The sequence below is a fragment of the Hermetia illucens genome, chromosome 4, assembly GCF_905115235.1.
Source record: "Hermetia illucens chromosome 4, iHerIll2.2.curated.20191125, whole genome shotgun sequence".
NCBI classification, from domain to species: domain Eukaryota; kingdom Metazoa; phylum Arthropoda; class Insecta; order Diptera; family Stratiomyidae; genus Hermetia; species Hermetia illucens.
In genome coordinates this window covers 25,469,286-25,541,374 of record NC_051852.1, presented here as the reverse complement: position 1 = coordinate 25,541,374, position 72,089 = coordinate 25,469,286, and positions in this window count along the sequence as shown.

Sequence of the window (72,089 nt, the reverse complement as noted above, 5' to 3'; positions counted from 1 at the left end):
GCTGTGTAGACGGACTTTTGCCGCGATATGGAGACTTAGGCCTATCGTAATGTGGATATACATTATTATTAGGCCGATGTTCGCTTATGCACCCGTAGTGTGATAGGTTAAGGTGAGACAAAAAGGTTTTCACCGTAAACTAGCCGCACTGCAAAGAAGTGTTTGTCTGGATATTGCCGGTGCCATGAGCACGGCATCCATCGCAGCTCTAAATGCATTACTCAATTTGCAACCTCTGGATATATAATATTTATTCAAAGCAGAGAGCAGCTCTTAGACTAACTCGATTAGATCTATGGGGAAACAATGGATGTGGGGGCACAGAGCATTGAAAGAGTTACTGGGAGTACTGAATCCAGTTCTTACAATGCCTTCCGATTCCTGGGTCCCCATATATCTGTTGGGTAGAAGATATAAAGTTACCTTAAAGCATAGAGAAGACTGGGAAGTCTCAGAGGGATGCGTGGTGGGATATACGGACGTCTTCTACACTGGTGGTTCGAAAACAGAACAGGGTTCTGGAGTCGGAGTCTACCTCTCGAATAAAAACGAGGGCTTTTCCTTTGGAACAATACGCAATGGTTTTTGAAGTCGAAGTTTATGCGATCAAACTGGGTGGTAAACTGGGTGATTGACGAGCGGCTGAAGGGCAGGCGCATCGCAATCTTCAGTGATAGCCAGGCTGCATTGACGGCGTTGAGTAGTCCTTTGATCATCTCGAAAATGGTTCAGTATAGCAGTAACCGTTTGAACTCTATCTCTAGATTCAATACCGTGGAACTACTCTGGGTATCTGGTCAATGTGGCGTAGAGGGAAATGAAATCTCGGATGCTTTAGCAAAAGAGGCTTCAATCTCCCCCGTGCCGGAACCAGCAATTGGAGTACCAGTAGCATTGGATAAGGTTACCTCCAAAAACTGGGAACAAGCTTCCCACAGTGACAGGTGGCAAAGCCCAAATGCTGTTAGATGCACCAAATGTTTCCCATCAGAACCGAACATGCGTACCGCAAAGTTTATCCTGTCGAAAAGCAGGAGGACTTACAGAACTATTTTAGGCATTATGGCAGGCCATAAGTCACTAGCTGAACATATGTTCAGAATAGGAATTATTCAAGATGGTACGTGTCCCTCCTGTAATGTATAAGCGAGATCCACGGAACATTTTCTATGTGAATGCCCCGCCTATGAAAGCATCAGACGTCAGAACTGCTTGCCTAGGGCCCCGCGAATGTCTTTTTTTGTAGTAACTTCGTGAATATCTTTTTATTGAACGACGATCCTTTGCCCCATCCTTTTGCGTTAAGGATGGGTGTTACAGAGCACTTTTTATCGACTTGCTCAAGTATTCTTTCACTTATTTTTTATTTGGTCCATGCCTCGGTGCAAATTTTTGGGGCTTCTTTAGTAGTTGGTTTCGACTACTGCTTCCGCCTATCTCGTCTTTGTCAGGAAGTTTTATTTTTGTTTTTTTATTATGCTCTAATGATCTGATAGATCCGTTCCTCCTTTGAGCTTTTTGGTTTTAATAATTTGCTGCATCTTGTCATTGATTTGCCGATTCGATCGTAACCTGGTTGATGTACATAAGTCTGTCCTTTTCGGCACCTAGGTTGACGTCTGGTGAGGGATTTGGCAACACTTTTACACCTAAATTATGAGAAATTATCCAGTTATTAACATACATGAATTTTGATGGAAGAACGAGGGTAATTCCTATAGAGAACAATCACGAAACTACACTACATAATAATAAAGTTAATTCAGATCCAATATGAGGTTAAGCGTATTTGGAAACAGTCGGTGCTTAGATGGGTATCCACTTAAGGTTGGACTGTCAGCAAGAAGGGGGGGGGGCACCTTGCTCCCAAGCGTAACGAGTTGTAATGGCAAGTTTACGTTAGCAGAATTTCTTATATTCGGCAAATAGCGGAAGAACAAATTATTTTACTGTGGTTATTATCAATTGTTACCCTTTTTAACCTTTTGCCGAATTGAATAGAATTGGACCTTGTCTTGCGCTTGGACTTTCGGGTCCTTTCGATACATCAGAAATCAATGGTATAGTTTCAATATTTTTAGAACTTCCGAAATCTCCATTTCTGAAATGCTTAAGCTATTCGTCCTCCACGTGCTTCACTAAAGTCTTCCATTTCCGCCCCCATCATCTACTTTTTCACAGTTTCACAGTTTACCAGTTTAAAATATCCTTTTCGGAATTATAAATGGCTAAAAATATTTCCAACATTGAACCTGTCACGTCTATTCCTTCTATAATTTCACCGGTTGAACTAAAATTACAACTTGACCCCATAGGATAGGATATCCTTGTTTCAAACTCGACAAACAAATGATTGAGGTCGAATAGATGACTTGAAATCGTTAATGTCTTGTGGAATTCTTTACTGTTCCTTTGGACTTTCAGGTTCATGCACACAGGAGCCCTCGTATCGTAGAGAAACAGTAAACATCTATATACATACAATATGTGTATAATCCATAGAGACATCGATGACGACAACAAGGACTAAGTATACGTTAATACCTTTGCGTGTCCATCTCTCATTTAGCTCAAATGGGAAAATGTCCATTTGATGGTCTTATTTTCAAGATAATAAATTAGGTATTTTTGTAACCATTATTTTCTTCTCAGTCCTGGTTGCCCTTTGGTCCTTGGTCCTGCTTCAATGACGATTGATTGTCTAAGTTATTGTGGTTTGGGAGTTTGGACGTAGAGTCTGTTTTGTAAGAAAGATAATTGTGAATCAAAAACGAAAGGAAAGGTTGGGATGTTATGGGGATTAAAATGAAAGTCATGTCCTTAAGAAGTATTGGGGATAGTGTAATTTACAAAATAAACAGTTTCACGGTCAATTATATCTCATTTTTGAAAAATAAAGGACAGTTTTCTGTCTCATATTTTTTTAGTAAAGGAGCACCTCTCTTACCAAGCAAATTACGTTATGTTTTTCTTCTTCAGGGACACAAACGGGAATGCAAGTCCTTCCCCATCGACTTCCCCAAATGATCAGAAGTTCTAATTGACGAAGCTTGCCGCCCACTACACAACAAATGTTAAGGACCAACTCTTGTTTCATCTATAGGTGGGAAGGAGCTAATGGTATGTAGAGATCCTTCATTCTAGTGTAGGTGTTAATAATGTAACCTTCTCTGATGTGTCCTTTTCGAATGACTATAGCTACTCGTAAATATGTTTACAGATAATGTAGGTTTCTATCAGTGATTCGACACTATGGTTGATATACCGCCACGGCATCTTATGGATGCCATTCAAAGATAAGTGTGTCTTATGGGAATTTCGTTCTATGCATGATGTATCTGAAAAAAGAAAAGTACATTCATGCTCTGATATCTTAGTTTCGTATTTTTGACGCAAGTGTTGAGTATTTTGCGGGATGGATATATACACTTCCATGGGGAATTTGATTCGAAATACTTCTTAGATAGTAAGACCGCTGTGGGTGGCATTTTGCGCTGTTAAGTTTTATACTTTAACGCTAGGCCTTACATGTATTTGGAAATTTCCACTGGAAAATCTCGACTTCTTTTCATATCTACTAACAAGAGGGAAAGGAGCGAAGAACATGATTAGTAGTGTAGGAAAGGAAAAAGTTGCAATATGACTGGGTCGAAAAAATAGTCGAAACAGGAATAGTCTTTGGAAATACGTTATAAACCGATATTTCCGTTGTTATGATAATGGTAGAAAATGAAGAAATCTTTGGGAAAACTTTGAATGCCTGGAAATAAATAGAATTCTTGACGACGGAGTGGGACCAGACCCGAAAGTTAGTAACAGGATTGGAGCTAGAAGACGTGGAAAAATTTTTAAAAATGTGAAAATCGTGTTAAGTTTTAAACGTTTAGAGAGGAAAAAGTTTCAGGAGGAGCGAAATTTGTGGTTACCAGGTTGAGGCGGAAAAATATCTGAAAAATATCTGGAACCTTGTCCCTAGAGGGATGGGGGGAGGCTATTTTGAAAGAAGGGGAGAGGGTTTTTTTCTCTCTAACTCGTTTAAAAGATTACGGAAGTCGTGTCCTTTTAACGGAGGGGGGGGGGGGGGGTTATGGGACTTCAAAGGGCGGAGGTGGTGTTTTGTTATTATCATGGTAAAGAGGGCCACCCCCCTCAACGTCACCGATTGCATGCCATCGCTCCTTCTCAGGCATATGCCCCTTATAGACTTTCCGGGCTTGATCATCTTCATCCACGTCGTCATACGGATTAGATGTCCCTCCCATCGCAACCTGTTGAGCCGGCTTTTATCCACCACACCTCATGGTATGTAGGCTACGGAGTTGTCCATCCTCATGTAGGGAGCCGAGCATTTTTTGGAGGATTCGTCTCTCGAACGCGGCCCAGAGTTCGCAATTTTTTTTTAGTAAGAACCCAGGTCTCCGAGGAACACATAAGAACTGACAAGATCATTGTCTTGTACAGTAAGAGCTTTGACTATAGTGAGAATCTTCGAGTGAAACAGTTTTTGTAAACTGAAATCGGCTCAATTGGCTGTCAACAATTATGTTGGATTTCATCGTTATCGGTAGTGAGTTTCGCCCCGAGATAGGAGAAATTTTCAACGGTTTCAAAGTTGTAGTCTTCTATCTTTGTTGTTTTTGTTTGATCAGTATGATTCGATATTGTTGGTTCTCTGGTTTTGTTGCCATCTTTACAGAAAAAATCAATAAAACTTTCCATACCTGATGCGCCGTGCTTCCGGTTTCCGACGTGTCCTCTTTTAGGTACAGAAAGGCTCTGGTCCACAAAGCGGCTTTTCGTCTACTACGATACTCTAAATTAGTTGTGATGGTATCCCACTTTGCGAACAATCTTGGGTTGTGCGTATGACTACAGTCTTGCAGCATCTTGTCCATTCAGATGACAAATGCATTTCTGAGCCTTTTACTGATATGAGCGTTGTGGACTCTCGCATCTTATTACAGCCACTCTCAGATTCTACAGATCTGCTTCTTTCATACCTATTATGTCACATAATAGATCCATCAACGGATATATGGCAGAATGTATGCAAGAAATTACTTGAATTACAAGAAAATTGGTCTGAAAGATTTAAGGTGAAAAGGATCAATTTTGTCTTGTTTTGGCGTAAAAAAATTGTTTGCCCGCCTTTAGACCATTGGAATGGGTTCTTACCATGTTCAGAAGGAGAAATAGCTTCTAGACCCATTTGGCGTAGTGTTGACAAAATCCCATTCCGTCGGGTGATTTCAGAGGCTTGTTTTAACTGTCCATTTACCTCAACTTTCCGAGAATACTTCCCCGGTTACTTTTGAGTTGTCTTTCCCTTCTCCATCTGCCTGATATTGGGGTGTCAGCAACAATGTTACGAAGTAGGTATACCCTGCCCATTTTCGGCGAAATCTCATCTTACCTTTATCAACAGACCAAAGATATTTTTCTGTCCTTAGCTGGCTAGTTCCTTGTACCATATGAGGTAGCCGTTTTAACTGAACAGATGGTCCTTATCCACTTTTAGATAGGTTTTCAAGTATTTCGTGTGGGAATTCCAAATGGTTTGAATCTATTCCACATCGACTTCTGGGAAGTAACTGAATCACCACCAGTGAAACTTGGACCTTTACCAGCTTTCCAGTCAGGAATTCTGAAAGATATATTTGCTTTAAACTGAATTCTAGGATAATGCAAGCTCTAGGCTTTTGCAAGAAGTATCTTGAATAATCTACATTATTGCTTCTGGCGGACCTGGGATTTGTCCTTGGTGCACTTAGGTTTCTTGATTCAGCACTGCTTACTTTATGCTCAGAACTTGAGAGTGAGGCAGACATTGATAATTTTGGGATCTGGTTGTGAAAGTATGTAGGTATTGAGGTTCGCGAAAGGAGCCGGGAGGAAGCGCCCAGACGAAGAAAGTTCTTTAAAGACGTGGGATCGGCGGAATTTGCTTTGCAGACATTTTGGAAGCACGATTAACGATGTCGACAAAGTTGAAAATAAGATGAAGCTGGTTGTTGAGTGTTACACTCTGGTTATGAAAGGCACTTAGAAATGGTTGCCGTTTTCCACTGAGGGTTTACCATCATCTTGGTAGAACAGGGCTAGGCGTACAAATAGGGAAGATGATTAATGGAAAATCGGAATAATAAAGGACCTAGTGTAGTATCTTGGGGAACTCCTCTACTCTCGGCTAAAAAGATTGAACGTGAGCCATATGATAATTGATGGGAAGAAGTTGAGAGTTTAGAGAGGAGAATGTTGTGGTTGACGATATCAAAGCTTTAGAAATGCGAATGACATACACCTTCTGCCATGAATTTAGACACTTAGCGATAAAGTTTGCAAAGCCGTTGGAGTCAGTAGAACGGACTTTTCACAAAACTATGTTGCTTTATCACTATGTGGTGGACGCAGTGTGCGGTCGACCGGTCGTTGACGCATCTGTCGACAATTCCGGAACAAGATGAGAGAAGTGAAATAGGGTGCCAGTTTGGAGTTAAAATAGTGTCACCTCTTTTGAAAATACGGATAATGAGGTTTGCTTTCCAAGTGGATGATGGGGAGAATGGAGAGAGTTAGTTAGCTAATAAGCGATTTTAGTTGATTGATGCTAAACTTAAGTTGAGTGTGTCGAAACTGGCGAGGCCAAAGTTGAATTTAGCCGGTTTGGACTGACAGAACAACACATTTCGCACAAAGACACGTCCTGACACCCATACTGCACAGATCAAATTGAGGCAAGACGCATTTGAAAAGGCAGAACCCCTCCCTACAATCTTCGACCGGTCTGATCGCGCTGCAATGTATAGTTGCGTCATAATAAAATAATGCGCATTACTTTCATAATGCACCCTGTATTTCTTCAGACAGACAGGCAATATGCCTTGTCTTTGACTCTAGCTTTATATAGCCTGGAGTATTCTGTTGTTTATTCTATTCCTTCAAGACTTTTCCTGAAGCTGTTTCATTGAGCTTGTTTGATCGCGTTGCTATACGTCGTTAGTGCTTTTTTCTACCTCTGCCAGACCCGGGTTTATTTCGGCCGGTTGAAGAGTTTTCGCAGCTCATTTCTCATTCTGGCTAGGCTTGTTTCTTGTTCCACTAGGGTACTTCCCTTGATAACTTGACTGTTTTAGCTGGATAGCTGGCCTCATGTGCCTCAATGGCGGTACTGTTGAAGCCCTCTACCATCGTTTCTTGCCCTATTTCGTTCCCGATGTCACTGCTCACCTATAAATGAACCATGTTTTTATGGTGCAGAGGGAATATCTTAAATGTTAATCTAATTTCTGCAGGACCACCGTGAAGTATTACTTCGCGAGGAGGGCTCTGGTGTACACCAGCACGATTAGTCCACGTATTCGTCGCGCTTTTCAGGTGCAATCCGGTTCATGTAGCTTTTTTTGTATCACAGTTACTGTTGCGGTTTATAGCATTTCAATTTGTTTTCGACCTCAGCATTTCCTCTATGGGATTATCAGGAGGGATAACTGCGTTGGGTGCTCCCTTTGACCTCCCGCTTTCAACTGGAAATCTCAGATGATGGAATATAACATGCTCCGGGTTCTCGGGTGGCGTTGTATTCAGGACAGTCTGGGTCTCATCCAATCTGAACTGATGCAAGTACTTCCTGTTTCCTCTGTGTCACGCATGAAACTTTGTTAGGAGGTAATTCAATTCTCCGTGTTTTCCCTCGACCTACCTCTCAATACACGGGATCAGGGAATGAGCCCAGCAGATGAGCCATGTTGTCACTCAAGTGTCTTGTGCAGGAGTCCCAGTCCTTATTATTCCGTCTACTTTCGAGGTGCTTTGAATATCGAATCTGATTATTCTGTGGCCTGACATAGAAAGCTCTTCCAAAACCTTCCAAATCATGACCAAGTCGCTCATCAGAGTGTTCCTTGGAGTTCTATTTTTACCTGGTGACAGGATCTTGGTGTCGTCGCTTGGAAAGTATCCTGATGCCATGAAAGAGGCAGCTCAAGTTTTTCCCCGACCCAGTGAGATTTGAAAAGTCACGAGGTCTCCAATTGGAAACTCCGAAAGACACATATATCTTAAGTACCTTTTGAGACCAATGAAAACTTAAGAATCTCAAATTACTTCCTCCTTGCAGACCCCGCATCTGCCCCTAATACACTCAGGGTTCTTAAGTCAGCATTCATTGCTGTCTTTGGAAATTGCTCTTGCATTTATTGCAAAGGCAGTTTTTCCATAGTAAAGGTTTGCCTGGGATATTTTAGTGCTGGCCATCGGTTCCATTAGTGCTTGGAGCTCTTCGCCAATGTCGGAATATTGTCCACCTATTTCGACGCTGGAATGGCGCTTCCTTGCTTGCCACGAATCATGGTTACGGGCGAAAGTACGGACGTGATCCTTATTAACAATGGCAGGTAAAACGATACTTTTGAAATCTGGGAAAGGATAGCCTCGAAAACTGCCGCTGGACCCATACACGCGTATATTGAGAGAAGGGTCGAGTAAAAACACGGAGAATCAAATGACCACCTAATACATCGCTTTGGAGTGGACAAGTCCGCAGACTGTCCCACATGCGCTGCTGCCAATTTAGCCCTAGAAGGTCTACGTCAAGGTCGTTCAGCTTCTCTTCTTCGGTGACAGCAGGGCCGCTTCTCTACTCGGTCATATCTTTTCAACCTCTGTGGCCTCCGCGATTCCTTCGCAGACTTCGATAAGCTTTTCATCGTGTCCTCCGAAGTACCTTTCCTTTGTTAATCCCTGCGCACGTACACAGGTATGTTTCCAAATCTGTAATTGGTGCTGTAGTTACGACGTTTAATTGTCTCTCAGGATCGGTCGTCTACCGGGTTCATGAGGAGCTTTCCTTTGCCTTCTTGCATCTAAAAACGCTCCAGAACCGTATGTGGAGATATATGTCTTGAGTGATCAGGAATCGTAGAAGCTTACCCGTATCAATCACTGCGGCTTTGGGAAGGTAAGCCGTCACCATGTATGTTACTGGTATATCATCCTCAGCACATGTCGACGGTTCTGTTCCCTTCCATCCTGGCAGTATAAGGACTGTAGTCCTAAGCCTGTCCTCCGTCGCGCAGTCTACCAGTATAACCCCTGGTCGAAAGCGTATGCCGGTAAATACGAACTCCTAAAGATGAGGTCCTCCATTATTTGCTCCAAAAATACTTTCGGCAGAATGGCTAGTCAAACGCTCCTTACCGCATTAGCATTGCTAATGGTCTGTCTCCTGGCTCCTGCCTTCTCTTCGATCACCCCGAGATTTCTCCTTTCTTGGGCCCGGGTTTAGGTTTCTTGGGAACATTTTCATCTTGCGTGCTGATTTGCACTGCTCCCTGCTTTCTTGGCTCTGATGCTGAAGGCTTAGGTATGTCCTGAGCCTTTCTAAGGGCTTCCTCTGGTTTCAGGCTTTCTTTCAGATAGGGTAGATACCATTGAGCATCTGCGTCACTGAGGCCTGTCTCCTTTCCGCCATCTGATATGGCGATCCCAGCCGTACCCTTGCTCGTCCTTGCTTTTTGAGCGGGGAACTTTGTCGATGGCGGTTTTTGCAGTAGACTAACGTTGACCTTGGCTCCACTACTGGGCCTTCCAACTTTTCCCTTCTTGGTTGTAGTCACCTAGTTCTCACTTTTGCGGAGATTTCCCTCCGCCTGATGGGCCAGTTTGTGTGCGGTATGGGGCCCCGCTTGTTTGTTGTTTTCAACATTTTTTTTTTTATTACAGACGTACTGATTTGAATCCCGCGAGTATGGGGTGGGGGGTCCACCGTACCATGTTTGCCTGTTGCACGGTAAAGTCAGGCGTACTCACTGAGTCGACCAGGTGTCAGTGAGGCTCTGTTCGAATATAGGTAGTTACCCCCGACTGTAAACTATCCAATGAGTACGTTTCGCATAACACTCTGGACTGGGAGAGGTGTTTTTTGACTCCTCTTTCTAGATCTGTAGCGCGTTGTTAATAGTAGGGCTACCTCGTACAGGGTGTGCCAGTCACTATCCACTAACGGTGTTGGTTGACGAGGAGGGCTCGTGGGGAGCCACAAATCAACCCCCGAAAGAGATAGGTTGGCTGCCAGAAGGCTGTATTCCGCATCAGTCTATCCTGCAATCCACTGCCTGACCCCATTACAACAATTGGTAACAAAACGAATTTTAATATGTTGAGGTCCTCCAATTGGAGCTCATTTCAACTTCTTAGTAGTATTTCTCTATCGTAAAAAAGAAATTGTTCCCAATGTAATTTCCTCAGGGAACATAAAGATCTGAGTTTAAAATTCATAACAGAAACCATCCGATCCCGAATGTATCTAACAAAGTGCTATGCTCACAGGAGATTCAGATGTAATCCGCAAATATCCGACTTTAAAAAATTCAAAAGTGACACTCCTCATGAAAATCTTATCAAGAACTCAAGGAATTCGCGAGCGAATTAAACCACTTGTCCCCATGATAAAATACCAGCACACGAAGTACCATTTGCAAGCTGCCTTCTGGCGTCATTATATTCTGCACACTCCAGGAAATCTACTCCTTCGTTCCTTGCTATTTTCATGTCCTTGGAGGCTGTGAGACGTGCAAATGAAGCTACCATGCATAAATCATAAGCTTTCCGTTTTCCATGCATACACATCATCTGCACGATGCCAGAAGCCTTCTCCGCTTCCTATCCTCTGATTCCTAATAATGCCATTTTCCTATCACAGGAATATCAACCAGAAAAATTGGTGTCAGTTTTCAAGATGTGCTGGAAGATTACTGGGCTTTTTTTGCAAAGAAGTTTGGGAGAACTGGGTGGATTGAAAAATTTAAATTTAATCAAAAGGATATCGCGCGACTGAAATTAACTTGTTTCGGGTTAGCTTGTATTGTCTTTTTGTTGTCTCAGGATATTTACATGTAAACGAGGCGGGGTGAGTGGAGGTAGGGAATAAAAGGATGCATACATTGGACCAAATTTCTGGGAAATTTGTTGCTAAAGGAACATGTTTAGTGCAAGAATGACTGAATATTCAAACTGACTTAGTGCCTTTCGTAAAGGATCTTCAGATTTCTCTACTATGATAAAGTTGAATTTTCCATATAGTCCCAATTTTTAGCCTTTTTCCCAAAGATCCTAATTCTGGTGGAAAGAACATTTTTCCTAAAACTGCTGTACTTCCAAGAAGTGCATTTGCTTGTGTATGATCCCCTTCAAACCCGTCTGGATTGCGACGAAAAGGACAACAATTTCAGCAAGAAGGACGAAATGAAGTGACGACAAGGGTGGCTCGTAAAGCGTGTCGTCTTAGTCGCGATTCAAAGTAAACATCCAAGTCCTTATGAATCCTTGAGCAATTCTACTATGCCTGTTTGATCTTAAAATTAAAATTTTCAGAAAGGCGTGAGGGCCAACCGATAGCTACAGGAGAGGGTGGGAAGGCAATGTCTTCTTATTGTTTTTACTGTCATAAAGAATATTCGGTAATGTGGATGACGAAACGGCGCTGGGAGGTTTTCAATGTCGGTGTTGGCATAATTTCAATTTCCTCGGGCATTACAGGATATAACTCCGCGCGTTTAGGATCATTTATCTTTGCATCATATCATATAACGTTGTCGTTGCACGCCTTCCGCGGTGGTGAACGCTGAGCAATACGGTTCAGACTTTCAAGGGGGATATTGAGGTATGTAAATCGGTGGCATTGAATAATTTGTTTATGCTCACAGCCTGAGGACTTTCCTTCAGTCCTGTACGGGAGAGGAATATTGCTTGGGAAGTAGCGACAGTTCAGACAGGGCTGAGGCGTTGTTAGGGGGAGTTTTGCAAGGATACCCAGAAGAAGACAGAAGATTTAGATATTATAGTCACCAATATAGCGAACTGATAAATTTTTATTTATTTGACAGGTTAATGTCATATTTCTGCTCCTGGTGCGGACTTATTAAATTCAGGTTCATTTTTCCTGGTGAACTGTCTTCTTATCCTTGTAGGTTTGCTGGAAGGTGGTGAGAACATAAACTCTTAAAAAGGAATAAACAGAAATTTGGCGGTGTCGTAAAATGTCTTAAAAGGTCCTGTCAGTGGATTTTTATGGGTGGAAATTTATGGAGAAGGAGCAGCTCACCTGCCTTTGTTGTCTGATGTCTAATGGGGATGTAAGTTCCGTTAAGTAATAAAGTCACGGTAATATGATAAAGTACGAAATGAATATGGGATTTCAACCTACAAACGTCTCTATTGGAATTGTTCAGATATGAAACCAATTGTAACGATGATGAGTAATCCAAATTGTGAAGATACACGAAAATTGGTAATGAATACGGATAATAACCCCCGCTTGAATATATCATCGGAGTTACATTCTGGAAACGGTAACAATAAACAAAGAGCCAAGCAATGAAAATTAATAGATTGGAACCATGACACTTCAAGGTTAAAATATATTTGCATTAATTAAGAGAGATTCCACGTCGATATGAAAAGAACTTTTTAGTATGTTCTGGTAATGGAACACGCGACCTCACTGAATGATTCTTTTCAAATTCCAGCGAAATTTTGGTAACATTTCGCTTAACCTTCGCCAATTTAGCGGAATTTTGTTGTTGATCTAAATGAGTAATGAAAAAGTAAATCCACAAAAGTTAACGCTAACGTCTCTGGTGATCGGTTTTAACCGTTCAAAAAGAATTTCCTTTGGTTTTACTAATATTCCTGAAGTCGAGGTTCGGATGAGCGATTGTACTCAGTTATAGGGCTCCAGTTCGGATATGAGTACTTCTAGGTATGTTAATCTAATAAGGAAAGGACCCTGAAATAATGTATCGAATATTTGGCTACTACTGCGTTGGTTATTTTTCAAGGGTATACCAATGTATTTTCTTTCTGTTTTTTATTGGTGGAAACCACGACCACTTCTCTGCCTATATCCCCGCGGGATCACCGTTAAGTATTATTTCGCGATGAGGACTCTGTTTTACACCAGCATAACTAACTCACACATCCGTCGCGCTTTCCGGGCTCGCCTCAGTTCCTGCAGTTTTTTTTTGTATCGCAGTTACTCTTGCGTTTATCGCCCTCAAATTTCCTTCCGACCTCAGCATCTCCTCCAGGAAATTGTGAGGTCCGATTACTGCGTTGAGAGCATCGTTTAACCTTCCTCTTTCATTCGCGAATGTCGGACAATGGAACATAACATGCTTCGGGTCCTCGGGTGTAGTGGCGCATTCGGGATAGTCTGGAGACTCATCCAAACTGAAGCGATGTAAGTACTTACTGTATCCGCCGTATTCCGTAAGGAATTCTTCATGTTTCAATTTCGACCCATCTCTGAATACATGGGATGATCAGTGTATGGGTCCAGTCGCCTTTATTGGAATTATCGCACCGGCGGTGGGTTCACATTGTCGGTGATGCGTGGTTCACGTCTCTGCTGTGCCGCCTCATCACTCCGCCCCCAGCTGAAACCACGCGGGTTCAGCGAAGGTGCCTGGGACGTGTGCTCGCCAACTGTGTTACCGGGCGAACCTGGCGTTTCGAGGACGCTATTTTTGGAATATCTCCTGGTTCGGCGAAAGGTTTCTGAACAAGGAGGCCCAAGAGTGCTCTCATCGTTCGAGGACTTCAAAGGAGTCTCCATATGGTGCGTGCAGCGGCTTCCGACAAGCGTCCACCGTAATGAGGACCTGCGAGCACGTCTCGAGGTCCCTGTAGACCTTCAACGTCATATGTCGGGAAGGCAAAGCCGGTCGCAGTTTCGAAAGTGCATCACTGACCAGACGCAGCATTCTCGAGTCGCTTAATCTCTTGTGTTATATAGTTAGGGGGACGAAAGTATTGCAACCACGACGATCGTCGTGAGTCGTTAAGGCGGCCTTTAGCGTCTGGTGCCAACGTTACAGCATCAAATTGGACTGCGGATGGTATGCGGTGGTCCTGTGGAGTTTGAAATCCAGGAGTTCACTTAACACAGAAAAAAGGGTAAACTCAAATTGTATTCCCTGGTCTGTGATGATTACGGCCGGTACATCAAAATGCAGGATCCATTGTTGACAGAGGACCTCGGCACATGATTGTGCAGTAACGTCAGTCAGTCAAAAGTCTACGTTCTTGTTCATGATCGGCCAGAAGTATTTTTCAGTGACTAACCGGTTCATCGTCTTGATGCCTGGGTGCGCAAGATTGTGTACTGCGTGGAATACTTCCTTGCGAAAATCGGCCGAAATAAATAGCCTAGGTCTCTTGTCCGATGTCTTGCGGAGTAAATTGGAGCTTGAGCCGACAATAGGAAACTCCTTGAACTTGTATTTGGAGTTTACCCGTAGTCTCCAAAGCTCTGCGTGGTCTTTGTGCGCCTCGGCGATTGCCGTATAATTGACCGTGGCGGGGACTGTGACCTCCGAGATTCGTGACAATACGTCCGCAATGACGTTGCATTTTCCAGGCACGCGCTGGATTTGGAAGAAGAAGCTCAGTTGCCCGTTTTACTATAAACTTATTGTAGTTGTTTAAAAAGTGTAGACGCATGTTTCGGGCACAAGATGTGTCCGTCTTCAGTCCTGGTTTCGTACTAATTAGTAAAATCGGAAACTTTTTCTTTAAATGGTTTTACTTACAACGAACTATATAAAACAAAGAAACTACTTTTATAAAACGTTCACAGATCCTTCACAGTGGTTGGCTGGGGGAAGTTTTTGATCGCTTCTGTCTGGGTCTGGTTGAATTCTGTCAGGGGTGATAATGCACTTATCAAAATTAAGCACAAGCCTAGCCTCAAGGAAACGTGGAAAATGCACTCGAGACGGTCCAGGTGCTCAGACTCTGAGGAAAAATTGACCAAAAAAAAACCTCATTCATGTAGACGAAACAAAAGTTTAAGTTTCGTAGAACAGAGTGGATGAACCTCTGAAAAGTTTGAGCTGCATTGCACAAGCCACAAGTTATCCCAGCAAACTCAAAGACTCCGGAAAGGTGTGCAGATAGTCGTTTTTGGAATATCTTCAGGAACTACAGGGATTTGATGATACGCCTTTGCTAAATCCAAGGTCGAGAAAACATGCATTCGGAACTTGGACAAAGTAGTTTGTATCCCCCGTTAGACGTTTTCCAGATCGGTTTTCGTCTATGGCAATATTCTAAATGCATAAGCGACGAAGGGATAGCAAATGTATTCAATGCGTTTACCTTATACTTCGCCGACTTCTACGAGTTAGTCTCTCAGCATTAACAATTTTTATCGAAGATTGAACATTTACAATCGTTTGCATGTCATAACCGAGGGGATATTTCTGATCACCCCATAAAGGCTCTGAAGCCCAGGGTGGTCAAACGATCATCCCGGACCAGCCTGTTAGCATTAACAGGATGTATAGAGTGGAAGAGATTCTGAATATTAAGCAGTTTGATTTCATGATGTAACTGCGGTGAGTTTAAGTTAAGAGGAGTCGTTCCTGAAATCTTAATTCTCTCAACTAAGACCGGGTAACTTTCATACAGATATCATACAAGAGCGGGACTTCCGCTTTATTAGGAGGAGCCTGGTCCACCAAATTTTCGGGAGCCAAGTTTGGAGCTTCCACCGGAACAGGTTTTGAAGGTGGAGGGACAATTCCCTGACAGGAAATGTTGTCAGTGTTCAGGCTTGAGGTAAGTATAGAGATTCCGGAGGGATTAGTGGTAACAACTTTGCTGGTTTTGGGAGGTTGACAGAAACCTCATCCGCCACCCCAGAATTCGCCTACAATAGTCGTTGGCTCACTGAGCACAACTTTATAAACTAGGTTGGAAGCAAGGCCCTCCAAGGCAGTGTTAGGATAAATCTTCCTTTCTGCAGGGGTTAGGCTCGTATTAGTTGCCTTTCTTCTTCTTGGGTCATTTGCCACCGTTTTGGTTTTGACCATCTTTTTTTTTCTACTTAGGTTTCTTCGAACCCTAGCCGAAGTCTTCCCAGGCGAAGGACCAGGCGGAGGCTCCTGAGCCTTCATTCTTTTATTGTTTGTCAAGAAATTTTGAAAAAATCTTAATTACGTAATGCAAAGGTCGAAAACAGAACTAAGGCAGGCTAGAATCAGATTATTTACAGTTACCTGGGAAAAGCCCCAAAAGACGTTACACTAACGGTAGAATCTACTGGAATCTACTCTAGAACTCCACCACGGCATGCAAAGGAATTTCATAATGAAAAACAGATTTCTAAAGTGGTTGTCACTACCAGCATAGAGTTTATCTTCTAAGTACATCAAGTGTGTCAGCTCGCATTTATCACGTAGGCCATATTTGATTGTGAAACCATGCCATCTAGCATCATTTAGCAGTCATGAAAAGGGGGTTGGTGCCGTGCAAAATCAAAGGCGACTCAACGAGTCTCCCTGGAAGATACCTCTCCATATAAGGATAGCCTCTGAGGTGTTGGCACTCTCAGATGGATGCACTGATAAGGTGGTGCCCTTTCCATGAATGTCGCCAAAAACTTTATTATTTTCGGATCAATTCGATAAAGATGTGAGACATCGATAATCCTTGGTGGGATATAGCGCATCAACCACACCTACGCGTCATTGCTTGCGGTTACCTGAAATGCGCTTCAGCTTTCTCCGCGATTTCCCGAGACACTCGTACTTCTCCTCTATTGCTTTGCGCCAAGTGTTCTTGGGGCGACCCACTCGCAGGCCATGTTGGGAGAGGATTATTTTAGCTATTATCTTTGCGATGGCAGGGAGCACGCAGATCAATATCATCATCAACGGCGCAACAACCGGTATCCGGTCTAGGCTTGCCTTAATAAGGAACTCCAGACATCCCCCCCCCCCCCCCGAGGTCCACCAATTTGATATCTCTAAAAGCTGTCTGGCGTCCTGACCTACGCCATCGTTCCACGTCAGGCAGGGTCTGCCTCGTCTTCTTTTTCTACCATCGATATTGCCCTTATAGACTTTCCGGGCTGGATCATCCTCATCCATACGGATTAAGTGACCCGCCCACTGTAACCTATTGAGCCGGATTTTATTCACAACCTGACAGTCATGATATCGCTCGTTATGTAGGCTAGGCAAGAGTTCGCAATTCTTCTTGCTAAAACCCAAGTCTCCGAGGAATACATGAGGACTCGCGAGGGCCAGGTTAAAGAGGACGCATGATAGGGCATCCCCTTGTCGTAGACCGTTGTTGACGTCGAATGGTCATGAGAGTGATCCTGCTGCTTTTATCTGGCCTCGCACATTGGTCAGGGTCAGCCTAGTCAGTCTTATCAATTTCGTAGGGATACCGAATTCTCTCATGACCGTGTACAGTCTTATCCTGGGTATGCTATCATAGGCGGCTTTAAGGTCGATGAATAGCTGGTGCAACTGTTGTCCATACTCCAACAGTTTTTCCATCGCTTGCCGCAGGGAGAAAATTTGATCTGTTGCTGATTTGCCTGGAGTGAAGCCTCATTGGTATGGGGCAATGATGTTCTGGGCGTATGGGGCTATCCGGCCTAGCAAGATAGAGGAGAATATCTTATAGATGGTACTCAGCAACGTGATACCTCTATAATTGCTGCACTGTGTGATATCTCCCATTTTATGCACGCAGATACCCCTCCAATTGTCACATTCTACACGTGCCCTTTTTTGGATTCTTAACTCTCTGGGAAATCGACTGTTAACTTTCTTCACAGGATCATCGAAATTTTTGCGATCACATGCAGGCTGCGTGAAGCGGAATACAGTACTGAAATCATTGCGATCTGCGGTACCTTCCGCATTCCTGACCAGCGCAATAGAAAATTCTGTTTTGTCACCCCTTCGGGACGTGGCCGATAACCTGTACAGCACCCGAGAAAAGAGCATTTTTGATGGTACACATCCACAAGAGAACTCCTAAGTCTACTGCTGATCGCGAAGTGGTAGATTTGTTTGCTCATATGGTGTTGGTTAGTTGAAACCCAACCTTGACCTTATAGCAGGCTCTGTGCTTGGACAAAGTGCTACCAATGGCAAGACGGTGGAATTTGCAGAAATTCACGAACCGTTACCGTTACAGTTGCTAAAACCGTGTTTCCCCATCACATGTCCGAGCAGGGTGTTGTAGGATTCCACCTTGGTATTCAGACCACCCATCACGCTAAAAGTGGCACCGTTAGGAAAGTTCCCCTGAATCACGTTTAATTGTTCATAGAAAGCGTCCCTCTCCACTTCATTCAAGTCTCTACTGACGTGTAGCATTATGTAAATGCTATGCTCCTTAACCTGGACCAGAATCCTGCAATTAGATGTTTATCAGAAACTGGCTCCCAGGACAAGAGAGCGCGCCTTGCGGTAGTCGTCAAAAGCAACACGACAGCGGATTCACGCCTGCTACCGCTTGGCTTTCCAGAGTACAAAAACACATTGTCGCAAGAGGGAGAGAAGTACTCTCCTGAGTCCCACTACCTTACTTTGCCTAGGGATAGAATGTCACGTTTATATCGCTGCAATTTCTGCTCAAGTAGGAGAAAGCGAGCATTTTGAGGACCGTCATTACCGTTATCGAGGAGCGTGCGCACATTCCAGAAAACAATCATAGTCCGTTTGCGATAGCCGAAGGTCCCTATCCGAGGCGTTGTAGAGCAGTAGAATTTGAAAATTTGCAGGCTATTAGCCCACAAATTTCTATCCCTTTTAGTCGCCTCCTGCGACAAGCAGGGAAAGCTTTGAGTGTATTCTTAAGCACCAACCTACCGGACGTTGTTGAAAGCCTTGGCATAATTGATATAGCAACTAAAGAGGTTTCTTTGGCTTCTAGTTGCTGGTTCTACAAATACCGAGTTGATAATGAGCTGCTCTTTGCAACCCCTTGACCCGACTCAGCAGCTCTTCTGCTCTTCCGACAGAATGTTGTTGGTGCCGAGGTGCCCATTGACCCTTGTATACTGGTGAACTTTTTGTCCCAGAAGTTCTGCACTCGATCCGGATCTGAACCTCTCCAGTTCTTCCAGCTTTTTATGGTTCGTCGAACCCCCTCTTCGGTAAAATCCGCAAAATTCATGCCCAGGGAAGTGGCATCGGGGATGCTTTCGGCGGTAATCCACTCAGCATGATGGGCAGGTAACTCCCAAAGTCCACTCCAATATTCTTTCACTTCCGTTTCCGAAAACTGCATTGAGTGGACCCTCTGATGGGATTTGTTGATTGGTCTAAAAAAGTTCCGCTGGTTGCTCGCGTAAGTTGGCATTGCCAGAGCTGATTTGAGACAGCATGGACATGTCCTGTCTTAGTGAGCTCCGCCGACATTCTAGACGAATTTTCCATGGTGGATCTCTTCGGGCACTCAACGCGAAATAATGCGAAAGTGAATCTTCTGACAGTGCAATCTGACAGCCTTAACTGCACCACAATACACAAGTGATTGTAGTTGCAGGAGCGACATATCAACACACACTCGAGATGCAATTTCATCATTGATTTGGGATAAAACTCTAGGAGTTGCTAGAGATCTACAGAGCCTGGAAATACCTGTTTTATTCGACGGATCCAGTTCTGAGAATTCAATACACGTTTTTTGGTATTCGTCCTGAACATCAGCGATGATTTCAGCCGGATGATGAGGGAGAGTGCTGCGGCGAGTACTGAGACTTCTCCCTCCGCCTCCACCGACTCTTGGTCACTAGTTTCCACGATGACCTCAAGTCCTACACGCTTCCTGATGATGGTCGGGATTGTGTTGCTGCGAATAATGAAGAGGTACTGGTGCGCGACTTGCTGCACAGTCACGTGCGCGTATTGTGGGAAACGCTCGACGAGTCTCTGGTACCACAAGGGGCGGTAAGATGTTGAACCTGCCCCGCCATTGTTATCTGGTAGTAGGAGCGAATGATGATGAGGCACGCGAACCTTCTGAAGTGGTCGCCACATATTGTGGCAGAGCTGTTCATTACGGGAGCCCGACCCAGTCAGCCAAGTTAGACGACTCTCATCAGATATCCATGCCGAAGTTCAAATTCTCCTCAGTTTTGCATGTCGGTGTGATGATAGCTTTCTCACTGAGTAATCTGCAAGACCGCAAAGTTTCTGTGCTTTCCGCACCTACCCCCTAAGACGCATCTCTGTCGATATCTCCTCCTTTCACAACCGTGCTTGGGATGATAGTTTTTTCGCAATCATTAACAACAGAAAGAATTCGCTCACTCTCGTATTGATGACATTTTCCCTGCAAGTTTGCCACCCTCCTTCAACCACTCAACCAAATGTCACCAATCTTGAACATTACAACTGCAACAATTTATCATCAATCATAAACTCGTCTGGAAAGCCTGTCACTCTCGTCTGTTAACCTACAAAAATCAACGTTTGGCTGTTCCTTCAAGAAGTAATTAATTACATCAATTTTTCGTCGTTAAGTCTCTGTCCGCCTCCTTTATTTTTCACAAGCTTAATTTGGGGTGGGTGCCAGACCATAGAGAGCCGACAAATTGACCCATGGTTTATACTTAATTATCTCCAAGACTTTGACATAGTTCGTGTGAATGGAATAGGACAATTGTTTGCATTTTTCACTGTTGCTTCCAGGACTATTTTTCGAATGCTGTTTACAGAAAAAAGGTCCTTTGGCGATATCTAATCTGATAAATTGGTGGAAATTAAATTATGTAACTGCACACCCAGTCAGTCACCCACAACTTTGCCGTTCCCGGGGGGCTAGAAAACGCTGAAAAAAATCGAATCAAAGTGAATTTTCATTGAAGCCGGTCCAGGCTTTTATCCTTATTCAGCTATTCTGGCCTTGGTGGGTTTACTGTGTACAAACTGAATTTTGAATACAAGCGATTTAGTCTAGAAGATTTTGGGGCGATCTTGAAAAATTGATTTGAGGCAAATCCGTTTTCGTGAGCCTGCAAGTCCTGGATAATGGGGTAAAAAGAAACTTGTCAATGTTTCAATTGAAGTTGGTTTAATGCATAGTATAGTAGGGTAAAGTAATCTTCAAGGATTTGGAGTTATAATTTGTCGGATAAAAAATAGTTCATTATCCGATTGGAGCCTTTAGGTGTTTTCTGTAATCTTCTTGAATTTTTTGATGTTATCCTTGCTACATTAATGAAAACAAAGTTTTGCCAATTTGATTGGTTACATTTCATTTATATCAGATTGAATCCTGTGTTCTTTTATTTACAACAAAAGTGCAAGACTTTCCCTAAGTACAGATATATAAGTAGGGCCTGACCAAAAACCAAAAGTCCATGAGTTCGCCCTACATTTCCTTCTTGCTTTCGACGAGTATTTACATTCGCTCCCGATTATGTTTGTGGTATTCCTCTTCTTTTGAACTTTCCAATGGACGGGAAAATTCGATTTGCTTCAAGGATTTTTGGACGACGAAAGAAAATCTTCTTAATAAAAACACAAACCCTCAAGGAAACGTTGTGCTGTTACACATCGTTTGGCTTTAATTCGTCCTTTTACTGCGCCCTCGCGTATTTCGCCCAGGGTGAAATGTACAATTGTAAAACAAGAGACTCATTTTATGAGGAATACCACAAGGACAAGGGTTCGCGTTTTACGTTTGATACTATTTAAATATGCCAAACCTTGTGTTTTCTGAAGGAAATTTCAAACGCGAAAATTTTGATTTTTTTATCTCCTTTTTTGGCATTTTTAATAAAATATTAATTGTGAATTTAATTAAGCATACTTTTCTTTATTCTTTGAACTTTTCCAGGACTTGAATTTGTTGTGTTGACAAAGGAGATAAAAGTTTATTTCAATGTTGATTTGTGTATTTGTTGGTTGGTTGTTTGCTTGTTTTGTAGATATTTGTGGTCCTTGATGGGGAACGAAAAGTTTGAAGGAAGTTTGGAAATATCCAACAAATAAGATAAACGATAAACGGAAAAATGGAAAAGATCAAGGATTTTTCTTGGAAATTCTTTTAGGGGGGATAATGTTTCTTGGTAACATTTTCAGTTTCAGATTGCCTTCTTGTCCGTTCGTTGGTGGGTGGCATAATTTCTCAGTGCTAAGAACATTTGTTTTTGTTGGGGTCCTTCAGATTGGAATATTCCATTTATTGAGGAGAGGGATAATGCGATTAGTGAGCCACTTCAAAGAATAATTGAATAATAAATAGATACTTGACAAAATGATTGAAAGCTTGTCCTGCTATCCGTTCGGAACTCTTGGAAGGTTTAAAATGAGATTATTTTTTTCTGCGCTGATGTCAAACAAGGAGAAGCGCTAAAAATAGCATCGCTTATGAATGCAGTTCTACAAAAAGATTCTATGATTTGTAAAATTTACGCAAAAAAGGTGGAGGGTCCTTGATAGTAATTTCAACAAGCCAAAAATGAACATAATAATGTAAGTAGTTGCTTCGAAAATAGGGGGAATATGCGAGAAGAGGGAATATCAGAGGAAAAGGATACATTCGTAAATAGCCAAAGTCCGGCACAAAGGATCGAAATTCGTGATCCTCCCTCTATGAGGAAGAAAGAGTTGCAAAATAGTATAGAGATTGTGATCAGAAATGGCGTAAAGGACGAAAAATGTGGGAATTAGAGGAAATTTTTTCGGTATTCCCTTATATGCAGAAAACTTTTAGACAAGGAGGTTTGACTGGTGTCTAGCTGAGGATAAAGCGGGTAGGTAGCAAGTTGGTTCTACTGGGTTCATGCTCCCCCTTGTCTTTATTGCCTTAGATATTGTAGAGCGTAGGGTTACTTTCTGTGTACTTTGGGACTCGACAATATTGCGAGCGTAAACCATGCAACTTTACCTGTTGACTACCATGAAGGGCCTTCGAATAAAAAGGATTGCATTAAGGGCATGACAATATTCAGCAGCAAAGCACATAGTTGAATTCTTCTCCACTTTCCCGTTTTTGTGGAGAATAAAACCTTACTAGAATCGGTTTGATGTCTCTCACATGCTCTTTTGTCAGAAACGGCTAAACTTCATTATCATCATTATTAACGGCGCGATAACCGGTATCCTGTCTAGGCCTGCCTTAATAAGGAACTCCAGACATCCCGGCTTTGCGCCGAGGTTCACCAATTCGATATCCCTAAAAGCTGTCTGGCATCCTGGCCTACGTCATCGCTCCATCTTAGGCAGGATCTGCCTCGTCTTCTTTTTCTGCCATACATATTGCCCTTATAGACTTTCCGGGTGGGATCATCCTCATCCATACGGATTAAGTGACCTGCCCACCGTAATCTATTGAGCCAGATTTTATCCACAACCTGACGGTCATGGTATCGCTCGAACGCGGCCAAGAGTTCGTAATTTTCCTTGCTAAGAACCTAAGTCTCCGAGGAATACATAAGGACTGGTTAGATGATTGTCTTGGACAATAAGAGCTTTGACCCAATGGTGAGACGTTTCGAGCGAAACAGTTTTTGTAAGCTGAAATAGGCTCTGTTGGCAGCCAACAACCGCGCGCAGATTTCATCGTCGTAGCTGTTGTTAGTTGTGATTTTAAATAGGAGAAATTATCAACGGTCTCAAAGTTGTAGTCCTCTATCTTTACTTTTCCCATTTGACCAGTGCGGTTTGATGTTGTTGGTTGGTTGGTTTTTGGTGCTGACGTTGCCACCATGTACTTCGCCTTGCCTTCATTGATGTGCAGCCCAAGCTCTCGCCCCAATCGCCGCCTGTTCAATCTGGATGAGGGCAGTTAGTACGTCTGGGGTCGTTCTTTCCATGATGTCGCAATCGTTAGCATAGGCCAGTACTTGGGTGGACTTAAACAGGATCGTACTCCTCGCATTTACCTCAGCATCACGGACCACTTTTTCCAGGGTGAGGTTAAAGAGGACGCATGGTAGGGCATCCCCTTGTCGTAGACCGTTGTTGATGTCGAATGGTATTGAGAGTGATCCTGCTGCTTTTATGTGGCCTCGCACATTGGTCAGGGTCAGCCTAGTCAGTGTTATTAATTTCGTCGGGATACCGAATTCTCTCATGGCCGTGTACAGTTTTACCCTGGCTATGCTATCATAGGCGGCTTTAAAGTTGATGGAAAAATGGTGCAACTGATGTCCATGTTCCAACAGTTTTTCCATGGCTTGTCCCAGAGACAAAATTTGATGTGTCGCTGATTTGCCTGGATATACGTTGATATGAACCAGAACAACGGAGAGATAGTACCGCCTTGTTGCGTCCTTTTGTTCACAGTTCAAATCAGATTAGATTATCCTGGATCTTAGCATAGTTACTATCAATAGGTAAAGAATATCTCCAATCCTGTTTCGATTAGGCCCTCCTTGATGGCTTTGCTACCAATATTGTTGGATGCTGCCTCTGTATGCAGGAGGGTAGTTAGACTATATTGCTTCTAGGCGTGCTAAGATTTGCAGCAGAGTGTGCTCTCCATGATCATCTTTACATGGATGTCTAGCATACGCTTCTGGGTTTTCAACACAAAAGTGGTGAATTTGGTTGATTGAAAGTTCTTTGAGGACTCATGGCCGTGCCTGTCTACTTTCGGCATGAAAACTATGCGTTCTCGTCACCAGGAGCGTGCGTGCCTGAACGAAATACAGCTCCGATAAACCTTTCTTGTTGTTTAAGAAGGACGGCTAAGATTATGCCGTCTGGGCTCGGAGAATTAGAAAGAAAGAAACTGTTTAGAGCCCTGCTGTTTTTACCCTCGGTAATTACTGATTTGCTTATTTCACCCGATTGGGGTTGTATAGCTTCCAAGCAAAGTTCTGGCTCACAGTTCTCCTCACTGGCGGCGAAGTGCTTATGAACTAGCAGCTCCAGGGACTTATATATTCCTAGGAGAGAATGTTACTAAGCCTCACAGATCCACTGGTTTTCACTTTTCCGGCAGTCAGGACTGCTTCCTGGCAGTCTTGGTGGCCGAATTGTACTTTTTGGGAAAGTCCTGGAATGGCTGCCAATATTTGCGCCTGTAACAGGTTCCCTGGTCAGCTTGCTGACGGTAGATGTTTTGGCGTTTTCGACAGGACATGCGATTTCAAAGGCTATTTGAATGGCTTTTCCAGGGTCAATGTTACCTCTTTGAGCACCGGGGAGTTTGTTCGTGATAAATTCCTCCAGTCGATCTTTCGATTCTCCTGGGGTCTCTCGATAGCGAGATTTAGACTGAAAAATATATATTCAAATTCGAGTCTCAGACACTCCCCAGTTCTCCACCCTAAAGATACCATTGTCGGTTAGTATAATAACATGAAGGACCTTCTCCCAACCCTCAACTAAACATTCGGTGCTGCAGTTCTTCTGGTGCAGCTGATTGGTTGTGAGTAATGTAAACCGAGGACATATATATGTTCACCGTCCCCCCAGCTTCAGTTTGACCACGGTTAGGTTGTTGGAACTCACGTCCGGGCACAGAAAGGCATCGAGATGTGGTTATTCTGCTCTTGTTGGCTCTTCTGCCTTCTATTCGCAGCGTCCGTGCTTTCCTCACTTTCTCCTCTTTTTTCCACTTATGCTGGATTAATCGGGTTTTTAAGCAGATTCCACCCTCATTTGCTTCGAAAGTGAGCACAGAATTTTTGGCTACTTCTAATTCGTCTGTGTCCAGATAGTTGAGTGGTTAGAGCACAAGGCTGTCGTACGGAAGGTCGGGGTTCAAATCTCGCTGGTGGCAGTGGGATTTGTATCATGGTTTGACGTCGGATACCAGTCGACTCAGCTGTGAATGAGTACCTGAGTCAAATCAGGGTAATAATCTCGGACGAGCGCAATGCTGACCACATTGCCTCCTACAGTGTACTGTAGTGTGCCGTTATGGTCTTGAATGAAGTGCTCTAACACACTTCAAGGCCCTGATCCAATATGGATTGTTACGCCAACGATTATTATTATTATTATCTAATTCGTCTGAAGCTTGTTTTAGCTTTTTCTTTTCGTCCAGAATTCTTAGACAGCGGGAAGATGCATACTGCATGCTTTCTTTGTAGCCCTTGATGCCAGAGATCAGCCTCGTCTTCTTTGTGCATTTCCACTTCCGATGACGGAAAGATACTATGATCAGACAAACAAAGCTTCGGGATGGGAAGATGGAGTTCAATGATGTGTCGAAGGTTTGGGAATGAAGCGGCGAGCAACGCAGACAAGGGAATGCTACAAAAGCTGAAATATGTCCTTATTGGACTCTCAAGAGCAAAGAATGATATTGCTATTGATGAAGTAAGGCATTTGGTGATGTATAATCGCCGAATAACAGTCAGGGAAATTGCAAGCGAACTGAGTACTGGTGTTGGATCTAATCATTCTCAACACAATGAATGCTAGCAATGAATTTTGGACCTACGAGCATGATCCTGGAACCAAGTTCAAAGTGCGCAGCAATATCAAAGCCATGATGGCCATGAACCATTCCCGAGTGCTTTGCCATTTTCCGAGACAGGATTTCTTTTGGGTCCTTGCTTTGAATCAAGATTGCATGTTTTTTCCCCAGATCCGTTCTTAATATGGTTGAGAAAGTCGGCGGGTTTGTCTATATTAGACTTTTTGAGCCCGAACATGCGTCACAGTGGACCTACTCGAGAGGTCTACTACATCTGTCTTGTTAACAATTTCTACGACAGGTACAGAAATTTATTTGAGTGGAGTTAATAGTTCCTGTATAACCTTTTAGGGATTTTTATGCTTTTTTGCTGGTGTCTACCTCACTTTGGATTTCTTCAGGAGCAGGCTGGCGGTCTAAAACGCTAAGAAATATTAAACTCCCGCTGACGTCATGTGGGGCATACCTTATTTATTAGTTTATACATCGAAGTTTCCTTCTATTAGGTTCTATTCTTACATTACACGTGATCAAAGAAAAAAATATTGAATTGGTAGACAAAGGCATTCTATGATGTAGATAGATGGTATTTCAAAGAAGACGGTGGCATTTTCGCCTTGGTGCTACTTCCTTCAAAGAATTGGTTTTCTCTTGAACTAAGAAGTTAAGATGCACATTTTTTCCATTTACTCTGGGTTTTCAGACCACACACCTTTAACAATAAACATGACAGTCCGACATATTCATCGAGAAAACTAAGTCAGCCTTTTGTCCCTAAAGTTAACAAGGTTTTCTTCATAAATATCACTCCATTGTATTCTTCGAAAGATGTGGTTTTTGTCGAACATCTTCCGGTGTCAAACTTGTGAAGCAATTATCAATGCATACAGGTGCCAAAGGTTAGCTTATCTCTCCTGACATCCTCAAGGGATTATATTGGAGGATGTGCCTTAATTATAGTGAGTTTTACGCAGCTAGCGAGAAGGAGAGGAAGTCCTCAATGGTCTCTGAGATAGGAAAAATATCGATTGAGGATGCGATCCATCGTGGATATATCCCCACAATCGGTCTCGGGTCTGGACTTGTACGGCTTTAAGCGGGCGGTCAAGCTGTTTTTGTTGCATTTACAAGTTTAGCTCGAATGTTGATCTTCCGTTAGGTTCGTGGAAAGTTCCGCGTTTGTAATTTTTTAGGTTTTGGTGCGATCTTAAGCATCGGTTAAAGGACACGCGAAGTTATTGTAAAATGACACGTGAGGGATCGCAGTGTTCAAATGTTCTACTTTCCCGCATTCCCGAGCTTGGGTAGAATAGAGCGTGTCAATGGAACATTTCGAAAGAGCTTCACTATTTACTGGTAAACCTTCATGGTCAATTTCGACAACTTTCCTTTTGTTTATGTTTTGGGATAGCTCCCCCATTTGAAGGATCTTAACATCAGTGCCAGGACTTGCGAAAAGTTTCCGCTTTCGGTATGCGAAAAATCATTCTTTTGCCAAGCAGATCGGAACGTTAGTTTCCATTTAAGATTACGAAATAGCAGGTGTGGGTTACATCTGCATTCATAGCGCAGTTTATTTTAAGCTGGGCTTGTTGGTCTGATTCTAAGAGTCTTTTTTGCTACCGGTTTTCGAAAATTAAATATTAAAGTCTGCAAATGCAGTCGGGAAACTTTGCTTTTTGCTAGATTCCTGCGATTTACATTGATCACGGTTTTAAGGAACTTCATACATCGGAGATCACTGAAGACAGGAGGATTACTGCCGGAATCCTCAATTTTCGCTAGAGTTAGACACACAATTACCGTCAATCTCTCTTTATATTGCGGTATTCTGAGCACCAAACAAACCACGAATTTTCGTGATTTCCCCACTTGAGACAGGACGTTTTTATATTAACAACTATCTATCTATCTATCTAGCAAAAATCGAAAAAATCCAGAAAGTCGAAAAGCTCGAAATACTTACATCTCAGTAAATACCAGAAACCGGGATAAAGGGGTGCAATTCCGGACACTTCATCAACAATTCCTAACTACTTCGTCAACCTATGGGAATCAACGAACTGATAGAATGCTTTAAAACCTCGTTTTGCGTCCCATGATCGAAAAAGTCCGTCTCGGTTCCACCGCGCTCAGCGCCAATAAATTTCTATGTAAAAGAGGGGGTTAGGTGAAAAATCAAATTAGTTAGTGCATTTAGTGCATCAAGGACTACTTTCACAAAGGGTCCAAACACCTCAGCAAAAGCGCGTGATTAAATTGCTTTGGAACAAGTAAAGAGATCAAAAGCGAGTCACTATTTCAGGCGCAGAGGCGACCCGATGTTATTAAAAAAGTATGCCCAGGCAGGTCTTTCATACCAGAGAACTACCAGGAAACCCAGAGCAGCCCTGACGCAAAAAGGGACAGGCCATGGTACGGCGAACACAAGTAACTTATCGATTTACTACGATTTATGCCAATCAGCAAGTCATCGACTAAAAATGTACCTTCAAATTGAAGCAGGGATGAGAATTCCCAAAGATATAAGGCCACCGTTGCAGCCAGAGCTATTGAGTTTCTGGAGAACCCAGACCTCAAGAAGTTCAGCATAAAAAATGATTTCTTGCATGATGGCTTGCATTCGATTTGAGGGAGTAGCAGCGTTCTAGTTTATGCGGCTTCAAATAAGTGCCGAGAGATGGAAACGGGTGGACTGAAGAGACTTGGGTTGAATAAAACAGCACTCCCTGGTACTTACTTTTTTACTAGCGAGAAACGAAGTCATACTTATGCTTGCAATACATATCAGACAACGGCGTGACCGTAGCTAATAAAGAATTGACTATCAGTCCTTTGCGTGGAATGGCCAAAGAATTATCTATTATTTAAAATTATGCTGAAATGTTCCTGTAATTGGAGTACTTCAACGTTACCAGCAATACCAGCAAGTTTATACACGGTGGATTCGAAGTCGCTTCAAAATAGGAGAAGTAAACGCGGCGGCGCTACCGTCCAACCCAAATAAGGACCTCAAATCTCAAGCGCATACAGAGAGAAGCTAAGAAGAACCGGATATGAAAGTTTGTTTGTTATTAGAGCCCAAGCTTAAGAATGCGTGATGAAAAAGAGGCCTCGGTTTAAAGTCTGTGTTGTTACAATAATCTTGGTATTCTGGCTTCCAATATAAGAGCCTTACAAAATCTTGCCCAACAATTTCGCTTGAAAAGATTCCCTAATTTCGAAATTTAGCACTTCAATTCCAGCATGTTGAACATCGCCGAACTTTAAGCCTCATCAAGTTGAAGGCACCACATCTGGAATAATAAATTTCCACAGAAAACTGTCTGAACCATCTCGCGAATCCTCCTCTTAAGAGTTACGGTCTTGTTGAAACTTCTACAAGTTGGTAAAATTACCTCATACTCCCACTCCCACCGAATTCCTTTATCTCACTGAGAAAAAATCAATATTTTTCCCAGCTAATCTACAGACGGGCAAGGGATGGAACCATCTCTTCCTGCATTCAAAACAAAATAAAAAAGGACCACAATGAAAAAGTTGTCTAGAACTTAACGACGGTTAAGGCACAGCGACATTATATAAAAACTAGACGACCATTTTTCTAAAATCGGAGGAAAGAACAAGGACGGGGTATATTAAAAATATAAAAACCTGGCCCCGGGAGAATCTGCAGCTTGAAATAAAAAACCATTCTGGAATTTTATTGGCCGAAATTCAGCTGACAATGACTCGAATAAAAGGACACAATTGGTTTGTGTCAAATTGTCTCCTCGATTGCGGTGGTGGTGTTTTTGCGCACAAGGAGCCTTCGCTTGCTAGCTCCTTCGGTTACGTATGCTGCTATGCAAGGACACATGAACAGGAGGTGTCACCAATTCTAGCAAGTATATTTGCAAGGAAGTGGAAAAAAAATGAAGAAAATCGATAGGTCTACATATTTACTGAACAAGGTGCTTCTTGCTTTGCTCAGAGACTTGGCAAAATGCTTATGTACTTGAGGAGTATCCTTTTTAGCAGCTTTTCTGTAGGTTTGTGAGAAGCTTTTTCTCTTATTCTTGTTCTGAAGTAGGATACCGTCTGGGAGGAGAGTTCTCTTTCTGTTTTAATATTCATGCGCTTCGTGAGTTCGCTTTTCTCAGGATGTGTCTCCTAGGTAGAATGTCGTGCTGATATATGGAAGGAAGTGTGCTTGTGTAGAAGTTTTCGAATACAGTCACGCAGGACATTTTTTATGCGGAATGGGACAATAAGGACGATAGAAAGGTGGGGATAAGGTAGTGGTAAAAAAAGAATTTACATGAAAAGTTTATGTCCACCATTTTGAATTGGTGCAGTTTTTTTATAGGGGGATGGAAGTTGGACAGGGTTGCTTTACGAAGATCAGCATAGTTTAAAAAGGAATTTGTCAAACTTGCATTTTAACGATGTAATTAGGTTTTATGGCGATGATTCTGAAATAGTAAATTATTCATCCATTAAAACTTGGAATTGAAGACTATTGATTGGGATTAGTTCAGGAGTTCAGGATATCAGTTTGTACACTTCAATCGTGAGTAGGATATCTTAGTGGACGAACTGACTATACTATTGTAATAAGCGGTTAATCATTTATAGTATTTAGAAGTAACTTTAACAGAAGTGACCCACATTTGAAAAACCCTGCGCGTTCATTTGAAACTAAGGCAAAATTTCTTGCGATCTTTTAGCAAAACCAACTCCCTTGAATCTGATATGCGATATGTTTAAAAGATTCGTCATCGACGGGGCGATTTGATGTTTGAAAGATTCGTCACCAACGGGGCGATTCCCAGATACTCCCACCGAAATGTAACCTCGGCTCGCTTGTTCCAGGTCACTTCTGATTTTCCGGTGGAACTTCTTTTAAAGGGTGACTGAAAGGTCCCTAAACGCTTGGGGGAGGAAAAATAACAATGGCTTTTGTTTTAATATAAGTATAATGATTTTATATTTATATATTTTATATATTACTATGCTCCTTAGCTTAGTTAATTACCTCACCAGAGCGTACTCGGAGCTCGAGCTGCTGCTGTACTACTACCAGATTAACCTTTTACATTGGACCACCTGATACTGCTTTAACTTCTTGCTTGACGTCATGCCTTCCCATGCTGCCTTCAACTTCCAGATCAACTACCTTCCATGCTTCTTCCACTTATGCCGTTTGTGAAGATAGCTCAAACTCAAACTTCGTCCAAAAATGCCTCTGTAACTCTTGAATTTGCAACCATCTTTTGGCTGTCGGGAGCTCCTTGCGCAATCCATCATCCCATGGGGGCGGCAGCAGGCTTCTCTGAATAATAAAATGACGTGGAGTCAACACCTGCAAGTTATGGCTATTATTAGATAACGGATATAAAGGCCGACTATTCAGTATTGCCTCCCACGTGGAAATGACAGTATCGAAATTGTCGTATGTAAGGTTGAATATAGAAGGCACTCGTCACGTATCATGCGACCTCTTCAACCTGTTCCTGGAGAAAGTGATTCGCGATGCAGATACGAAAGGACCATCCTTTTTAAGTCCACCCAACTACTGGCCTACGCTGAGGATATCGACATCATGGGAAGAAGAACCCGAGATGTACAGTCTACTTTCATCCAGATCGAGCAGGCGAAGTACATGGTGGCAACGTCAGCACCAAAACCAAAAGAACGAACAACATCGAATCGCACTGGTGAAACGAAAATAATAAAGATAGGAGGCTACAACTTTAAGACCGTTGAAAATTTCTCCAATCTAAGGTCCAATCACAACCGATAAAAGTTATGGCGATGAAATCGGCCCATGGTTGTTGGCAGCCAATAGAGCCTATTTCAGCTTACAAAAACTGTTTCGCTCGAAACGTCTCCCCATAGGTCCAAAGCTCTTACTGTACAAGCAATGATCTTGCCAGTCCTGATATATTCCTCGGAGACCTGGGTTCTTAGCAAAAAAAACTACGAATTCTTGGCCGCGTTCGAGAAAGGAATCCTCCGAAGAATTTTTGGCCCCCTACATGAGGATGGACGGTTCCGTAGCCTAGATAACGACGAAATCTATGAGCGATACCACGGCCGTCAGGTTGTAGATAAAATCCGGCATAATAGATTACTGTGGGCGGGTCACCTAGTCCGCATGGACGAGGATGATCCTCCCCGAAAAGTCTACAAAGGTAATATCTATAGTAGAAAAAGAAGGTGAGGTAGACCCTGCCTGAGATGAATTTAACTGAACGGTTAAATTATGGTACTGATCCCAAAATCAGATAAGCCGTTGGGTGAACTATCATTTTACATGAGTTGCGGTTTGGTCCAGAATCAACTCATCAGACGCCGCCTCATCACTACCCTGGGAGCAGCGTGATCCAATCGGTTACAAGTTGGCATTTGCTCCCTTATGTTAATTCAAAAACACGGCATATGTATGAATTATAATGAAGACGAAACCGCCTTGTGAATTTTAGGCCTAAGTTGGCCGAGGCTAAACTAAAATTTTGTTCGAGAATCGGAGGATTCCACACAATCAGGAGATTGTGCCTTCTAAATCTTGTGCAAGTAAAACTGAAAGAAATAATCACTCTCACCATTCTTTCGATTCAGCCACCGTTATAAATTGTCGATGAGCCGCGTAGTCCATCTGCCCCTTGGCTCATTTTCCCATCAGATTTGACCCTCGGTAAGTGTGCATTGACGTTTCTCATGGTCATCCACCTATCTTCAATCTTCGCCGTTGTGGTGAAGGGTGAAGGGTAATGGGGATCACTCCCGGGATCACCATCATGGCCGATTCCGAGACAGCGCGGTAAGCAGACGCGACTCGCAAAGCTTCCCGTCTCTGCACTTGAACAGGGTAGATATAGGGCCTCCAATATTCGCTATTAGTCGACGGAAGGCCGAGATTCCGGCCCTATCCGCTGCCGCTTTGATTTGCTCGAATCATCATCGGATGAATCATTGTGTTACTCCTGACCTAATATACGTCCTCCTCTGGTCCTTTAGAGTCTCATAGAACAGGGAGGGGTCTCTCAGATAATACCTTAGTATCCGTTAAATGAGTTTTCTAAAGGCTTGACAAACCGCATCCGTAACCTCCATAACTGCATCCACCGTGGATCTTCCTGTTCTGAGCCCGAACTGCCTTGGAGGTAAGTCCCTGGTAGCACGAATCGCTTCAGCGAGTCTACTCCTAACGAGCTTTATGAGCACTTTCCTGGCCGTGCCAAGCATACACAGCGGACATCAGCTTAGGGTTTTTTCCTTTACTGATTAGCGCTAGCCTCGCCACCTTCTGTCGAGGAGGAAAAATGCTCTCCTTCAGGCAAGGAAACGTGCCGAGTAGCAAGTCTGGCAGTTCTTGGAACACCAGTTTGTAAACTTCCGCCAGGATGCCATCAGGACCTGGCGCCTTCTTATTTTTCATGGTGAAAGGCGGTCAGCCCACGACGCCTTGCGCGCTGTTGACATCAACCCGTACGGAATGTCTGTGGAATCATGCCCGTACAATGCGGTTCATCTGGTAGGTACTAAGGGTGCACGGTTTCCGCAGAGTCTTGATTTTTCGGAAGAACCAATTTGTAACTAAATGCCTGCGGGTCCCCATTTACCTCGTTGTCTGAGGCCTGCCAGCCGGGAGCTTTGCTTCTATTTATCGCGTTGTAAAGTTTCCTTTTTGCTGATCTCAACTCTGTCTTTGTGGCGCATGTCCCCCCGCGAGCATGTAAACGTTGTGCCAAATGTGGGAGCCCATGTTACTCCTTCCGTCGCTCAGCAATTTCTGCCGTCCACCAGACTACCACAGGATCCTGTTATCAGGTTCATCAGTAAATTTACAACAGTATCAACTGCAAGTTTTCCACCCTCCGAAGCGCCGTCCAATGTGACTCTGCCTGTTCCGAAAGCTTCGATGAATCTCCTGATGTCCACCCTGCCTAGTTGGTGGACGCGACAAATAGCGTTAACCACTTCGAAGACGATGTATTGGGAGTGGCTTACTTAAGGTCTTCTAGAACTCACTATCCGTTCACCGATGCTACTAGAGTTTCCAACACTTCCTTCGCAGCCTGGGCACCGAAACATTGACGTGGATTCGGTGTTTGAAACTACGAGCCCAATTCTTGCCGCCATTTCCAGAATCCTTTTCTCTTTGGAGTCTAGGTGAGGTATGCCTCATTCAAAGACCCTTGCATTAAAGTCGCCTCCTACCAGGATTCCCCCTCCGTGGCCAGGACTGCGTCCTCCAGGGTATTGAGCCCGCGTTGAAATTCCGGTATAGTCTCATTGAAAATGTTATCCCTAAACACCGAATCAATGCAAAACCATGCCCTCGGTAATGGGCAAGAAGGCGAAGTCGATTGCCGTCGCGAACCCGGACGGCAGTGGAACCCAATGAGTGGAGATACCATGAAGTTGAATTCTTGTGCCGGTATTGCTTACACTTTGATCTTTGCTGTTAACGATCAGTTTCGTCAAGCCATCACGAAGCTGTTTGTCGTTGCCATTCGTTGATAAGTAAGGTGAAGATGGAAACCTCACGGAGGGGACTTTACCAGGCTGTCAAACTTTTGTGGCTCTAGAAGATACATACACATATTCAAGACGGTAATAAAGGCCTTTTCAGGATTATATAAATTTCCATTAATGCCAGTCTGACTATGAAATGCGGCTTACAATTGGTAATGTTTTTCGGTTAACAGTTACTAGACTAAATCTTCTCTAAGGTCTAATATCATGAAATCTTCGTTAAACCATTAATACTAGATCAACAATTTTTCAATCGTTCCTAGGAAGGTAGTTTGAAGTTCTTAGAATATCTAGTCAATGGTTACAGCACTCAATCCCTACTGGAGTGAAGTGGTAACACTCTGTGAATACTTGCGCTCCAAGACATTTTGAGGTGTTCTCCTTTTTTACGATGCAAAATTTGTATAAAGGGTTCGTAGTTAAACTTTCAGAAATCCATCCGTTGCTAAAAAAAATGCTGCAAATTCGAGGTCACATTTCGTGGGGTCCACAATCAATAGCCATGATTGAAGATTTGAAGATTCCAAAAATTGAACGAACCAGTTAAAGGTTGCTCATACTGCTTAGGAATGGTTGACCGATTACCCTGCGGCCTGTCATAGTACATATCGATAATGAGGAAATAACACGTTGCTCAGTTAAGGTACGCTTTTTCATTGGCTACTTCAGGTCAGAACAATGGCAGCTAAGGCAGTAGGACACAGTATGTTGAAAAGTAAATGGCACGAACTTCATCTTGTCTATGATAAATGACCTAAATAGTTTATATAAAATCCAAACACGGAGAGTAAAGATTTCATTGGGATATCTATGCTCTTAAGGGTGTAGTCTATATAAAGAAGTAGCAGCCAACATACACCACCATTGCTAGTCCAGAAGCCAACATTTCTGGAAAAGGTAAATGTGTTTTTAAAAAACCAGAAAGTCAGGCAATATCACCGGCTATGACATTTTAACCATTATTAATATTTTTAAAATGAAAGAAAGAACCCTTCTCCTTCCAAAGAAGGGTCAGAAACAGCTATGATAAATACGGATTGAGTTCCCATCTACATGATCTTGAAACGGACCAAATGGACAGCAACTTACTCCCACGTTGTTTGGTCGAAGGACCCCTCGTTTGGGGCATAGCACCCAAGGATACAAAAAGAAAGGCTGTCGATTTTGTCCAGGGCAGAGGCAATCCGTCAGACGCTGCTTCCCCTCTGCCCTGGAGGCAGCGTGTCCGAAAGTGTCAACAGGTGGAAAAGGCTCCTTTATATAATTGCAAAAAACGAGACAAGGGTGGGTATTATATCTACATTTAAACCGCCAATAGTTTGAGCCTCAGCTAGGCTAAAGTTAGATTTTCTAAATTTTGTATTAATTCGCACCCATATCTTCTTCTTATGATTATATAATTTGATTTCCACCTGTTACCACTTTCGGTCACGCTGCTTCAAGGGCAGAGGTGAGGCAGCGTCTGATGAGGTCCTTCAGCCCTGGAGGAAACCTTTAGTTTTTTTTATATGTGTGCATCCGCTCTTGCACTTTTGCCAGTTCAAGTGTCACATTTAATAAAATGTAATTGTCCTTCTATTGATCTCGGGGTAGTTTCTAATCCTATGCCATCAGCTATTGGGGTATTGTAACCATATGATATAAGTTTTAATGGTACACACTAAAAAGATCATGAATGATGTGGAAAAAAACAACAGCTCAAATTTCCAGAGCTATCTTATTGCGTTTACAAATGATAGCAGCTCAGCTAACTGTCATCCAGACATTTCTTTGAGGTAGCCAAAGGATTGTTTACCTGGTGTTCGCAGTCTCACCCTGGTCAAAAGCTGGGCAAACGCAAAATGATTGCCTGAGGGTATTTCCCTCGTTTCCAGCTCGACAACGTGAATTGTAGAGTATACTGAGTCTGGCGGTATTGTTCCCTATAGGCCAATGTCCCGTGCAAATCATCATAATCCTGTAGGCATTTGCAGGCGTCTAATACAGAACCTGTCATAATAGGGTACTCACGGCTGCCTAGTAGTGCCAGTAGATTCTACGCTTCACAGTGATTAACGTTTGTCAATAGTAGAGTCCAGTTTCGCCAGTACGTCAGCCCGTTTATGCCTCTCTATTGTGACTTTTATTGTGCCGCCCAGGCTGTTCTGCGCTGTCTTTCCATCCTTGAGCATGTTGCCATTAAGTACAAAGTCTTAATTGTAGCTTCGGTGCCGATCATAATGGTTATGTTACGTTTGGGGCTCGGTTCATGCCTCAGTCATGGACAGGCCTCCAGTATCGCCAGTATCTCTGCTTGGAATATACTAGCGTGGGTGATGGATGTCGGTAACTGAACTTCAATCGTGGATTGCTAAATGCTGTTCACCACAAGTTGTTCCATCATCATTGCAAAATTTGGAATATACAGTTTGGTTCCTCAATCATATCTGAATATTAAATTGTCCCTTCCTTACCCCCTTTATTGCTTCTTAATTGATTTTTATTGCAATTCCGCAGCCCCTTAGAAAAATGACAAGGATAACAAAAGCAACACTCCTGACTCCTGCTGCCACCTCTACACGAGAAACCATATCCTGGGATTTGTTTTTGAATTTATTTAAACTCTCAACAAACTCCCAAGTATTTTCTTTGGAAACAAAATTACATCGTCGTCTGGAAAATTCTCATTACATCCATCTACTGGATAAGCGAAATAACAACCCCTTTCTGCCATTTATGCCAAGATAGCTGTCACACTAGCTTGTGCAACTTCCGTCGTTTTCATGTTACCTTTCCTTTAGAATGTTTCCTTGCATCTCTCGTTGCCATTTCAGTTTTCAACCCCCTTTCAACCCTGTCTAACCCTTCCGTTTCGCGTTGTATCCGTTATGCTTTCAGGGAGATGTGAAAACTCTTGTGAAAATATAATACCTGAAGTCATGACAAATTATCTTTAACGGTATTTAGTTGATCCTTTGGGAAATCTTTTTAATTTTTGTTTGTTGGCTAATTATATGTTCCTTCTCTGCTCGTTGTCTTTTTTTCTGGAAATGTAATTAAAAAATTCAACAGTTTTTAGAATGGATAAAAGAGAAAGAGCCAAGCTCCTGGGAGATATCTCAGCTTAATATTATGTCTATAGCTTGCACTCTAGTTACTTAAAACAATAGATACAGGATACTCTTGCCGTAGGATAACATGGCGAAGTGAAACCCTTTCGATATTTAAAAATTCATGCATTCGTGCTAAAATGAGTATTAAATGTTTAGACGTTTGGAAGTACCCGAGTTCCACCATAAAAAAAAGGCAAATGAGAATATTTGAAAAAACAATGATCCTTACAGGAGTATTCTGTGTTGAATGTGATAATTAAAATTTATTATACTTATGGCGAATGATGTCAGGCCAAAGTGGGTTGCACGTTAAATTTATGGGGGTCAATGATGACATAAAGCGGTCCACTGAGATGCTGAGATAGGAAAGAGTACCCTTTTTCTTTCTAGAGGAAATACAAGGACCTATTTTTAATTATGAAGTAATCGCGACATGGGAAGTGGGACATTAGTTTAGTGAGTGGAGAACAAATTACTCTAACATTGAGAGTTAGGCACAAGTTCATTGATCATTCTCTAAAAACATGATGCTTGTGATAAATGTGATTATTAGTAGGTGGACTTATAGTACAGTTCTTAGGCTGGTATGATGATGCTGAGATGAATACTATGGTAAACATGCTCATGTCTTTGATATTCACCCTTTTCTATATGTTGGACCCTTTCTGAGAAGTTTGGTTTATACTTCTTTTTACCTTTCCCCTAAAGATTTTGGAGGGCTTTCCTTAATTATCACCTATTACTTAGGAGCTGTTGTCTGCTCAAACCCAAGTCCATGGTAGAACTTTCTTCTACCAAGAAGTATTCTCAATAGTATGACCCCTTAATTTCACAATACTTCCCAGCCTGCTTTCAGAGGGCTTGTCAGAGTTTCGCCATTCCGTGTTGGTTAAACCCAAAATGTGTAATTTTTATCGCTTGAGTTTGTTTCCGAACAGAAAAACCGAGCACTTCAGGTCGTACCTAGTACCTGTTAATATTCCATACCCAAAAATCCTTATTGAATCATTAATTAATGTTTGGTATTAGCAGATTTCTGGCCAGCGACGTTCTAGTATTTTTATACAGGAGACCAGAGAGAAACAGAGGTAGTTAAGAGGGTAGAGGGCAAAGGTAGTCGATAAAGTGAAGTTGGTCGTTTCTTACTTTATCCCATTATAGTATGGGTACGAGCTGCTGCTTCATCGAGCTCTGGCGTAGGCTCGGCTTCCGAGGCACAGTTCACTGGCTCTGCTTATACCCTGTCGACGACTGCGACCAACAATACTGGCGTCATACCTAAGCCACCCCGGTCGACTAACTCTCTTTCTCTATTTGCCACGCACTATTACAGTATGTCCATAAAAGATAGTCCTAGTCCGACGACAACTTAAAAATCGTCTTCCATCCAAGGGACATGTTGCTTACTCAGCATAGGTTGCGCTACGTAGTTCTGATGATTGTCCTACTGTCACTGCATTAGCGCCACCGCGCGGTTCCTCCTGCACATAATCGACTCCCGCCACCGCTGAATCGGAGGCCTTTCCGACCTCATGTCGCCCGGACGGCCCCCTGTTGAATGTTACCTCGCCATCGAAACAACTGTTCGTTTCGTGGCTAGCGTACTCCACCACTTTCGACCAAATTCTGGTCTATATCAGAAATAAAGCCAACTCAACATTGCCGCCTCTCTCATGTATGAAGCTGGCGAAGGATGACTCTCCTGCCCGAGTGCTAGCTTCCTTCAAAATGACGTATCCCCACGACTTCGATTCTATCGTCCAATAGCCATAGGTAGTCTTCGTCAAGCCTTATCAGAGGACTAAGCTTCGAGAAAATTTTCGGCGCGCCCACCTATCACACCGAACTTAACTGATTCTCACAACTTTACACTGTTCTATCGAAATGTAAGGGGTCTAAGGATCAAGCTGTCGAGTTTCAAACTGTCTGCCTTAACATTCCGACATCATGCATTTCTGAAACCTGGTTAGATGACAGTATTTCAGATTCCGAGCTCCTCGAAGGTTACTCTGTGTTTCGTTCTGACAGAGACTGCGCTGTGCTTGGCAAGATAACTGGCGAGTGTGTGTTTGTGTTTGAGGTGGGGGAGAGGCAAAACCTCTGAGCACTCAGACCTTGTATTCGATTCCCTCGTCTAATGGAATATCCCCGATTCGTTTATGAATCGCAGGACTTCCGTTAGTGGATGTGATGCTATCCGCTGCAGGTGGACAACATCAGCACCAAAAATCTGATGTCTGATGCGTCCGTAAGCGGAGCATTCACATAGAAAATGTTCCGTGGATTCCGCTTCCTCATTACAGGATGGACACGTATCATCTTGGATAATTCCTATTCTGAACATATGCCCAGCTAGTGAATCATGGCCCGTCAGAATGCCCACAATACTTCCGCAAGTCTTCTTGCTTTTCGACAGGATAAACTTTGCAGTATGTTTGTTTGGTTCTGACAGGAAGAGTTTCGTCTGTCTAGCAGCATTAAGGCTCCGCCACCTATTATTATGGGAAGCTTGTTCCCAGTTTTTGATAGCAGCCTCAGCCAATGCTACCGACACCCCAATTGCTGGTTCCGGTCCGGGCATGGGGAAAGTTGCAGCCTCTTTTGCTTGATTCCATTTCCCTTTACACCACAATGACCAGGTACCCAGAGTAAATTCACCGTATTGAATCTGGAAATAGAATTCAATCGGTTTCTACATTCCTGAACGATTTTTGAAGTGATCAAAGTACTACTCAACGCCTTCAATGCAGCTTGACCCTTGCTACAGATTGCGATGCGCCTGCCCTTCAACCGGTCGTCAATCATCCAGTTGGAGCCGCATACACTTCAGCCTGAAAGACGGTTGTGTATTGTCCTAAAGGAAAAGGCCAATTCTCGTTTTTATTCGAGATGGACCATCGGTGTCGAAGACGGCAGTATATCCTGACACACATTCTTCTGGTTCGTCCCAGTTTTCTCTGCGTTTCAAGATAACATCGTATCTTCTACCAAACAGATGTATGGGGATCTGAGAATTGGAAAGCATTGCGAAAACTAAATTCAGTTCTCCCAATGACTCTTCCAATACTTTATGCCCCCCCACGTCCATTGTTTTCCATAGATCTAATCGAATTAGTCTATGAACCGTTCTCATTGCAGTGCTCTGAATAAACAAATCCAAGGGCTGCAAATTGAGTAATGCATCCAGAGCTGCGTGGGATGTGGTGTTCATGGCACCGGTGATACCCAGACACAGTTCTTTGCAGTGTGGCTAGTTTACGGTGAAAACCCTTCTGTTTCACCTTAACCCACCATACTACGGATGCATAAGCGAACATCGGCCTAATAATAGCAACATATATCCACATTACTACTTGAGGCCTAAGTCCACATGTCGAGGCAAAGGTCCGCCTACACAGCCCATAAGCTGCGAGAGCTCGTCTCATCGTTACCTCTACATGTTTGTTCCAAAGAAGCTTCTTGTCCAGAATAACTCCCAGATATTTCACTTCTTCAGAGAGTTGAAGGGTTGTACCCTTCATCTCTGGAAGGCAAAGCCCATTCAGTTTCCTTCTCGTAAATAATACCATTGTGGCTTTATTTGGATTTACTGAAAGTCCATGCCTGAGACACCAACTGTCAATCAAATCAACGGCGTGTTGTGTATTTCTACACACCATTCCGAGATCTCGACTAACAGCCAGTACAGCCACGTCACCTGCGTAAAATTGAACGTGTATTGGCAGATTTTTTAGTTCCCATAGTAGTGAGTTGATTAACATACTCCACAGAAGTGGCGATAGCACACCTTCTTGAGGGCAGCCTTTCGTCGCTTCGGTTGTTAAGTAGCGATAAACACCCACTTCAGCACACAACAATCTCTGAGTTAGCATAGCGTAGATCCACTTTATCAGAGTTTCGTCAACACCATGCTCTCTGGCGGCATCACAGAGCTTTTGGAAGGGCGCACAGTCAAAAGCCCCTTCAATGTCCACGAACACCCCCATCGCGTACTCAGCCTTCAGAGTTGCATCCTTTATCTTTGAAACCAAAGAATGAAGAGCAGACTCACAGGGCTTTCCACGTTGGTAAGCATGTTGGTTTTTATTTAGGAGGTGCGACTTTAGCGCCTTCTCGCGAATGTGACCCTCAACCAGTCTCTCCAGACATTTCAGCGAAAATGATGTTCGGCTAATTTTTCTCAAGTTCTTTGGATTAGACTAGTCATCTTTCGCAGGCTTTGGTATGAAGACTACCTTCACCTTCTGCCAAGAGGAAGGCACGTAGCCCACACCAAGACATCCTTTCTTAGAAGTTGCTCTAAGTGATCTATACCCTACTTTAGTATCGCTGGGTAGATACCATTCACGCCAGGTTCTTTGAAGTGTTTAAATGATAGTATAGCAGCTCTCACCTTTTCATTGGTAACAACCGCTCTCGCAGTGTGTCAATTCCCCTTGCAACACCTTCGTGTTGAAAGGTTTGCAGAAACCCCCAATTTTCCCCCTCTCACTTGTGAGTTATGTTCTCCCGGATGGTGTACTTCCATGAGAGTCTGTATAGACTCAACACTGGGGTTCTTGCAAGTACTATCCGGTAGCCGGTTCCAACCTGGCCGACCCATTCTCTGGACAGTCTGGAAGTTTTCCTTTCACCTTCCAGTTTCTCACAGTATGCTCTAAAGAAGTCTCATTTCGAACGTTTTACGAGGCTGTGAGTTCTGGAAGTTTAACCAGTCTCCACTCTTATTGCGTTTGCAAGCATGATTTAGAAGCCGGGTGGTTGATTTTCTGAGTCTTTGCAGTTCTTGCACTCCCCAGTCTGTAATCAACTCTAACAGTTTTGAAGTGCAGATTATATGGACAATTACTTTACTTTTTCTTGACTCCATGAACGTAGGGGCGCACCATACGTTCGCGGTCATCAGAGCAGCTGAAGTGATAAAATCAAACAGCTTCTCTCCTCTAGGATTGCATTTGCTACTGCCCCAACAAATATGCTCAGCCTTCGCATCACATCGTGTTAAGAGTTCAAGGTACTTGATTCTGCATATACTACCAGATCCCTTAGTTTTTGCGTCGGCGTGGGACATAAAGAATTATAGAGTAAGTAAACAGAGGCAACTATGACGTATCCCCTCTTACCATTAACCTGGTTTTGTAAGTTGATCGCAATAAGGTTCTGGGAACAGATTGTCTCATCATGGTTGCCTCTAACGCAGGCCCTCAGTCTTGAGGATCTTTCATCGAGGAAGATCCTAGTCCTCTTGACTGATCCAATACCACACATTTTCTTAAAACGAACCCATGGCTCTTGAATCAGAAATATATAAGGATAGTTCTGCAACTTTGCCAGCTTTGCCGCCAATAGATAGGAAGAAGCTTTGACATGCTGCAGGTTTATTTGACAAGCTCTTATGTTTGTAGACATAAGTGCAGTTAAATATGAAAACCGTCGCTAATTGAAAAATCTGCTGCATTCAGTGTGGATCTCATCGGGGTTACCAACTTGTCCTCACTTTCCGCCGAAAGTTCCGCTTTCTTGCGTCCGATTTCTCTGGATATCGTCTCACTGTGTGGTATAGCAACTCCCATGTCCTCATTCCCAAGAAACTTCTTCTTTCGCTGTGCAGAGCCCTCTCAGGTTCACGGTGTCCGGGCTGTATGGATGTTTCCACATATCGGAATTAGATCAGTTGCGTCCACATCACCAGCTTCCCGAGCTTCCGTTTTTCTTAGTAGAGGCGGATGAGAAGGTTCTGGCGGCAAGCCTGCGGTCCTTTCTCCTTTGCGGTGGAAGTTTCCTTCTGACGAAACTTCCTCTCCCATATTTTGGAAGAGGTAGGCAACAGTGTCACCGACAGGTCGCCCGTAGTCAGATTTCCAGTTCCTCTTATTAACGGAGTTCTTGTACTATCCTATCTGGCTGACCGCGCCGGAGACATTGAGTGTAGGTCTTCCATAAATTTCTCCGTGGGAAAACATGAATCTGGCGAGGCCTCCGAAATCTCAGCCACGGCATGATTTCTCAAGGTCTGTGAATTCTTATCACTTGGAGACTTACAATCCTTTGTTTCCATGTTCACGTGTGTTTGGGCACCCTTAGTGTTAGTAAATTATCACAAGCTCCTCCACCACGCAGGTTATCGTGGATACCTCTATCGATTTAGGCATTACGATTCGCCATGTTGCCCAAGCGCCCGACTTTGAACATGTCTTATATCAATGCCCTAGGTTTGGGGTTCAAAGTGTCGCATTTGAAGCTGCTGTTGGGGAGCAGATTCGACAACATAATGAAGCATATTTTAAAATCGAAGAGGATATGGATTTCAGTCGGAAAGGTGCTCACAGCCATTCATAAGAAGCTTAGACAGGAGGGAATCAGTCGGAAGAAGGAACTGTTGAGGAGCACGAATGTGATCACCACTGCAGGATAAATTCTGATTCAGCCCCGCAATGTAATATGATATGGAAGTCCCCGTGGGGAGAATGGAAGGAGAAGGAGGTGGTTTTAGTGTGTAAAAGTCGCACTTAATCGTCTGGCAGGAGCCAATGGTAGCTTCCAGCGACAGACAGACGGACGAACAGGCATACATTGAATCCCAACTAATAAAGCTTTTGTTTTACACAAAATCTGAAAAAATGATAAAACCAACTAATAATTGACGAATGGTGATAGCTTGGTTGATGTTTTTCGATACTTAATGGTTTTTCGTATTTTCTTACCTCAAAAATACAAAGTTGTATGTCCTATTTTTGAACATAAAGATTTTTAGCTAATTTGAAAGAAAAATGCTGCAATTCAACTCATATCCTTAAAAGCAGCTCACATTTTCGACACCCCTACCGCATATCCCGGCACTTACCTAACCAGTAAACAATCCAAAGAAAACATACAACACCATAAAAAATACATTTCCTAAATATCTGTCGTTTATTTTTATTGTCCAAAGATTTGCTAACATTTGATCCGAAGAAATAATAGAAAACAAGGAAGAAAATACAACAGGGGATGCTCCCGTGTCGCAAAAAAGACGAACATATGCCTAGCCTGACACATTAGCCACCATTGGGGAGCAAGTCCTTACTTTACTACTGGAACTTCAGCTTGCTGCCTCCGCAGACTGGTTCACATTGCCCGGAGTCCTGGAACAATGAGAACCCATAGTCCTCCGATGATAGCAGAACAAAACGACAAACATATAAAAACACTTAATGGTTAACCATTGCAATTTTTTTCCCAGTTGTCTTCTTGTTCGTCGAATTTTTTCCTTCCGCACGAGGGTGTCCTGAATTCCATCAGAAGACAAAATTCGTCAGTTAGAAAGTTAGTAGATACACACATTCTTGTGCTACATAGCCGGGGAAATCCTTTGCCAAACATTCCCAGATTAAACAATAAAAAGTGAACAAGAACTCGAGAAACCCTCGATAAAAAGAATAGAATGCCACTCAGGAAGCTCGCGTAACTCACTCCCCCTTGCGATTGTGCTGCAACCCTCATCAAGCTAAGCCAGGAGATTGTTATCGGTTTTTCGTTTCAGTTTTCCAGTGAGAAATGGGGGAGCGATGTCAATGACGAGGTATTGAAAAGTAGGCATTATCAGGTGGCATTTAACAATGTAAACTGTTCGATTTAAGTCGTTTCCTTTATCCAGCGGAAGATTGATCTCTTTTCGGTTCACCTTTTTAAGGATTATCGTGGTTTATTTTGTTTTAGAGTTGGTCGCTGGAGAAAAGGGTTTTGTTTGAGGATTTTCCGATTGCGCTTTTGGGTCCATATCGTGACTTTTAGGTAAAAGTGGCACGTAGGCTATTTAGTTTCTGAAAGCTATCGACAAACCTACATTTTTAAGGAAAATATGGAGGAGGATTTCACGTTCAGTCAAATATTCTGTTGGCTTTTTTATAGACTGGGGTAGTTTGAAGCGTCTTCCATAAAAGATATCAAACTGAAAGGACTTGAAAAAATAGATGGTTGTTGATGATTTCCTGGAAAGTTATCCCATTGGAATTTATTCTAAGATTTAAAAGTAGGAACTGCGGCGCAAATGTTCATCTATTGCTGGAGAAAGGTGAGCCGTGGAAAACATTCCGAGCAAATGGAAACATTTCCAGGTGGCTCGAGATAATACCATTAAAACACTGAAGAAGCACAATGTACAGACTTTGTAAACTCACATCTTATTGGTTTTCTCCATGTTCTTATATTGCAAGCCTACCACCTGGAGGCCGGATCAGGTGACTTCGATTTAATAGCTGGATCTCTGTGACGGATGATAGAAGTCCTCCTTGAACTAGTATAGTTCGCTGATCAACAATGTTAGAAAATATATATGAAGCTAACCCAGATTGAATTTGAAATTTAGTCGCCCTATCGTTAGTGATACCGATCCTTTCAGTAACCGGTCAAATACAGCAAAATCCGAAAAATTTAAGAAAGCCACCGGCAACTTAGAGTCCTATCGTTTCCTGGCAATGCTCTTCAGTTGTTACTGCGATTTTTTTCCACTAAACATTTCCAACCTCTAAATATTGTTCGTTTTTCCACTATTGCGAATTAGTTAATAAGACGAATCTAACATTGAACAACAACAATTTTGGTGCTACAGTCGGCAGAAACTACGCTTCTCAGATATTCAAATTGATCAACAGCTACGCTTCTTAGACTGCTTCGCCTGTTAATGCAGATGAGCGAGTGAGATGATCCGTCCGACTCTACTTGCCTTTTCTTCCAAATCCATTAGACGCGAGAGGTAGCAGGCAAGGTAGCATGAAGAATGTCATCGAGAACAAGAAGAAATAATATCTATAACAATACGTCACCTGATAGATATCATTTTGGACCAAAAATTCCTTTGACATTTTACCTCGCCACAGCATCTGACATTTTGCGCCATTGTAAATCACTCAGGTAATAGCTATTAGTTTCTTTGAAATCGGACTACCAACTAAACACTTCCCTGCCACCAGAGAACTAGCTTTGAATCGTGTGACACATTACTTTGGGCTAGCTCCCCCGGCTTTGGAGCCTTCAAGTTAGGGGAATATTTTCACCAGTGGGGGGGGGGGGGGGAGGGGAGGAAGGGAGTTGTTAGTTCAGGGAATCCCTTACTATCCGGTCCCTCTGCCGGTCGAATTCAATCTTCGCCGCAACAAGAAGAGCCCGAACTTAATGCGCAATACGATTCCAGCTGCCAGCGCTCATCATCATCTCTACCACAATGTTGTCTGAAGAGAGCTCCTCTGTGTCTGCATAAAGCTGCTGACGAAAGTCGTCCCACCTTTCACAAGAGAAAAAGGTGTTTTCAACGTCGTCCGCCACTCCATTGCAGAACACACAATCAGGAGATCGCGTCTTCCCAATTCGCTTAGAAGTGGGGTAAGCAAGTAATCAATCTCACCGTGCGTTCGGCTCAGCCATGGGTCTAAATTGTCGAAGAGCCGCGCAGTCTATCTGCTCCTTGGCTCATTTTGCCGAGAAACTTGCCATTCGGTAAGGGTGCGTTGACGTTCTTCACGGGCAACCACCTCTCTTAAGTTCTCGCCCTTACGGCGGTAGATAACTTTGCGCTCCTTGGCAAGGAGAGCAACGGGGATCACTCTCGCGATCATCATCATAGCCGGTTTGGAGACGGTGCGATAAGCAGACGTCACTTGCAAAGCTCATAGAGAGGTCCGGTCATAGAATGGATCCCTGTGCTACTCCCGACGTGATTTCCATCCCCCTCTGGTCATTTAGCGTCTCCTAGAGCAGGTTGTGGCTTTTCAGATAATTCCTCAATATCCGCAAGAGATAGCTTGGCATGTGGAATGAGTTTTCTAATGTGCCTAGCATATCTGCCCCTCCAATGTAGAGCACTGTAGTTGCATTTCCAGTTTACGCTGTCGAAAGCCTAGATTGCTTCAATTGTCTCTTTGGTTTGATCTATCTATTTCGATCCTAGGGAGTACATCAGCTTCCTTATTGAGAACCAAAAGTGAAGGTTTTCAGGGTTGTACTTCCCAAAAGGTGATGTAAGGGTATTGTACTTCTGAGTCGCGAGAATACGGGTATCTCTTGGGGCATCTCTGCCTGAATCACTGGGAAACCTTAGCATCTTAATTCTTCCTGTCGTTTTCTTGGTAGGTTTCCACAATCTTTTCTTCACTTAATAATGACATTATTCACCAAGATCGTTAATTACCTAATTAAAGACTTCTGGGAATGTTCCTAAAGGCATTTACAAAAAACAGAGATATTTGCCAAAATTAATTGATAAGAAATCAGGATATAATAATTATTCATCTCATTTGCAATAATTAGGGATAATTATAATCATCCTATTCTAGAGGATCAATTAGAAAATGGTATAAAATACCTGAATCTCTCATCTCTCTTCAATATAACACGAACAATAATCCAAGAACAGTGTCTACCTTTCCTTTATATAACTACCCGAAAATTAAACAAAATAAAAAATGGCTGAAAATACTGGATTCCTTACACCCCGTAGAGCTTTATTGGATTTACCAAGCGATAATACGTCGCCAGTTGTTCGAGCATTCAATCTAAATTCATCCTTGACCTGGCAAGATGAGGAAATTATACGTCGACGAGGACGCCGTAGCTTCGATTTGAGCCGTGTATCCCGAGAGTCTAAACAAAGCAGACGCATCTCCTGTCGAAGTCCATTTCCAGATGAAACAGAAAAACGCATCGATGTCGGACAGGGTAGATCTTCCAATTGTAGCAGTAAAGAAGATAGTATCGCTCCCTTAACGTTTGATACCACAAGATCTATCAGTGGGAGTCAAAGTGCTTTTCCAGTTGAAGAGAATGGTATAGGACAGGGCACATCTCCTGATATTAAGTGTAACGAGGAAAGGACTGCCAACACAGTATCTGATAAGCGAAGGTCATTCAGTAGGCGACAAAGTCTAAGGCGATTGTAAAGTGGGTAGATTAATTTGACGAAACGATATTATCTTGACTATAACTGCTGGTATTGATTTGTTAGAAGTACAACTTCTCCTTAATATGTTTACTAAGAATAATAAATAGATTCATAAGAAAATTCACAGTTTTTATTTTCCATAGAAAGTGTCCTTCCCTTGGCATCCATAAAAAGGTGGCGGATGAACTCGACTCTAGCTAGAGTTGGGCAATCGCAGAGAGGTTTTCGCTTCCTTCTCCGCAGCTTCAGCAATGCAATTTGTATGCCGAGCCTGGCGGCATGGTCCCCATGGGACAGTGCCCCATGCAGACCGCCATAATATTGAATGCATTGAGAGCATCTGCCAGGCATGACTGCAGAGCCCCAGTAGCACCTGCAAACATGGTTCTTTGAGTCCTATTGTATTTTTTGTTCAAAGCCTGCCGCCATACCATGGAGCCATACATTAGGATCGGACGCACTACAGAGGTGTACATCCAGAGAACCACCCTCGGCCGGAGACCCCATTTCTTTGCAAAGGTTTTCTTGCAGGCATAGAAGGTTATACAGGCCTTCTTAACCCCCAGTTCTATGTTCAATTTTCAACTTAGCTTTGGATCCAGGATTACAATCAGTTCTCTTTGTTCATTCACCCGTGGTAGGGGGAATTCAGGTATCCTTGGGTGGGTGGTGAATAGCATCAGTTCTGTTTTAGTTGAGTTTATACTTCCCATCACTCCTCCATGATGTCCCTCATCATGGACGGAAACATCCCCGGCACTAATATCACCAACTTGTCGGCATTCGCCACCACCTTCATCCCGCTGCTGTCTAAGATTCGTAAAATTTGAAGCTGCAAACCCTTCAAACAAGGCTCTAACTCACAGTCCTTCTCGCTGGCGGGAAAGTTGGTTTGAACCTGCAACTGCAAGGTTTCACTAGAAGATTCAATCCAGGAGCCGTCCGACTTTTTAAGAAATGATGGGCTCTTATGTCCCTTGGACAAAGTCTTACTGAGCTTACTGAGCAGTAGTTATTCTGGCGGAGCTAATCGGTCGTGAGCCATGTAAGCCGAGGAAATATACACGTTCTCTGCTCTTACCTGCTCCAGTTTGACCACGACTAGGTCGCTGGAACTCAGGTTCGGACACAGGAAAGCGTGCAGACTCTTCGTCACGAGGATACATGCTCTTGGTCTGTCCTGATCAGCATCTCCTCTGCTGTGGTGTAATGGGCTGGTCGCCTCCTCCCAGGATTCCTGTATTAGTGCGATGTCGATGTCTTCTTCTAGGAGGTAGATTAGCTGATGCGCACTTCGAGTGTTCTGATCTGCTTGTGTGGGGAGTTCGTCCGTTCCTCCTGTGGCCAGCGTCGCTGTGGGGTTTCGCAGTTCGTGGCCCGTCGGCTGACTGTTGCTGCGTACTTTTCTTCCGATGTTGCTTAGCATCCGAGTTCTTGCCCACTCTCCGCATGTGTGATCTTGCTCGAGAGCGATGGGCTTCGCCTTCTGCTCGTCTGCTAGGCGTTTGCTGCTGTATACCAATCCCCTGGTATTTAGCGAGATATTTTTCATCCATCTGCCGCCTCGCTCTGGGAGGTCCCTGCGGTTGGTTTCAGCACAGCAGTGCTACGGCTGGCACCGAGTGTACTGTTTTTCCCAGCAGCTCATCCTCTGATGATGCGCTTGGCGTCACCCCCTATTCTTTATCGCTGTTTTTTTATTTTTAAAATTGAGATTCTGAATAGTTTCCGCAATGGGCATGGAATACTGGAACCCTTGTGCAAGCGTAGAGAGCGTTGTACAGGAAAAATACGTGTTCTAAATATCAAGCCTGCATTGATATGAAAATGGCGTTACGAGCGTCATTTCAAAATTCCGCACAAAGTCAGAGCGATGGCACTCCTGGCGCGTATCGAGGTCATGTTTAGTTAGTCCCATATCTTAGAAGAACACATACGTAGTTTCTGTCAGATAGGCCTATTTCTTTGGGTTTGAATCGAGGAAGTCAAGTGATTTTCAAAAATTGGACGAAAACAATTCCTTCGGCTGGAAAGATTAGGACGGGATTCGCAAGGAGTAAGTACGTTACTGATTAGACTCCCCATATTGTGTTACTATCAGGACCTACGTCAACATGACAGAATCTCTTTAAGAGCTTCCAAACTGTAATAACTGCCTTATAAATTGTAGCATATCAACATAGCATCCTTCCTAGTTACTAAGAGCCAATAAAAGGGAACATATGACGAAATCAATTCCCCTCCGGTTTGCATAATATCCATATGTTTACACACTTCCAAAAGTATCTCATATCCACATATGATACTATTATCTTTGAAAAGTACACACATCTCAGTATAACCATGATGAAGCCTTAAGATGTTATCCCTTGTCTTTACCGTCAATTGAGTGTAGGGTGGGGGGAAGTTTATTCAAACCATTTCTAGCTATTCATATCATTTATCATGGTTTTGAAGATTTAATGGCTTCCAGGTGAATATATGCGAACCATAAATGCATGTGGTTTTGTGATTTCTGAAAATTAAGTAAGAAGTTGCTTGGGGCGGCGTAGAATTATCTTCCGTCATTCCTCGAAGTCTTTTAGGACATTTTACCTATGCGGAATGAACTCGGGGGACCACGTAATGATAGAATGTGAGGTAAACGTTAGCTGAAGGATTGTCAGTTGGAATAATTTAATTAGGAATAATTGTCTATTTGTGTAAAGTGAAATTATGCAGGTGGAAATTATGAGAGAACAATTGCTGCGGAATGGTACATTTGGAGAAAATATTCAGAAAGACACGAGAGGAGCGGGAGCTGGAGACATTGGAAGCTACTGATGTTGAGGTTTTCTCTGAAATCATGGAAGACGAAAGGTAAATGTCAGGCCTTTAAGCTTATTCTGATCGAGGTAGAAAGAATAAAATTCTAATCCCGAAAAATATAGTTAAATTTCTGTAGTTTATTAAAGGCAAGCACAGCAAACTTATAAGGGGAGCGGTGAGGGTGCTCTACATTTTGAGAGGTAGAAAGCCCCGCACATTTGGAAGTTCATAGGCAACTAGGGACACACCTAATCATACCGATGTATGAGCGAACGAACGGTGGTCAGAGCAAAGACAAAAGAAAAATGTGGTAAGGAGAAAACGGGGATCCCTGGTGCAAGTTCAAGTGCAAGTGGCATAATATCTTCACGGGGTTGAGTTGCCCTCATGTCCAGCAGTCGGTGTGATTGTGAGGAGAGCGTGCCAGTATGACATATCCACTGCCGTTCCGTCTTCCGATCACAATCCGTACGAGTGCTAGGTCTGTGCGCCGTTCATGTTCTTCTTTTGAGATAGTGTCAGGCCAGTATATTCCAATGACACGACGCAGGCAGGTATTGACAGAAGCTTGGAACTTTTGGGGAACAGTGGGGTTCTCTTTCCATGACAGGAAAGCGAATCTAGTGCTGGTTCGGTGCCACCGCCAGACTGAGAACCTTGTGTTTGTTGGTGTTTATCTTGAGTTCAACTTGACAGTCGAGGTGTTTAAGGAAAGATGTCATCGCCCATTGCAGTCTTCCACGACAATATGCAATTCTCGAGGACTCCGCTTTGCACCTCAAAACTCTCTGAGAATTTATCTCAGCTATTAATTTCTCCGAAATGCCCTATTGTGTAGAGAACTCCAGATATACTCCACGTTCACGTTATCGAAAGCTTTCTCGAAATCGATGAAGAGCAAATGAAGCGAAGATCTAAACTGCGCGCACTGTACCAAAATCTGTAGGGTGTTGATAAGATCAATGCAAGAGGATCTGGAGGGGCAACCAGCCTGCTCTCTATCGATTAAGCTTTCAAAATGTTCATTGATGCGTTCCAGAATTATTTTAGTTATCGTCTTTCCGACGACAGGGAACACGTAGAAAAAATTCTGGAAATATGGACGACAACAAAATAAAAAGTGCAGATAGCATACCTTCAAATTAGCTGGTTCACTGTGTCGGCTTGAGAATATCAGGAAGTTACGATGGATCAAAATGACCTCTATTCCATGCAATTTGCTGCTTAGCCCCTTTCTCTTGCACCAGTTATGAGCAATTCTCAATCTCGTTTGGATTCTACCACATAGGGTTTCCTTATGTTTACCCTTATATATTAATACGATATCATTAGCGTAACCCAGGATCTTCTATTCAGTATTTTTCAACTCTTTCAGAAATATCCTCCATATTAGCAATGAACAATATTGGGTTGCCTTTATGAGAATAGAACCACGTTTGTACGTCTACTTGCCTATTTGCTTAACATTTTGCCCATCCAGAAGGCCACAGTGTTTCTGACTTCTTAGCGAATTAGGGCATTCTGTGTTCTATATCTAAGAACTGGATCCAGGTGGTGAGCCTCCGCCATTTGAAGTCAGCGGCTGCTAAATAGCCTACCGAAGCACTGTCAAGAGCAGAGCTCTGTCTGCTAGTCCGACAAGCGGCTCATTCTGCACTATGTTCCTATACTCGGCAACCCAGAGGAGTGTGCCTTTGTGTTGTTTAACGTGTCCTTGTAATGCCTCACCAGACTGGAGGATGTCTCCACTGAGTACAAAGTCTGCTTGAATTATGCCCCAGTCATCGATAGGCTTCCAGTATCGCTCCTGTCCAATGTGTAGAACTGCGTGCTTGACTACCAGAGCACCGGAGAGATGAGAATTCTGATCAACTGGCCTCCTCCCAGATGACACTTCATTTCCCTGGTTTTCCAATCCTATTCTGGTTAGAAGCTCCCTGATGGCTTTGGTACTAATGTTGTTGAATGGCTCCTGCATCCAGAAACATTGGTTGATTGGTTTCTGGAACGGTTGTACGCTCCTCGAAGGTCCCCAGAATGCTGGGTTTCTTCAAGTTGAGTGAGGTTCCTTAAGGGCGGCATTGTTATCGTGATGGGTGATCTGAATGCCAAGGTAGGCTCTGTCAGCACTTTGCTCGGATATATGATGAGGAAGCACGGTTTTGGCGAGGGTAAGGATAATGGTGGGGAATTTGTACATTGTTAGGTTAGTTGAGTTTCAACTGACTAACACCGTACGAGTAACCAAATTGACCGCTTTATGATCTGCAGTTGAATTTGAAGCTGTCTTCTGGATGTGCCTAACAAAGACGCTTTTATCGGCCTGGAAAGGGATCATCCCGTTCGCTTGTATGTTCTGTCCGCCATGACGTAAAATCTCGATGGATCATTTCACAATAGCGCGCGGAGTTTCGATCTCCGCTTTACTTGCTTTTCATTGATTTCGATAATGCTTTTGACAACATAAACAGGGAGTGTATCTGTCTAACTGCACTGAGGGATAATGTAGAAAAATTTGATACTAAAGTCGAACTCAGCAGAGTTAGATTTTATCATCGATTTTATTTCTTCTAGTTATCGTTCTTCATGCTACCTTGTTCGGAAACAGGAAGGAGTTCATGATGACGATGACCTCGTTTCGTGAACACGTCATCTACGCTGATGACAGCAGCTTGCTCTCCCACCTTGACCAAATGGGTCTTGATTTCGAAGGCGAGACAAATAGAATCGATCTGAAGACAAACACGAAAGAAACCAAGATAGCTGGAAAGTGGGTCGCCTCTAGGGCACCAGGGGCAGAACAGTAGAGGAAGACGTCTTTGAATATTATGGGTTAAATTTTGAATATTATGGTTCAGAAACTTGAGGTATCACGTATCCATAGTGAAACGCTGTAGTTCGGTGAAAAATCCCTATGGCAATGGCCGGTTATAATTCTAGCTTCAATAGTTTTTGGTTTATCGTGGTTTCGTGTTAATGCTATAGTTGGGTTCTTATCCATAGCCGCTATCTGAAAACAGACGGAAGTGGATTAAGTTAGTTTCCATATTTATACTCTTAACCATGCAAGTTCCGAACGAAGATAATATAGGTTGGGAGTAGTCAAGGATAGGATAGTCAAGGCTTTCGAATGTGGTCATCTGATGATTTCCATTCCCTTGGATCAGCCACGCATACGTTTCTATACGTCTAAATCTACCAAACGCTCACGGAACTAGTCTTCAAGAGTTTCCCTCAGTTGTGTCAAAACACACTTCGTTACTGACTGATGTGCTAATAGCAGTTCGCGCTGTCTTCATTAAATATGATGCGCGCCAAATAGGTGTAAGTTTTCCAACAATTTGGAGTGTCCGGTAGAATGGTGTTGCCTTTCTTCAGGCGGTATGACCACGGGAGATGTCTTCTGAGAAGCAGACGTGGAACAAAGAATGAGTAGTATATTCTTTGTTCCATTTTCTTTCTTCAGACAAACGGAAGATATTAGCTCGTCTTTGGCTATAGTTTTGTATAACCTGGATGCTTTTATGTATTGTTTTTTCCCTTCACAGAGTTTCCTGAAGCTGTTTCTTGTTGCTTCCCCGATCACTTTGCTATAGGTCGTCAGAGCACTTTAGTACCTCTGTCGGTCCCCGGTTTGTTTCGTTATGTTAAAGAGTTTTCGGATCGCCGAAACGTACGTCCTTGGATAACTTGATTGTCTTTGTCAACAGCTGACTTCATAGACTCTATTGAGTCTATTGAGTTCCATCACTCTTTCCACCTCAAGTTTTTTGTGGACTGTGTTCGAGATTGTTATCCTGAGATTCCTTTTTTTTCTATCTACTTCCGAGGTACTCTCAATGTCAAATCTCATATTTCTGTGATCCGACATAAAGGGCTCATTCGATACGCCTCAATTTTTGATCAAGCTGCTCATCAGAGGGTTTCCTAACGTAACGTTTAGTACCTCTTGCGATAGGGCGTGTTACCTACATTATTTATGTGCCCTTGTTGTTTAGGATGAATTCAAGAAAGTACTCACCTCTTCGATTGGTGCTATTTCCTGGTGGTGGTCGTTGGTAACACAGACGAGAGGAAGTAGGAGCGCCTACCTCTCACAGAACTTTACTAGTCTAATGACTAATTCTGGTGTAATTCTCAGCTTCCAAAGAAGAAAGGAACCAGCCTCCAAAAAAAGAAAGAAACTTTGAAAGACATATACAAACTTTAAGTTCCGTTTGATGAATGATACAAACTCTTGGTTTTTCCCAATAGGAATCCCAAATGACCTGCATGCCTCCTTCTCACAGACCGCGAATCTGTTCCCGGTACACCCCGGGTTACTCAAATGTTACCCTTGGAATTAGCCCTTGTAATAACTGTAGATGCAGGTTTTGTACGGTGGAGGTTTGCTTGGGCTATTTTAGTCCTGGCCATTGGCTCCATTAGTGCTTGGAGCTCTTCTCCAATGTCGGAGTATCCTCCTCCTCCTCATATATGGCACTTCTTTGTGTTTCGCTGACCGACTTGAGCCCTAGAAGGTCTAGGTCACCCAGATTTTCCTCTTCTATAGGGAGCAGGTTCACTTTCCTTTGATGAGGTAATTATGGCGTTTAATTGTCTCCATGGATCGGTGATCTACTCCGGTCATGTGAAATTTTAACTTTATCTTACTCGTTGGTTTGAAAATTCTCCATGATCGCATGTAGAGATCCCTGCTTTGAGTGATGAGAAGACGCAAAAGCTTTCCTGTCTTAATCGCTGAGGGTTTGGGAAGGTAAACTGTCACCATGTGTATCATCGCCAATCCAAGTCGTTCCCTTCCAGCCTTGCTATTTATAAACTATACTATAGTGTAGCCTCCATTGGACAATGTACCATCCTGCTTGTTTCTTTTTTTACTGTAGTACTTATATAGTTCCCATGAGTATGTTTGGGGGTTATGAGGTTTGCTGTGCTATAGTCTTTACCCTTTAGCATCGTGAGTGCAAACTTACTTACGACGAGGCGGACAGGAATCAATGAGGCTCCGTTCGAATAAAGCCAGATACCTCGATGCCACTTATCCAATGGGCACGGTTCGCATAATACCCTGGATTGGGGAGGTGTTTTTCGGCCCCTCAGTCTAAGATCCGCAGTGTTTCGTTAGCAGTAGGGTCACTGTTATTAACGTTTTAAATTTAATTTTAATTTAATTAAAATACTTTATTGGAATTATAATTTAATTGATTTATGACAACTAATACAGCTTTAAGATTAAAATAAATTTGTGACAACTAATACAGCTTAGACATCTTTTTTTGTATCTGACATTTTTCGTTCCCTACATGGCACTCTGCTCTTCACTTCTGTAGCGAGGTCTAAACTGAGTGAAGAGCGCCGGTAACGTCATCTGTCCACTAGTATTCGCAACATTCGAAATAAACTTCGAATGGCGCGAATCCTGTCGCGCCACATCACCTTGGACAGGGTGTGGCAGATCTTGAAAGAGGGGAGTTCCTATCCTACAGTTCACTGCTTTACCACTTTCGGAATTATAGGTTCACTCTGTTGTGATGCTGCCTATATTCCCGTGATGCTGCCTAGCGTGCTGACATGTAATCAATCTGCTCATGGGAACTTCCTTAGAGTTGCATTTAGGGGGAGGCGAACCTGCAGGACCTACTTTCGTCGACCCAGAGGCATGAGGTATAGGTCTGCCCCCGTTTTTAACAGGGGTCAACTTAGGGTGAGTTCCTAACCACTCGCAAGTAATGTTTGTTTCTGCTTCTGTCATGGAATCATGGACCTTGGCCTGTTGGTTCTGGAACTTGAAGAAGTGGAGCTGAACGAGGGGGTTGGTCTGGCGGGTTTTAATTTTTGGTAGAATGCTATAGACACCAAACATCTATTCGAGAGGAAGAGGACATTTAAGTAAACCAAATTCTAGTTTTTGAAAGCTTTTATCTGAGTTTGACGATAGCTGGTTGATATATAACCACACCACGCTTAACAAAATTTGCAAATAGAAATTCGTTACTATCCCCAATGACATTCACATATGCCTTCCACCCCCTACACATTCAAAACCATTTCAACGCTACATTACCAAATGAACTACAGCACAAAGCTAATTTCGCTCCATTAAGAACATTCAGCTTAGGGCAATGTTAGCATTAGCATTAAATGCCATCAACCCCTAATAATCCACTCGTATCCGTCTACGCGTTCACGCTACTTAGCAAGAGGGAAGAACTGCCGGTATGTCACCATGCATGCAAATTTCTGCGTCTCACCTACGTAGAAATGCTGTTTCGGATGTGAAATGGGGGATGCCAGATAGCAGCTACCACACAAGCGGTCGTTTGCGTTGAATGTCGCTCGTTTACTTCTCCCACAGTTTCCTTCTTTTATATCGTCCTTTGCAATTTTTCGCGTATATTTATGGTTGGATCGTTTTGAACCTGTTTTACACGTTTTATGAGTTCAATAACAATTTTAAAAGTGGCCCATTTAAAATTATAATCATAATTTCGCGAGTGGGAGGAGAGGTTTTTTGGAGAATTAAGGGTGGAAGGTTTCACTTCCGCGCCAGAAGCATACGCGCAGGCATGTTTGCATGGAGCTATGTTGTAAGCAAATTACTTGATTGAGTAAGTTTCTGCTGTCACAATTCCAATTCCAGGTGTGGAGGTGGTAGATATTGGCGAGAAGGGAGGGGGAGGTTTTGCCTAAAACTTTAGACTTAAAATTTCTTCTAAATGGCCGAACTCCTTTGTACTATAAAAGTAGACTCCTATCTTCAAATCCCTACAACTGTAGTTATCTACCTTCAACTCCTGTCGTACGAAAACTTCTTATATCCAAAATTCATTGTACCCATAAAAGATTATTGCATGACAATTTTCCTGCACAAATTTTTTTCGTCAGCGGAAAATGTCATCTAAAAGCCATTTCGCTCCCGGATAATGGCCTAAAATGCAAAAGAAATAGGACATTAACAAATGCCACCAGTATCTCTGTTTTATTGCGATTTGACGTGGTGAATGTCAAAGGGATTTCCCCAAGGCATTTTTATCATGTGGGGGATTAGATATCTCCAAGGATAACGTTGATACGATTTCCGTGTATATTAAGCTCGTCGTGTTTCTTCCTGAGAAAATCAAATCTCATACATCCAAACAGACGTCACCTGCAATATTGCATTGATCCTTGGAATATTGAAGCCGTCCTTCTCAAGGCAGAAAAAAGTCTTTGAAGAGCTAATGAAGGAAAATCAATCGATTTCAGTCCAGCTGAATCAGAAGCTCCTCCAGACTATCCACAAACGGTTTTTGCTTCTCTTTTACAAGTGGAGTAATTGATTTCGTGATAAAGGTTTTAATTACGATGCCATTCAGGGAAAGTCTTCCCTTTTCCACGTTTCATTTGTACACTGTGATGCCAGAAAAGGAAGTTTCCTTAAATCAATTGATAGTTGAAGCGTGTGTGTGTGTAAATACTTTGTCGGAGAAGGGTAATCAGGAAACTTTTAGAAATCGAAATGTTTGTTTTGAAGGTTGAAGGAAGATGTCATTTGGAAATCCGGGAGTCTGTCTTGGATTTAAGTGTTTGAGGAAATGGGAGGGTTTGAGTTATAATAGAGTTTGTTTGATATGGCTTGAATGCTTCGGACGACGGTGTTCATTGATTTGCATTATTTCAACCTTAGTTCATATGGATGGTTCCTTGGAGTCCCTATTTCGGAGTCAAATGTCACTTTCGAGATTTTTCCTGACAGCGCCCAATGTTAGATTTTATGGTTTGATTATTTTTGCGGGTTTGAATTCTTTGTAACAGCATCATTGGTAATTTAAAAAGTTATAGTCTTCAATTTTTTTTGCAATGTTTCAGCGTAGGGAGTGACAGGAAGCTATAAAGTCCACCCTTGAATGAGAAGTGAAAACTATCAGTATGACACTTATAGTTGACAAAATATACTCGCATCAAAGATATTGAATGCGAATCAATCTTAAATATGATACATAATGCTTTTTAAGGTTTTCTGTAAAATAAATAATAATAGCGCGGAGTTAGCTCGCTTTAGCTATTTTTCCATTCTTTCTATGCGTGACGTCCGTACCCGCGTCTTCCTCACCTCCTCCGCTTTTCTGGTAGTCAAAGGGTAGTATAGGTTCCAGGGCGGAACGTGGATTGGTACCCACGATGGAGCATAAAACCTGGGAAATGCCTGCTGAACCAACACCAACAACTCTACTACCAAACCCTATCTCCACCTTCAGGTGGTGACCGCTGGGAGCTCTTTCTTAACGAAAAGCTGGAGACGGAGAAGGATGAAGGCGAGTCTCCCGCGCCTAAAAACGAGATAAATTGTACCAACTGCTCCTCCAGGTTGGGGGTTGGGTAGTTCTGACAACCCTACACGGAAAATAACTTGTTATGAAGCCACAAAAGGAGTCTCGGACTGTACAGATAACACAAGGAATAACGATTTGTGCATTTTCTCGTGGAACGTGCGCTCCCTGTACAGAGATGGACCTGCCAAGCAGCCAGCCGACCCTGTCCTAATATAGGGCTGATGTAACAGCGTTACAGGAGATATGTTGGACAGGGACCGGTTTCCTGGAGAAGAGCCTGGAGAGAGAGAGGACCTGGAGATGAAGTATTAACAAATGATCTTCACATCTTCACAACCACCTAAAGAACGTTATCATGAATACGGCCACAAACATACTTGGCCCCAGCCGGAAAAGGGGTCGGAACGGCTCTTTAAGTCCACCCAATTACTGGCCTATGCTGACGATATCGACATCATGGGAAGAACCACCCGAGACTTACAAACTGCCTTTATCCAGATCGAGCAGGCAGCGCGAGATCTTGGGCTGCATATCAATGAAGGCAAGACCAAATATATGGTGGCAACGTCGACACCGAAAGCCAACAAACCAACAACATCAAACCGCACTGGTCAAACGGGAAGAATAAAGATAGGAGAATGCAACTTTGAGACCGTTGATAATTTCTCCTATCTAGGGTCGAAAATCACAACCGATAACAGCTACGATGATGGTTGTTGTCAGCCAACAGAGCCTATTTCAACTTCCAAAAACTGTTCCGCTCGAAACGTCTCACCATAGGGTCAAAGCTCTTACTGTACAAGACAATGATCTTGCCAGTCCTCATGTTTTCCTCGGAGACTTGGGTTCTTAGGAAGAAGAATTGCGAACTCTTGGCCGCGTTCGAGAGAAGAATCCTCCAAGAATTTTTGGCCCCCTACATGAGGATGGACGATTTCGTAGCCTACATGACGACGAAATCCATGAGCGATACCATGACCGTCAGGTTGTGAATAAAATCCGACTCAATAGGTTACGGTGGGCGGGTCACTTAATCCATATGGATGAGGATGATCCAGCCCGGAAAGTCTATAAGGGCAATATCTATGATAGAAAAAGAAGATGAGGCAGACCCTGCCTAAGGTGGAGCAACGGCGTAGGTCAGGACGCCAGAGAGCTTTTAGGGATATCGAATTGGTGGACCTCGGCGCAAAACCGGGATATCTGGAGTTCCTTATTAAGGCAGGCCTAGACCGGATATCGGTTGTTGCGTCGTTGATGATGATGAATATCACCCTCGACTCCGCCTGCCCCGTGGAACAATCATAAGGTATTACACCACGGGGCGGAGTTAGTTCACTTTAGCTATTTCTCCACTCTTCTTTCTATGCGTGACGTTCGTAACCGCGCCTTCCTCATCTCTTCCGCTTTTCGTAGTTTATCATGGAATCATGCTATCATCGAGTTGATCGCATTCCAATCGTCCTGCGATGTTAGCATTCTCATCATATTTTCTGGTATCAGTGCTTCACATAAAGTTTCCTCTAAGTTTCTCCCCTCGTCGCTGAATCTCGGATAGTGGACGAATATGTGTTATGGGTCCTCGGGGACCCAGTTTGGACTATTGGGCGAATTGTTCAATTTCAACCTGTAGAGTTACTGGCGATATCCCCAATGCACCGTCAGAAACTAGGTGAGATTGTAATTAATCTTTCCATGTTGTCTCCCCAGCCACTTCTAATGGCAGTGATCAGCCCGCCTGCCAACGCGCTTGCCATCTATTCATAGATCTCTCCCTTTCGGCGTTCTTCGTCCGCGACAAAGGAGAGACTGGCTTCAGATTGTATATACTCGTCATCTCATCTGCCAAGATGTCAATTGTCATCATTCCGGATATGACGAATGCAGCCTTATCTGAGACGGTTTTGAAGGCAAAAGGGCTGTCCTTCTGTAGACCACACTCAGTCTATGAGCATTACATGATATCCGAAATGCCTTTTCCCAAATAGGAATGGCATAAAGCAAGGTCGAACTCACCACCCCGGCAATAAGTAGCCCACAAGTACACCGTGGCCCTCTCACGTTCGGCATTATTCTTGCCAGGGCCATACTCGTCATGGATCCCTTGTCTCCAGCATATTGCACGTGTTGTTTAAAACTGAACTCCGTGTTTATCATCACTTCCAAGTATTTGATAGTCGGCCTGGAAGTGATGATGTGATTGTCGAATTTAATTCGGGCGTAATTTCACTTTCAGCTCTTTGTGATGAGAACCGCTTCGGTTTTTTCCTCCGCAAGTGCCAGTCCAGCGCTCTCTAATCAGGCCTTAACAGTACTAATTGCTTCGCAAGAAGTATAACTCAGCATCCTCTAGATGCTTTGCGACTACCAACCAGTTATTAGCATAACCCACTACCGTGACTTCCCCCGGAACCGGAAGGTTAACATGATGTTCCATAGTAGTGGGCGAAGTACGGAGCCCAGTGGGACATCCGCGGAGGCAACTTACTCCTCAGTTGGGTTTTATCGCTCCTGGTATTGTTGCAGAAAACTCTTCGGAGTAGAGTAACATAAGATTCCTCCATATGTGAATTCCTCCCCTTTACTTTGTTTTGAGGCGTTCTAAAAGCTATCTGGGTTACTTGTCGTTGAGTGTCTGGTAGAGTGGCTTGTGATATCTAACGTGTGTCAGCTGACGAAGATCCTGCTTGTAGATCATATTCCAACTCACTTGTAATGCGTTTTTCCTTAGTATAGTATAGTATTAAATTCTGTTAGATGTCTATCGTTTTGCCACATGTACGTTATTCAGAAATGGTTGAGCTTACTGGTACATATGTGCGAAATATGAACGCTTGGGATGTGCAGTATATTTTACGATGAGTCCCCAGGATCCCTCATAAATACAACATTTTGCTTCAAATAAATAAAAGGGAAATTTCGTTCAAAAATTCAAAACTTAAAATAATACAGGACACATTCTTAAAAACTACCTTACCGCTAGATGTGTTTCTCTATAAAATCTAGACCTACATTGAAGCTTCACTCCTTCATCTAATTAAAAACTTTAATAATAGCATATTATCCAATTCTGGAGATTTGCTAGAAACCCTGCTTGTGTTTATATTAGGACCACAATAGCGATGCAAGACATGATATAGGGCGCAAAGCTAGGAAGTTTGGTGTAAAACCTTGTATTATTAACAAAGTTATATTAGGTCAAAATCACTTGTGTAGAATGTCAATACCACATTAAAACCCATATTTTGACATGCTAACCCTGTGTGGAGTTGCCAAATCTCCCATCAGGCGCGTCCCTTTGTGCGGATAAGGGAACACTCGGTGGATGCATTACATGCACGCCTCAGGGGATGTGCGTGCATGGGCAAGTCTATGCACAGGCTGTGTAGGTGGGAAGTAAACACCCACCCGTGAATAAAAATTGGCTATAGGAAGGGCATCCAGAAATCAAACCAAATATGGAGGATGAGAAGGGTAGTTTTTTTACGGTGTAGGGCTTCGGAAACCCAGTACCAGCGTATACCGTCGATATCTAGCGACCGCAGTGCCTTAGTAGTGGGAAACCTGGCTACTTTGGCATCTAATGCTACAAGAGATCTTAGTGGAGTGGAAATGAGATTTGCACGGGATCCTTTTCGGAAAAGCTCAAAACTTGCGAGTCCACCACTGAAGGCAACTTTATCTCTAGGCAGCCGAGATTCGTCGAGGGACTGGGAAAGGAATTTGGAGAGTCCCCGGACTGACACAACTATCGATGCTATAAAATGCGTTCGTGGAAGTCAGCAAACTGCAACAGCGTTTGTTTCATTGGGGGAACACATAAATGAACTATGTGAGTTCATTAAAGAGAGGCAGAATATCCACTAAAATATCTGGGCTCTGATACGAAGTATTAAAGTATCCTATATTAGGTCGTTGGAGGAGAAAAAGGCCCAAACGTCATGTGGGAAAGTCACACGGGAGACGCAGGTGGCGCCCCCTCAGCGTAAAATCGGTGAGAACGCGGGCAAACGGAGTAGGGATGGAATAAGTGAATCCTTTTGTATCCAACAAGTGGCCAAGAAGAAAAAAGCCTCATCACCAAAGTTAACTGAGCCGGCGAAAGTTGTGGGTAGTCCTTCGAACAGGATAAAGCCCATTAATTCCGAAGAATGGACAAAGGTGAGTGGGAAAACGGCACAAGGAGAAAAAGAAGATTCGTCCGGAAGTAATCATTATTTCCAAGAAAGGAGATATGTCCTACACCGACATCCTTCGGAAAATCAATGCTGATTGGGAACTCACTGACCTGGGTAGCAGTGTGAGCCGTATGAGGCGTTTGCAAAAGGAGGATATATTGCTGGAACTAAACAAATCTACCGAGAAGATAGTGGATAACTTTCGCGGCCAGGTGCTAGCAAGCAGACATGAAAGCTTGGAACCAGCAAATAGTGATCGAGTGCAAACACCTAGACTTGCCGGTGGAATCAGGTATTACTCTTATTACCGCGGGCAAGGTAAGAATATGTTGAGTCCTGTGTCGACTTAGGGAGCAAATATCTCTGAGGAGATGCTTCAGATGTTTCGATTTCGGTCACTTTGGAGCAGCATGTATTAGCGAGTACGATAGGTCGAGAAGGTGCAGGAAGTGTGGGGAAGAGGGCCACTTTATCAAAGACTGCACTGGAGATCCACGATGTTGTGCAAAAGGGGAACGCGAGTAGATGACCGGCACGTTGCAGGTGCCCGGCATATAGGAGGGAGCTGAAGCGTAAGGCTAAATGAAGTTGATACAAATCTACTTCAACCATTGCGAGGCAGCTCAAGACTTGCTCTCGCAAACCATTCGAGGGTCGAATATGGACGTGACGGTAATATGTGAACCGTACCGAAATTACGTTAGTGCTGCGTGCGTGAAAGGCTCATCGGAAAACGCGGCGATATGGACACGTGGACGGCAAGCCATTCAAGAAACAATGGGAGCCGGCTTTGTACGAGCGAAAATCAACAGCGTCTACAGCTGCTATGCTCCTCCTAGGGCAACATTAGCGCAACATGAGGAGATTCTACACGGCTTGGTGTTGGACGCTAGAGACCATACCCTCAAACGCGTGGGACACTGGGGAAGTCGAGTGACGAACACCAGGGGCCAAATCTTGCTTGAACACTTCGCGGAGCTGGACATCGTACTCGTCAACGTTGGAAGTGTGCCCAAAGTCCAAGGCAGAGGACTAAGCACAATGGTCGATCGACGCTGGAAAAAGTGAGTCAGTTGTGTCAACGGATAACTGAGGCCTGCCACTCTACAATGCCGCGACGCAAGTTTCATCACAGTAGGAAACCAAGCTACTGGTACAACCAAGAAATTGCGCTGTTGAGAGCATCGTGTCGGCGAAATTAAGGTGCCAAAGGACCAGAGGGAACCAGAACATCAGCAGTCGGAAAAAGAATACCGCGATCTTCGAAGTAGTCTTAAGAAGGCTATACGGGAAGGTAAGAGGAATTGCTACAAGCAGTTGTGCCTTGAAGCAAATACAAACTCGTGGGGTGCTCCTTACAAGGTTGTAATGAACAAGATTCGTGAACAAAAATCACCTCAAGTGACATGCCCGTGACCCTTGTTCAAAATAATCGCAATCCTTTTCCAACAACAAGAAGAACGTGGACCTCATGCAATGGTTCAACAGGATGTCTTCACAATCCCCGGGGTGATCGAGGAGGAACTACGGTAAATCTGTGGACGAATTGGAGACAATAAGGCTCCGGGATTGGACGAGATTCCGAACAAAGCCTTGAACTTGGCTGCTAAAATCAGGCCCGCATGTTTCATAAGTACATTTAAATCATGCATGGTTGAAGGGCTGTTTCGCGCTCAGTATAAGAGCCCCAAAAACCACCTGGCACACCCTCTTCCCCACACTATGGGGAAGATGTTGGAGAGGGTGATATACAACAGGCTGCATCCCTTCGTCGAGCAAGCCGGTGGTCTATCGGAGTGGCAATATGGGTTTCGTAAAGTGCGGTCCACGGTTGATGCCATTGCAACGGTCATAGACCTGATGTGGGAGGCATCCGCCGCTGGTAAGTACTGCGCGGTGGTAACGCTGGATGTCAGGAATGCCTGTAACTGAGCCAACCGCGGTTGGATTAAGGGCACCCTGGCTAAACTGGATGTCCCTGGTTACTTAGCTCGGATAATCGAGAGTTACCTTTCGGAGAGGCTTGTTTAGTACGAGACGGACAACGGACTGAAGAAATATATTGTGGCAGCAGGTGCTCATCAAGGTTCCGTACTGGGGCCCCTGCTGTGGAACATATTGCATAATGCTCGCCATTCGCGTGCCAAGGGAGACAACATTTATTCGTTTCACAGACGACCTAGCAGCGGTAGTATTTGCGAAACGTCACCAGAACGTGGAACTGTATGCAAGTGAAACCACTCATGCTATAAAAGCATGGCTTCAAATGATGAAATTCGACCCGGCGGAAGATAACACGGAGGCGGTCTTTATTACCAATCGCAGGAAAAATAGCACTGTCAAAATCCGCGTTATTAATCAGGGGGTCGTTTCAAAATCGATCATTAGATACTGGGGGTAATGATCGATACCAAGTTGAGCTTCAAGGGGCACCTGGACTATGCTCGCGAAAAGACAGCAAAGGCGAGTTCATCTCTACCAAGTATGATGCTTATCGCAGGGGTGGTGAAATCCATCCTGCTATACGGGACTCCTGTCTGGGCATGGGCACTGCATAACACAGCGAACCAGAGAAGGGTAAGTTCGGCATACCGGCCAATCGCGCTGAGGGTGTGCAGTGCATATGGAATGGGATCAGGTGAGGCAGTGTGTGTCATCGCGGGAATGATTTCCTTAGATCTTCTGGCGAATAAGGTACACTGTCTCTACCGGAGAAGGAGGGTGAATCCGGGCGAAGCGACTGCGGGCTTCATAAAAGCCACTAGGGAGGAGCCGTATGGCAGCAGGTGGGATATTCCGAAAAGGGCCGCTAGACCCATACACTGATCCCTTGTATTAAATTACCACCTAACGCAGTTCCTTACGGGACACGGTGGATACAGGAAGTACTTGCATCGCTTCGGATTGGGTGAGTCTCCAGAATGTCCCGAATGCGCCGCTAAACTTGAGGACCCGGAGCATGTTATGTTCCACTGTACGAGATTCGTGAGTGGAAGAAGGAGGTTAAACGATGCCATCAACGCAGTTATCGGACCCCATAATTTGGTGGAGGAAATGCTGATGTCCGCACCAAACTGGAGTGCAATAAGCGGAACAGTAACTGCGACACAGGAGAAGCTGAAGGAACTGGAACAAGCTCGGAAACGGACGCGTGACTTAGTTGCGCTGGTTTAAACCAGAGCCCTCCTCGCGGAGTAATACTTCATGGTGGTCCCGCGGGGATATGGGCGGAGGACTGGGGGTTGTTTTAGTGGGTGAAAATCCCACATACTGCTGCAACTTGGCGCAGTAGTCTCTTTTTAAGATTTCCACCTACACCCATAAAAAAAACATGCTAAAGAATAATCTGCAATTAATTGACACTCTAATATCCCATCAATGTATTTCTTAACTCCTTCCATGTAACTTTAAATCGGGGACACCCCCTTCAAACATGCATATTTGTCTCCTTTGCCCAACTACTCATACGCACCTTCATGCGAAAAAGGTACCACTTCTAATAAGCTAAGTGCGGTTGGCATCTTGAAATATTACAAGTATCTACCGAAGAGCCAATTCCACCATTTCGAATTGAGTGCGGAAGCAGCACATGGAGTGGCTGAGGATGTGGGGTGTATGTCAAATCTACATACATTTAAAATGCAATTCTGTAGTCCTTTTTGATGTCGGCATATAAATTTAATCTATCACATTTCGGGTCATGCGAAATTTTAGAGTGTGTAACAAAGGAGAGTGTTGGCGAGATATGCTGGAGGCGGATGTGCGAGAAAATCCAAATTCAGGAAGCTTGAATCCTTTGTCAAGAATTGAGGATTTCCGAATCAAGTGGAATATGATTGAAGGCGTAGATTTTTTATCGTTGGCTAATATAATTCACACGGAATGATCCCCCGCAGATACAAAGTAAAAGGACATAAGATAGGGAAAGTGACAGGATATGTTGAAAAAAGATTTGATTTGTTATTTGGAAGATACATCCTCGTCCAAATCTCTTGCCAGGCAGACTGTATTTTTCCCAGAATAAATGTGAAGTGAGTAACACAATTTCAAGCACCGTTTGTGGGTTAACACGGGACACGAGAATAATGTCAAAGGAAGATGAAAAAATATGTAAAGGACCATTTCCATGCATTTATCCGTCGTAAATTGTTAAGGCAATCCCCAAGGAAATTAGCGTCTCTAAATCAAAGGAGCAAATAATGGAGCAAATTGTGGATATATCAGCGTCGCATTGAAGTTGAACCTAGCACGGAAGGATATAGAAGACTTCTTATCCCTCCCTCCGTCATTTATTTTCCTTTCTTTCCTTCCTTGGTTTCCTGTGTTACTTGGAGTGAAAATGTTGATAGTTTTTTTCACAGGACCATAATTGCAGCGGTCCCCCTTGTTCAAATCTGCTAATCTTCAAATACTTGACCCGGATCAGGACATATCATACGTCCTTTTCGCTTGCCTCCCTTGCAGCTATTATTGGTCTTGTTGTGGAGATAAAAAACTCAATAAAATACGTAATCGCATGTCACGTAAATGAGGGCACTCAAGTGTTAATCCGAGGTGGATAGAATTTGACAATCACTTTGTTGTCCATCAATCAACTTGTGGATGATGGTCAGGAGACAGATTGCTGCTGGTAAGGAAGGCATACATTTAGATATGTGGCTATGGGGAAGATGAAGTTTGGGTTGTATTTATTTTAGTAAATCCAGGCTTTGACTTTAGGTTTTCTTTGGAAAAGTTTGAAGCTCGTTTTCTTTCTAGAGTTTATGAAATTACTTCTTGAAAGTCCATTGCGTAAACCAATTTATATTTCGTCCCTAAAATTCTTAAATCTTATACTTCGAATTCATTATCCCCAACTGCTTCCCAATAGTCTCTGTAATTTTCGCCTTTGTCTGATGATTATTGCAGCCAGGACATAACAGACGAATGTATTTAATTTCGAATTAGAGGTTTATGAAACTACAACATGAGGGTTGGGTCAATATGTTTTGTTTTCGCTGTGAACGAGGGTGGTCACTCATTTCTTCGTGCATAAGATAGATTGCACGTTCCCCTGGTATTATTACGATATTCCGTATCATTGATTATCGTTTCAGAAGGGCTTGGTCCTTTCCGTTTTGCCAACATTCCCGGTTGCAGGATACATTAAAGTGACTTTCCAATATGAGTCGCAGATATGAGCATGTGACTCATTAGACTTTATCGATTAAGGGTAGGCGGTGGTGGTACGGCGTCGGGTAAGGATTGTTAAGGTATGAAATGTCTTGCTTTGTGAAAGCCAGTAAAAAGTAATATTCGGAACGATAGGAATGATACAGCACATGGATTTCGTTCCATGCTTCTGCAGTGTATCTAACTTGATTTGCACCTCCTTTTCACAAAAGAGGTCTTTCTTTCCTTGAGCTATAATTTCTGTTGTTGCAGAATGTTTATATCCTTCCGTCGTGAATGGAATTCGCCATTGTATTGTTGTCATTTGTTTGAAGGGCGGATGATATTAGGACAACATGATGCATTTTTGTTGAAATATTAAATGATATGAAATTGTTTATGGATTTGAGGAGGCTACAGGACAAATTCTACTGAAGTCTGTGGAAGTCTGGTTTGGCATTGACAAAAGTTAGAAGCTTCACTCTCCGAGGGAGAGGGGTTCACCTCTATTGTTCATGTGTTACATTCTCACTGGTCGCCCCGGGCATTCGAGGAGGATGTTGAAGTTTTGAGAATTCAAAGGGCGAAATAGCCTGGATGGAGCCCCTCTAGAGAAAAGAAAGCAGCCGAATTACCTGTAACTCAAATATGAGACGTTACAATGCCAAGGCGCGGGTGGAACCCTGTGACCAACTAAACTGTTGGTGAAACAGAGAAATGCCAACGTTGAAATCAAAATGAACGTCGGGCCATAAGAAGGGAGAACAGGCGCATAAGGATTTTCGCTGTTGAGTTGAAAGACCTCTTCCAGTCGTTCTCCTTTTAGGATTCACGGCAACTTGATCTGATACTATTATTAAGGGCCTCTAATATAGTTTCTATCGGGGTATTGCTTTCTACATTATCTCTTTGAAAAAAATTGGGGTGGGGAGCTATCTATGGCTAAGGTAAAATGAGACGGCCTTGTATGTGGTTTGTTATGTAGAATCTGAAAATCCCTCTTTAGGGGACATCCTTCCATCCGCAAAGTCTTATGAAGGTCGCATGCAAGAACTCGTCAAATCAACGCACTGAGATGAAAGGTTCTGTTGATCTTTTGTGTAAGGATGTTTGGAAACACGATGGTTCCATATATGTATAGCTCGTAGTGAATATACATTGAATATACCCGATAATCAATTCGATGCTCTATCGTTATTGAACTCTTAGAGAGTAGAAATTCGACGGCAATGAGGCAACTTGGACCTTTTATAACTTTGTTAATAATAGTAAGATTTCCACCAAACTTTCAGCCATATTAAAACTTATATTATTGCATGATTTGGGATGAACTTAAGGGGAGTTCGCAGTAAATTTTCAAAATATAATAATATACTATTATTTACTTAATTTGAGGAGATATTGCAATGGAGAGTATTTTGACGCCCGAATAATATATGCGTGAATCATCACAATTTTTTCTGATTTTTGGGTAAGGTAGTTTGTGAGAATGCGTCCTTAAAGTAATTGGTCCTTTTCGGATCACCGCAACCGACATCGGTTGCAAGGGGGGGCATTTGCAACCGATGTCAAAACTAATATTTGTTTCGAAAAGTATTAATCGAGACCTTTTTTTTGATACCCAATATGACTATATTCGGGGATAAAATCTTGTACCTCTCTTTTAAGTGTACGAAGACCGACAATTCGCAGCATTTGTTGGGGTTCACAGTTCCAAATTTTGTACCAAATTCTATGGTAATAGGTGTAACCGTTTCGTGTGCGTGTGACAGACGGGCAGACAGACAGACCGAGTTGTGAGGAGTTGCCAGATCTCCCATTAAGCGCGAGCCCAGGTAGCAGAAGAGGCATACCCAGAGCTGGTGTTCGCTCATCTCTGGTGACCAAAATGGCTTTTGGGAGTGAGCAAGCGGGTTACGGGGCATCAATATCTTTAGACCCGTCATGCCTCGGTGGTGGACAACTTGGCCGTAGTGGCATCTAATGTTAAAAGTCTTTTATACTTGGGGAAGGAGGTGTGCAGGCGAAATACCACTTCACCGAAAATACCAGTAAAAAAATCGACAAAAGCGGTATTCAAGTGGAGCGACAGCAGTAGTTACGCCAGGACCAAGAGAAGCTCTGAGATAACCACTAATAGTAAACATCTTAAAAGATAGAACAAAGTGAAGGTCAAAGAATGCCAAAAGTGAAGGACTATATAAGAAGAGTAACTCGGTCGGGATTCATGGAGAACAGAACACTAATCAGAAGGAGTTACTTTTTACACAGCTTATTGAAAAAAACAGTGGAGCTCCCTGAGTGCTCAATGATAGAGTGCAAGAGAAGGAAATTTTAAGAACAAGTCGAAATCTGCTACCCCAACAGTGTCGGTGCTCTGAGGTGGTGGGGAAGAAGGCGGGGCGGCAACCCTGCCGGCTGAACCAAAACCAAGTGGCCGATGAGAACCTCCACGTGGTGGCACCGGGAAACGCTGTATCGCATTGGCTTGCCGGCCGTGATACAGTAGGCGAATGCTCTAAGGCTCAATAAGGGCGATCAGACCCGAGTCTGCACGGGGACTCATCTGAAGTGGCTTCGGCCACGAAACCCTACCAGGGGTTTACTGGTACCATGGGAACCGGGGTAGCCTCTGGACTTATATATTTCGGGAGAATTTCTGTCGTATATGAGTACAGCTCGGTTGTTTGCGGTTGGCCCCCTAGTGGGAACTTTATGGGGGTTGTTGGTGATGCTCAAGCGAGAAGAGACCTTCGGGCCTCGGCGTGGTGTTGCGCTCCAACATGGGTGCCGTACTCCCTAGTTCGGTAGAGATTTAGGTATGTCTTGCATCTACCAGTATGAATGCTAATCCATGCACTTGGTATAGACTGGTACCGTTGTTGCTTGTCCAGCGGGGCTCTGATTGTGGTCAGAA